Here is a 63,874-nt window from a genome sequence, read left to right as displayed (position 1 = left end):
TTTTTTTTGTCAAATTTTGGCTATTGTATATTTGAGCTAATTGTATATCAATGTTTATATCTGAGAGTTTTGTTTATTTTTGTAAACTTGTAAAAATGTTAAAATTCTAATAAAAATATCTATAAAAATAAAATCACACAACACCAGGTTATAGTCCAATAGGTTTATTTGAAAATACAAGCTTTTGGAGCGCTGCTACTTTGGCAGGATCATAGGATGCAGAATTTATAATAAAAGATCAAAATGTCATACAACTGATGCGATGTATTGAACAAACATAGATTGCTGTTAAGTCTTTAATCACTTCAAATGGGGATGCAGGTTTTAAGTTATTATTAATCAAAACTACTGGCATGAGTTGTATGTGTGGAATATAGGTAAATTACTTCTGCAATTCTGCAACTATAATTGATTATATAGAAGTAAATGAACTCACACCAGTGTGTAATTGTTTTAGCCAAGAGCTGAGTCAACAAGAATGGAAACGATGTGGAGGAAATATATAATTGTTTTTGTATTAGCTAAAATTGTATGCCAGAATGAAACGTGACAGCAAAACAATGGTATATATTACGGGCAAATAGATAAGATGTTGTGAAGGGATGAAGTTAAGCTAGATACGCCTGTACAAACAGTAGGTATAAACATCTGTTTCCCACTTTTACAGGAACAAACCCCAATTAAAAGGGCTTAGTGATAAGATGCTGTGAGGGGCAGCTCAGATGGAGGGAGTAGATAATGGTAAGCAAAGGATGGGATGAGGTCAAATGGCCTTGTGAGGTCAGAAATAAGCATTTTGTCACAGACAAGGCAGGATAAGGCAAGAGATAAACAGGAGTAATGGGGCCAGTCTTAGGGAAGTGGAAGATGTAAACAGGGGAGGAGCAATGTAAAACAAAAGAAACCAAATTATATAAATATTGTGTATGAATTAAATTTGGGTTGTGTATGTCCTCTGCCTTATAGGCACTGGACATCACACCCACTTGCAAGTGTGAAATAAATGACACTACTGATTCAGATCTTGTCTCGGACTGAAATTATTGAAGTGAGTGAGCTTTGTTTCTCACATATGACACTTTTATTTTTTACTATAAATTCTGTGTCCTATGATCCTGCCCTATTGGCTACCTTACAAAGGACCAGCACTCCAAGAGCTTGTACTTTCAAATAAACCTGTTGGACTATAATTTGGTATTGTGTGATTTTTAACTTTGTCCACCCCAGTCCAACACTGGCACCTCCACATAATAAATTCACAAAATAATAACAATGCTACCACTGCAGGAGCTTCCTAACAAGGCTCGTGGACCACAACCCTTATGATTGTACGCATGATGTCCGCTCAACAGCTGTCACACACCTCATCCTTCCTTCCTACTGTGTTTCCTATTATTTACCAAGGACATGTCACCACCTCTCCTGCTCCTATACCACCACTAACTACTCTTTCATCCACTTGCATCATACTCAATTCCCTTGTCTCATTGTAGGCACCCCCAGGTTGATCTTTCCACAGAAATCTGACTAATGTACCTGTACATTTTGAACTGTAAGCAGTTGACCTGTAGAGCTGGTCTGGGCCTACTCTTTGGATTACCCATGTACAGATTCCCAAACTTTGGTAAGACGTAGGTGCCTGAATGACTGTGGGCATCACCTGAACTTGAAATGGATGAGCTGATTGACCATTGCTCCCCTTCACCCCACAGGAGCGCACAACCTTAACTTTCACACATTGTCATTCCCTTGAAGCAAGTGCAGTGTATTTGCATGTAGACTACTGGCACATGCTGCAGGTGTGACACTGATGTAGCACAATATCACAGAATGATATATTCACCCTCTATTTAACAGGACAGAGCTGCCCAGCATGGCAGCTATCTGATTCTCCACCTGCTCTAAATAGAGACTGGCAATTTGTAATTGAGCAATAAAGACCCTATGTGTTGAAATGCAATGTCAACCACACAGAAGTCATTGCTGAGGTCAGTGACTGTGCAATAAGAAAGAAAGTCAGCCAGAAACAGGCTGGCTGTCTGCAAGTAAATGAGTGCTAAAAAAGCATGCTAGGCGTCATAAGATGCACATGTGCAGATGCAAGAGATGTATGTCTATTCTTGAATGCACAGCAACTTGGGAGAAGCATGTAAGTGATAGGTGTCCCTAAGCTCCAAAGTAGCATTGAAAGGCTGAAGCGCTGTGTGAGTTGGATCCAGAGCAGGCATGATAACGTATTGTGGCTCATAGTTTACTGATGCTGATTTGTGAGGATGAATAATCAAAGAGGATAGTGGTCAAGGAGCATACAGAAATGTTGTGGTAAATAAACTGTTGGATGATGACCAGAACAAGCATTCAGTAAGGTGCAGTAACCAAGTACTGGCTCAGAGTTATATTTCATGAAATTGTGCTGTATAGTTTCTAAGGGAAAGAGTGAAGAATCAGAAGTGACATATAAATAACGTGAGTTGGGAATTTAATGTGATGCAAAATCATGGAAATAAGGTAGTCACCACATAAGTGGTGAGATTCTGGTGTCACCAATATAGGTCTGAGGATAAAAATCACAAAAACATTTCTTGACACGAGGCTTTGATTTTTTTCATTTTCGCCATATTTTCCCACCTTTCTCAATTCCACTCCTGCGCCGACACATTTTTGTCCTTCCATATTAAAACTGTCTTCACTTATAGGATTCGTATCTCTCTATTCCCTTCCTATTCATGTATTCGTCCAGGGCAAACTAAAGGGCATAGGTTTAAAGTGAAAGGGAAAAGATTTAAAGAGGATTTGAGGGGCAACATTTTCCACCTTTCTCAATTCCACTCCATATTTGACAATCTGTTAGGTTTTTTTGAGGATGATACTTGTCGCACAGTTAAAGAAAAGACAGTAGATAGAGTCATAGAGATGTACAGCATGGAAAAAGAGCCTTCGATCCAACCCATCCATGCCGACCAGGTAACCCAACCCAATCTAGTCCCACCTACCAGCACCTGGCCCATATCCTTCTAAACCCTTCCTATTCATATACCCATCCAAATGCCTCTTAAATGTTTCAATTGTACCAGCCTCTACCACTTCCTCTGGCAGCTCATTCCATACACGTACCACCCTCTGTGTTAAGGCTTTTGATAAGGCCACATGCAGAAGGTTGGTAAACAAGCTAGAACACATGAGATTGGGGGCAATATATTAGTTTGGACTGAGAAATGGTTAACAGGCAGAAAACAGAGAGTAGGAATAAATGGGCCATTCTCAGGATGACAGGCTGTGTATATTTTTCTAATCAACCTTTTCAGTTATGCGTTCACCTCTGAGCAGATGGGACTTGTACTGCTCGTGGGGTACCAAAAAGATCAGTGTTACATTTATTCGCAATCTAAACAAATGATTTAGATGTGGGGACCAATATTTTCAAATTTGTCAGTAACACAAAACTAGGTAGGAATTTAAATCGTAAGGAAGATTCAAGTCATTTTCAAGCAGACATGGACAGGCTAATTGAATGGGCAAGAATGGCAAATGGAACATAATGTGAATGAACATGAAGTAATCCGCATTGGTAGTAAAAAAGATAGAACAGTTCTTAAATGGTGAGAGGTTGGAATATGTTGGTACCTATTAGGAGCTGTGCATCCTTGTTTATTAATCTCTATAAACTGGCATGCAAGTGTAGCAAGCAAAAATAAAGAGAAATGATATGTTGGCCTCCAGTGTCAGGAGATTTGAGTACAGAAGTAAAGATAATTTGATGTGATTGTATAGACTTTGGTGAAACTAAACTTGGATTACTGTGTATGGTTTTGGTCTCCTTATTGGAGGATGGTTTTCCCACAGAAGGAGTCCATCAGAGATTCACCAAACTATTTCCTGGAGCAGCAGGATCGTGAGGAGGGATTGAGAAAACTGGGTCTGTATTCTTTAGAATTTCAAAGAGCAAAAGGTGATCCTACTGAAATTGATAAATTCTAGCATGTGGATGTAGATAGGAGAGTGAATGTAGAATCGGGGGACATTATCTCAGAACAAGAGAAACCCCATTGAGATAAGGAGAAATTTCTTTACTCAGAAAGCAATGAATCTTCAGAATGCTCCGCCTCAGAGGGATGTGAAAACTAAGAAGAAGTCTTTTGAAAATATGCTTTTTTAAAATAGAAAGAATATGGAATTTATATCATTGGGAGAAATTTGACATTATGTAAATACAAAATTAGTTTTTCAGGGTCGTAGGATGTTTATGGTAATTGTGCAGTTGATAAACTGTTCCCCCTCTTTCAACAAGATGCAACTTTTTCATGGGTTTTTGCGGTGAGTCTAAGTGTTATAGGGCAACATCTCGTGAATTCACAATTGCAAAAGATGGGGTGTGTCCAAAAGAATAAAGAACAATACAGCATAGCAACATGCCCTTCGGCACTCCAAGTCTGTGCTGACACATTTTGCCCTTCCATATTAAAACTGTCTTCATTTACAGGATATAAATCCCTTCCTATTCCCTCCCTATCCATGTATTCGTCCAGGGCAAAATAGAGGGCATAGTCTTAAAGTGAGAGGGAAAAGATTTCAAAACGATTTGAGGGGTAACAATTTCCACATAGAGAGTGGTGCATGTATGGAACAAGCTACCAGAGGAAGTGGTAAAGGCTGTTACAATTATAACATTTAAAAAGGCATCTGGATGGATATATGAATAGGAAGAGTTTGGAGGGATATGGATCAAATGCTGGCAAATGGGTCTGGGTCAGATTGGGATGTTGGTGGGTGCGGAAAAGTTGGACTGAAGGGTCTGTTTCTGTGCTGTATAACCTGGCTAGCCTCTGCAGCACACCCTGTGGATAAGTATACCCTCACTGGCTGCAATGCCTGGGTTTCTACCTTATTCCATGCATGACAGAACTCCTGAAGTTGCTGTTACCATTGCTGATATTTTCATAATCATTACCAAAACAAAAGCTGAGGATATCAAAATGACAAGTTAAAATGGAGTGGGTCTCATGCTAATAACAGTGTGAGGTCTCCATAATCACACCAATTCCAGTTTACCCAATTGAAGCCCTGTCATTTTTAAAAATTAAATCATAGGATAGTCTGATTGAAAAAGAACTGACCAGAAACGTTGTTTTCTTTGTACTTTCGAAATTTCACTTGCAGTTGGAGGTCAATGAACACAAACGTCACACTTTCTGTAATATGTATGTGTGAAATGACACTTTACTAAGAGTGCACCTGACTGGTTGAGTCCATAATATTCTCACATCACTCAGGCCAGTTTAGACTGAATGTGTCCCTGGCTGACATTGACTGATATGAGTCTCATGATTTGTGTCAGCATTATTTGTGGGGAGTGTGCCCTGGCCGTTCACACCACCAGCTTTAGCTGTGTACATCGATACATTTATGCTGATTGTGATTTCCAGGCTTCTGCACTGTACGATAATCTGCAGTTGCAGAAGGCTCTCCCACCGCAATAACATAGAGTGGTTTTCACAACTAATCAAAAAATTTATTTGAGGCAATTTCTTTAAGGTGGTGTCACTCGTAATACAGATGAGACTGGGCTGGCACCAGCTACATAATGCTGCACTTTTGACCCTGACATGATGATTATGTCAGTGTTGTACTGTTGCCAAAATCAGTGTGGTGAAAGCCTAAGGCTAGGATGTTAGTGACGCTGACTTCTGCGAAAGCAAGCTATGACTGATATTCAAACATGAAGCTTTCATTCTGGCTGTCTTCCCGCTAGTACTGTGACACTCTGACTTGTCTGTGAATGTCACTTGGGTTCTGTGGCTTTGCCTCATTGGCATTCTCTCAACTTGATCCCTATGCGCGGAGAGACTCAGACTGACTGTCTCTTTGGCACTTCACTGATTCGGACTCCATGACTCTGACAGTGGTGCTCTGTGACTGAGAAATTCTTTGTCTGGGTGCGAGAAGTAAGGTTATCCAGGTCCCTGATACCAATCTGTCTTGTCTCTCATTCACTCACCGCTGCTTTTCGTAAGTCGCAATGAAGTTTTCTCTTCAATCTTTTCTGGTTGTCCATAGGATTGTCACATGAGACGTGCTGACGGAATCCTCGCACCTCAGAAGGGTCAGTAAGTTAAACCATAAATGTGGTTTGTTTTATTTGTAAGTAATGTTGATTTTTTTCCCCCCAGCTTAAGGATTCGTCGATGTTTGTTACTTTGTCGAACGAGTTACTCAATCTGCCAAAACATTTGAAAAAAGTCTACCATGAGTTGGAAATCTGAGGGTAACTGTCTGGAATCTGAGTGGGGTCTGAGCAATCAAGACTTCCCTGTTGTCAAAGATGTTTTTTTTTAATCTTTGGTAGTTTAAAGCTCCGCCATTCTGGGTTATACAGGAGAGAAAGCAGGGCCTTCAGGTCGACCTGGTTGGATGCAATATTTTTCAAGTCAGTTCCTGGCACTGTGGCTATTGCTACAGCTGAGGACCAACTCTCTAAATGTGACCTGCCGTGATGGTGTGATATCAGCTTCTTACTAGCGTTAAGATTGTTTGTTTGGCTTTGTAACGTGACTTTCATTTTCACCCATCTTTCCAATACTGCCAACAGCCATTTTCAAAGTCGATTGTGAACTGTGGCTTTTTTTTTTCAAATAATTTTGCAATCTCCAAATTCAAAATTTTCCCCTCAGTTCCTTTCCACCCTTTCTTTTCTCCACAGAAGTGAAGAGCTCATGGATTTCTTTGTCACTAATATTGAAGCCAACTGTAACCCTGGTACACTGCTTCCTTCCCATCTGTCTTGGAAACAGGACGAACCCCATCTCTAATTGTGTTCTCCTTTTCAAAAGAGCTCCTTTAATATGTTATTGCCTCCTAAATCTGTGTGAATTTCCCCCCCCCCCCCCCCCAAATCCAAGTTTTAAACTCTCTATTTAGGTCTCTGCTCCAGTTAAAGCACTGAGAACCCTGATCAAATGCACAAATGGCATTCTCTGTAATAATGAAGCCATCGCCACCATTCTACCCAAATTCCAATGGTCTCATTTTAGTATCTTTGTGCCAGCTTTCAAACAACTTCATGGCTGAACCCTATTCTGACTTTTTTCTCAATCCTTTTCCAGCAGCCTCCTCCCATTACATGACGGAAATGTTAACAATTTTGGTGGTCACTTGCTTGGTGGCACTCACCTCTGAGTCAGACAGTTATGGAGTTGAACCCTACTCCAAAGACAAGGCACAAAAATCAAAGCTGATATTTAAGGGCAGACCTGAGTGACTGCTCCACTTTCAGAGGGCATTGCGTTTTGGATGAGATGTTAAACTGGTCTGATCTCCCTCTGGTGGATGTAAATGATCCCATAGCATTCAACAAAACAATAGAATTATTTCCAATGTCCGGGCCAACATTTATCCCTCAAACATGAAAAGAGATTAGCTAATCATTATTGCATTGCTCCTTGTCAGATGCTTGCATATTTGGCTGTCATTTTTCCGACATTACTGTTGACTCTAATCTCCAGCATCCACAGTCCTCACTTTCACCTTTTATCCCTACTTTGTATTCAAATCCTCTTGGAATGAAAGTCAACCATTTGCCTTCCTAAATGCTTCCTGCACCTTCCAATTTACTTTCATTAGTTAGTGTACAAGGACACTGAACCATTTTGCAAATTAAATGCGGAGTGTGCAGATCAATGTGAGGTGGAGCAAATTTTCTCAAAGAAATTACTTCCAGTGCTTGGGAGTCCTTTGCCCAGCATTGATATAGGCCTCTGCAATTGAAACTTACTGAAAGACCTGGATAGACTGGATGTGGAGAAGATATTTCAACTGGCAGGAGAGATGAGAATCCAGGGGCACAGCCCTAGAGCGAAGGGATGGCTCTTTAGAACTGAGGTGAGGAAGAATTTCTTCAGCCATAAGGTAGTTAATGTGTGGAACTCCTTGCTGCAAAGGGCTGTGGAGGCCAAGTAATTGAGTGTACTTAAGATAGCAATAGGTTCTTGAATTGGGAATAAAAGGTTACAGATAGAAAGCAAGAGAACAGGGTGGAAAAGCAGATCAGCCATGATCGAATGATCGGGAGATTCGATGGTCTAGTTCTACTCCTATATCTTATGGTCTTATGGTCAACTGTTAACTGCCAAATTCTATTTAGATTTGAAACCGAGTAGGTTTACATTGGTCAGGGCATTACCCTGAGAAATGAATCAGAAAATATGGCTTATTTTGTTGAATGACAATTTTCATGCTTTGAAAATGATGAAAGAATGAAACATACCCTAGGATAGCTGATGAGGAACCTACAATGTTCAGGTTTCAGTGCAACTGATTTCAGAGTTTCAAGATGTTGTTATGCTCATATCATTTGCCTCTAATTACAGAATTTAAAAATTTCAGTAGTCAAATATTTGACATTTTGCCACAAATTGTATATTTTAACCATGTTAAATCTTGATTGACTGTGGAGGTGTATGTGTACATGCATATATACATTTTTTTACACTGCAACACAATTCCACAGGCTAAACAGATGGTGTTGTATTTCATAGCAATTAATGCAGCATTGAAATGTGAACTACACTTGAAAAGAATGACACCTTCAAAAGAGAGAGCTATCTGATCTTTAACATGGCTATGTATTATTCTAACAGGTGAAATTAATACTAGCTGGCATCTGACTACAGAAGAAAAGCATCCATTCCTGGAAGCTTCTCAGACTTTCCCAGTGGCCAGCTCTAAATTCAGAGCATTGAAGAGATTTGTTGTGGCTGACCTCTAGATATCACAGGAACTTTATCCTGGACAGTTATCAAACTGCACGGGCTTCGAAGGTTTTGATGACATTTTCTTCATGCTTCCTAACTGTTTAAAAAAAGCTCTTCCTCTGTATTTTCAATGATGACTATGGTTAGCTTGTTTTCCTTCACAAGTCCTGCAGTGAAAAGGCTCCTGGGATGGAAACAAGGAGACGAGGAGGAAAAATGGGCAGAAAAGGCTGTGGATTCGCTTGTGAAAAAGCTGAAAAAAAAGAAAGGGGCCATGGAGGACCTGGAGAAAGCCCTCAGCTCACCAGGGCAACTCAGCAAGTGTGTCACCATTCCAAGGTCTTTGGATGGGAGATTACAAGTATCTCATCGTAAAGGCTTACCACATGTAATATACTGCAGGGTGTGGCGATGGCCTGATTTACAGTCTCACCATGAGTTAAAACCTCTCGAGTATTGTGAATTCCCATTTGGTTCAAAGCAGAAAGAAGTATGCATTAATCCATATCATTACAGGAGGGTGGAAATGCCAGGTATGTCTATTATGGTAGTTCATTTAATCTGGTTCCCCTGTTGCCCTGGAGATTTAATAATGAGTACTTATTACATGATAATATCAAAAGCCCAAAACCTGTCCTTTATAAAATCTCTCTGCATCTTAATGTCTCAACATTTAGTCAATATGTTGTTTTTATTTTACCTACTAAAATCATCAATATGTGTCCCTTTCAAAATTTAATTCATTGAGTAGAAGTCTGGCTTTTTCTTACACCTGTTGTTTTGGAGTTGTAGTTGAGTCTTTCCTATTTAATCCAGGATTTACATAGAAACTGGTGAGATTAGTTGTATGTTTGTCCAATTTTCCTATAAAAACTGTTTATTTTAAATACCTGCAGATCAGAAGTGGCTGCAATAAACAGCTTGTAAGATATGCAATTCTTTAATTGAAATTAAATGGTTTCCCATTTAATATCATTATCAACTGAAAATTAATGTATTATTCTTGAAACTCCAATGACTTGTTTTCAAAAACTACCAGAGCAATCCGAAGATTGAGCATAATAAACATACTTTGTTGCAAAGGATGACAATTAAAGATTGAATCATGTTCTTACTTAATTCAATCTGCAATAAATATTATTTTTTGTGCCTTGCTTTTATTATTTGCACAAAAGGATTTATTGTAAATGAATATTTAATTAATAGTATCCAGTCTTAGTTAGTTTTTAGTAAAACAATCACATTTACCAGGAGCTTCACAACACACTTGGCTGCTAAAGAATTAGTTTACTTCTCATTTCTGGTTTTGATTTAGAGTTTTGATTAACCCATCACTTTTTACTTCCTACATCTGTAATCTTTCATGGCTACAGAAATGGGACAAAGCAGATATGACCAATAGATATGGAAATTTTCTTTAAACTGGCCAAAAATCTACAGAATGTGAGTGGGGATGGAAGCCCACAAACTCAATCACATGTTACAGTCATTCGTATTCTCTGGTGGGGTGGGTTCAGGTAAGGTAGGGAAATTGGATGTTATCATTTAGTTTCAATGAGCTTCCAGGATTGATTTCTAATCTTCAGTTATCAAAGATCCCTAAGACAAAATCACTTTCACCAATGTCAAATTATTACCATGCAAATGACCAATGTCAAATTATTACCATGCAAATGTTTCCTGAGGATAAATCCTGACATTACATTGCCTTCTGGAAACAAGATTTTTGACATATAATTTAAAATACAAAACTGGGTCTGTTACCTCTTCATTTTTTTTTCTCCAATTAGTCCCACTCTCACATGGACTGTTCTTAGCTGGGAGGGGGAAGGTGTTCCAGGCTGATCATTCCGTGCTTGTTGCTAGCAATTCTCTGTGTAATGAGCAATGCACATGTGAGGGGCACCATAGCTCACATAGTTATTAAGTAATAATGGGACTTGCTGCTTAGTCTATCTTTAAATATACTTACTTTCTTATTACCATTCATTCAGGGTCAAAAGCGCTGGCAAATGAACTTTTCTCACGTCTTTACCCCTGTCACTTTGTAACCAATGGAAGATGACCTAGAACAGTTGTCTCCCTTATGAACCATGACGGTAGAGCTGAGATTGAGAGCTCAACAACTGAAGCATTACATGAATTATAGCTGAATTTATACTAATGTTGTTATGAACTTTTGTTACTTTCTTCCATTCTGTTATATGTGACATTATTTGTGGGCAGATTTTGAATGTTTACTGAGAGTGCTAAGAAAATAAAACCTTACTCAGTTCTTCTTAAACTTTAATGCTAGTCAGCTTTAGAAATATCAGAGAAAGTTTAGATCCAATATAACTGCTGTGACTCGTGCTTGTAGCTTAGGAAAAAATCAAATGATATTTAGTTATCAAATGATAAATTATTTTATTGATAAATAGGTAGTAACTCTGTGCAGTTAGAATAATAAACAACTTATTCATTAAGAGCTAATTTCAATCTCTTCTTTTGTATCAGAATTATATGCAGTACTAATAGCCATTGTGTGTATGTAAGTAATGAAAGTGTACACCATGATTAAAACTGATAAATAACTGAGCATGTTACACATACATGTCAGTTTTGTAAATGTAAATTTAATAAGTAAGATTGTTGAGACAGAGGAACAGATCAGAAGATCTTGATTCATTTCCTAATTATCTTGTTCAAATAGTCAAGGTATCACCGTTGTTTGTTTTTCCTTATTAAAAAGGTTCTTTATCAGAACTCCTAGTCAAAGTTGAATTGCCCAAAAACTTTCTGCTGTTTCACAGCGCCAGCGACCCGGGTTCAATTCCCATCTCAGGCAATTGTCTATGTGGAGTTTGCACGTTCTCCCATGTCTGCGTGGGTTTCCTCCGGGTGCTCCGGTTTCCTCCCACAGTCCAAAAATGTGCAGGTTAGGTGAATTGGCCACGCTAAATTGCCCATAGTGTTAGGTGAAGGGGTCTGGGTGGGTTACTCTTTGGAGGGTCGGTGTGGACTTGTTGGACAAAGGGCCTGTTTCCACGCTGTCAGTAATCTAATCTAAATAGGAGAAAGATCTGCTGTACATTTCCATCTGTGATCATTACACAATGGTCCCCACTGCAGCTGTTTTAGGAGAACACACTGACCCACAGAGATCAGTGCTGGGGCTTCAAACTTCTACAATTTGACTTGTACAAAGTTGACTTGTACAATGGGACTGAATATGTAGTTATGGATGTCTTGCTAACACTCAAATTGAAAGGGAATAATTGCACAGGGTAGAAGAAGAGGAATGAACGTTGGAGATAAAGGAGTACGCATGGTTGTCAAATGAAAACTAAAAACAGTTGCGCAGAAATCAACATAAGCAGGCCTGTTATAACTGTTCACAAGTAATTGAGGTGGCTTGGAACAACTACAACTGAGCCAATGATAAAATGGTCATCTTTCAGCATCACTAGCTGAACTAAAACCTTAACAGTTAAATTGACCCGGGGAAGTCTTTTGGCTCCTCCTTTTCTGAACCAGAACTCTTTGGGTCCAAGACTTGATGGCCCGGAACAAGTGAACAAAGAGCAGGAGTATACTTTTTCAGCCCTTTCTGACTGCTCCATCATTCAATAAAATCATAGCTGATCAGATTGTAACCTCAAATCTGCATTCTCGCTTACCACTGACAATGTTTCAGCCTGTTGCTGAACAAGAATCTGTCTACCTCTGTCTTAAAAACTACTCCAGGAGTCTATTTCTATCACCTTTTCAGGAAGAGAGTTCTGAAAACTCATGACCGTCAGGAAAAATTTCTTTCATTTCTGTTTTCAGTTGGCAACTCCTGATTTTTAAACAATGACCCCAGCTCTAGATTTGCATATAAGAGGGAACATTGTCTCCACATTAATCTATCAACCCTATCAACATTTTGACTAACAGATGTGTTCATGATATTGCCAAATCGTAAGTCCTTCCAAAGCCCCAATGCAGGAGGTTAAGAGTGGAAGTTTCCTGCACTTTCCACACATTAAAATTCCATGCACAGATTCTAGCCATAGGTTTTACTCCATGGCAAGTATCCAATGATGATAATGACAAGTTTACTGAAACTGCCAGCAGGCAAACAGTTAAAAGAAGGAATTACTATCTAACTCTTCAGGCGATTGGGCATATTAATGCCAGTGTTTGAAAAGGACATTGGCGCTGCAAAGATTAAAGAAAAAGCATTTGTGATAGAATTTTAAAATCACCCACAAATCTTTAATGTTGTAAATTACTATATTTTGTTTGAGCATAGGTATGCAATTAAGACTGAGATTTATAGGTAACTTTCAATGATTTTGTTGTGATACAAGAGAAAACTATGATCAAAGTCTACCGGCCATCTGAACTTGTGTGTTCTCTTACAGTGCTACCGCCTGTACTTGTGCCACGTCATAGTGAATTTAACCCGCAACATAGCCTACTTGTCAAGTTTCGCAATGTGCCTCTGTCACCTCAGAATGAACCATTGATGCCGCACAATGTTACTTTCCCAAGCTCTTTTCATCAGCAAATAAATCCGCCTTATCTGCCTTCACCAAACAACGCTTTCCCTCAATCATCGAGCAACATTAACTATCCAAGTTCTCCTGCCAGTTCTGGTTCACGAGCCTCATATCAACTCTCAGGTAGCATTTCAATTAATATTAACGGGAATTAATCTGCCACAATTTGAGAACATTTGAAAACACTTTACAGTAAATGAAACACTTTTGAAGATAAAATACTGTAAGGATTCTTGACGAAATAACAGAACATGTTTTATGAACTCTGGTACAGATCTTATAGAATTCACTGAATACTGAACCTAGTCAAAGGTTGATGCTTTTTTTTTAATTAAAAAGGGAGCAAAGTGACCCAGTGAACTACAACCTTTATTGAGGGTAAAGTTATAGAAGTCTGAGTGAAAGATAACGTACTGTAATGTTTGATTAGAAACACATTCCCAAAAGAAAGCCAATAGGCTTAGCAATCTAAATTACTACTTTCATTTGAGAGTATGACAAAGAAACGCTGTAAGAGTACAACAGTAGACCTGGCTTTCAGTAGAACTGTTGTTATAATTCCTTTTAAGGCTGGTACTGAAAATAAATACAGTGACATTCATTGAAAATAATTCATAATAGATATCTGTTTAGTTGACCATTACAACCCAAAAAATGGCAGTACAGGGATTGTCATCACCTTTGTTTGCTTTATTTTCAATTATTCATTTTAGAATCATACAAGACACTAGTCAGACCACAGCTGGAATGTTGTATACAGTTCTATACACATTACAAGAAGGACATAATTGCTGTAGAGAATATACAGAGCTGATTTAAAAGTATGTTGTCGGGGTCTGAAAATTTCAGGTATGAGGAACAACCAGATAGGTTAGTGTTGTTTTCCTTAGAGAATAGGAGGCTGAGGGGTGAATTAATTGGGGTGTTAAAAATAATGAGCAGCTTGGGTACAGTGTAAAAGGAAGACCTGGTTTCCCTGGCAGAGAGGTCAATTACCAGGGGGCACAGGAAATTCGTAGAAGGATGGTCGGCATGGACGGGTTGGACCAAGGGGTCTGTTTCCATGCTGTATGTCTCTATGACTCTATTAGAGGAGGCACGAAGAAAATGTTTTTGACCAAAGGGTAGTGGGTTTCTGGAATTCATTGCTCAGTTTGGTTTTCAAGGCAAAACCTGCATCTGCACTTGAAACCCTGTAGCCAGGAATGTCTATGGACCAGATTCAGGAAAGTGGGATTAGAATGCATAGCTAGTGCAAACACAATGGCCTTTTACTGTGCTGTAATGGTTTATTGTAAGTTAGTAATTCATGTGGATGCCTACGTACTTTATAAATATAGTAAGAGCTTCTGCCTCTACCACTGTTTCAGACAGCAAGTTCCAGATCTCTAGTTTCCTCAGTGAAAAAAATTATCATGTCTTCCCTCATGCTTCTATTACTTGAAATCTATTTCCAAATGGGTAGGGATCTCTCACTAAGGGAATTAAATCCTCCTTATACAGTCAGCCCTTCATGATTTTATACACCTCAATTAAAGCTCTCCAATAGCCTTCTCTGTTCCAAAATCAACCCCAGTTGTTTAGAAACTAAAACAAAAATGCTGGAAATACACAGCAGGTCTGGCAGCATCTGTGGAGAGAAAGCAGAGTTAACATTTCAGGTTCCTTGATCCTTCTTCAGAACTCCCAGTTATTCAATCATTTTTATTCTTAGCAATATCCTCACAAATCCTCTCTGTACCTTCATTAATGTGATCACATTCTTCCTCTCATGTGGAGAGCAGAATGATATGCTGCACTCTTACTGTGGCATCACTAGTGTTTTATACAGTTCTGTCAGAACTGCTTCATATTCTGTGCCTGACCTATTAGAGAAAAGTATCCTGTATTCTTTCTTAGTATTTTCTTTATGTTGTTACATTGAGGGTCACAGAGTGCATAATTTGAAACATGCACATGTTAAGGTTAGACTAGATTAGATTACTTACAATGTGGAAACAGGCCCTTCAGCCCAACTAGTCCACACTGACCCTCCAAAGAGCAACCCATCCAGACGCATTCCCCTACATTTACCCCTTCATCTGACACTACGGGCAATTTAGCCTGGCCAATTCACCTAACCTGCACATTTTTGGACTGTGGGAGGAAACCGGAGCACCGGGAGGAAACCCACGCAGACACTGGGAGAATGTGCAAATTCCACACAGAAAAGCATGCTTCTGAGGAACATATGTCTTTGGGCCTATGGTTCTTAAAGCTCAAGCCGCTCTTTCCTTTTATTTGTTGTTGACCAATTTATTGCTCTGATGACTCCAAAATTCCATTATGGTCGTATCATGTGACTACCACGACAGAGAAATGGATGCATGTTTATTTGTTTTTTTGTCTAGCGCTTCCTGTGTTAGATCTAACATGATTTGGCTGTTACTTTAATAAAAGGAAATTACTGTAGATACTGGAGACCTGAAATATCAACAAAACGTGCTGGAGAAACTCTGTAGGTCATGCAGCATCTTTGGAGAAGGAACATTTGAGGAATCATATTGGACGTGAAACATTAACTCTGCTTCTCTATCCACATCTGGGGAAGTGATGGCTTAGTAGTATTATCACTGCACCATTAATTTAGACGCCTTGGTCATGTCCTGGGTACATAGGTCCGAATTCTGCTATAGAAGGTGGTGGAATTTGAATTCAATAAAAATGCTGAATAAAGAGTCTAATGAAAACTATTGTTTATTGTCAGGTAAAAAAAATCTGGTTCACTAATATCCTTTAAGGAAAGAAATTGCTGTGTGATCTGGCCTACATGTGACTCCAGACTCACAGCAATCTGATTGATGCTTAACTGCCCTCTGGGCAATTAGGGATGGGTAATAGATGCTGGCTTGAACAGTGACACACACATCCTGTGAATGAATTTTTAAAAATTGCTGTCATAGTTGCTGATTTTCTCCAGCATTTTCTATTTTTATTGGGCATTACTTTACTTGTTTGGGGAATCCAAATTATTTTTAAAAGGGTCAACAGGTACATCTTATCAGATCAAAAAAGTAAAAGTTAACTTTTCCAATTGTTAATGTTGACCATGGTCTGTTTGCAGCCAAGACACTACCACCTCTGTATGGGCCCACAGACAAACAAGTGATGCGTGACATTCAGCCAATGGACATCTCAAGTGATTCCTCATTTGTTCCAGAGTTGGTTGATTGTAAAGGTAAGCCGACACACCAGTTTGTCATGCTTTGGAGATGCCAGTGTTGGACTGGGGTGTACAAAGTTAAAAATCACACAACACCAGATCATAATCCGACAGGTTTAATTGGAAGCACACTAGCTTTCGGAACGACGCTCCTTCATCAGGTGACCTGGTGTTGTGTGATTTTTAACTTTGTACACCAGTTTGTGGCACACATTATTAAGATTACGTCAGAAGTTATACACGACACCAGATTATAGTTCCACAGGTTTATTTGAAATCGCAAGCTTTTGGAGCATTGCCCCTTCATCAGGTGAAGGGGCTATAATGTGGTGTCATGTGATTTCTGACTTTGTCCACCCCAGTCCAGCACCAGCACCTCCACATCATATTAAGATTACAGCAGCAATAAACAGATCTACAGATACAGGTCACATAATAACACAGTGGAGCACAACGTCTAATCATCATACCAAACTGATCTGGGATATGCATTTACTTCATAAAATGTAGTTGGTGGAATTAGGGAAATGTAGAATATGGTCTTAAAGTTCAGGATAATCACGACATAGAGCAAATAATTTTACAATGAGATTCGATTGTCTCTTACTATTTGAAATGTAGTGTTATCGTGTCTGTTACTTTCTTGACTATGCTTTAGTTTGTTTTGAATTATAAATATTGGGAGGTATCTTGAATTTTTCCAGTTTTTATTGATTACATTTAATGTTTCTGTACTTAGGCAATTTCGATGGCTTGGGTTTGCCTTTCTATCTATAAGAGAAATGTTAGTAAATATTGTATTGATTACTTGGTCATTAACTTTGGCAGTGCTAATAGCCATGAAAGCAATTCAGTTGCTTTGATATGAAAGGGAAATGAGGGGAACTTTCCTGAACAGATTTGCACAGTGGTTAAAGTTTTCTCCTTATGGTGTGATTCAAAGTTTCACCATAAACCAACTTTGTAGCTTAAATACAGAACTATGCAGCCAAGAAGGGCATGAGATTGAATTTTCATATTTTTTGGCAGAGTATTTTTTGGTGAGATTCATGGCGAGTGGTCTGTTATGTCAAACTTTCTCATATAATCCTCTGTTCATTAACTATACAACAGGCTTCTCCCCCGCCATCTTATGCATTCATGCAGCAAGCTTGGTGGAAGCTGCCAGGACTTTGTGATGTCCACAGTGTTGGTGCCTTATTTAATTCCCAACTCTATAGCAATTCAGATGCTGCAAGTCAAAAAGTACCCTCCACTCTGCTACTCCACCACTGTAACCAAGCAACTCTACGAAAAGGACTTAAGAAGGGTCACTGGACCCGAAACATTAATTCTGCTGAGTTTTTCCAGCATTTTCTGTTTCTGCCCAAAAAAGGGAAGCTGGCCCCTGTTTCACTAACAGGAACCTGGAGGAGTTAGTGGATGGGGTGGTGGAAAGGAAGTCTGTTGTATGGCCACACCACAACCAGCCTGGAAGGAGAGAACAGCCTGTGTTAATGTGGTGTCCAGGATTAAACACAACAACCAATAGTGCTGAAAGCAGTTTAATGGCTATCTGGGCTGTGCAAAGGTAAGTACCAAGTTTTTCTCTCTGCTGTCTCTCATACTAATAGAGCAACCACTCACTAGGAATCTAACACTGCACACCAGCTTCTTACCAGCACTCATGTTGTGCTCACACATTGTTCACTAATGCATTACACATGTCCACTCAATGGCTCTTGCCTACCTCAGCCTCACAAACTACTAACCCTTCCTGTCTTCTAATTTCCTACTCACTCATTAGGGAATCCTCAACACCTCTCCTGCTCCTTCATCACTATTAACTGTTTTTCAATACACTTTCATTCAATCCCTTCTTTGTCTCATTGCAGGAAAAAATGTCTCCTAACCAATCAGAGTGGGTGAAGAACAATGGCACACATTAAGCTTCTTACCCCATATGAAGAAGAAAATGCTGCAGTTGGCCAAAGAAGAACACAACTGCTCAGTGGGTCACGAAACCTCAATGGAAACTAAACCAATAAGCTTCATTGTGCCATTCAGCTCTCCCATTACTAACATCCTTAACTTGTACAAGCTTTCAGCCCTCTTAGACAACTAGTTCCCCCTCTTCTCTTATGTAAACTCTCATGGAACCTAGCAAAGAACTACAAAGAAGAGGCCAACACTGCTAATCCTCAGCTCCACCTCCATCTCTGAGGAGGCCATCAAACAACCCTCAGATGATGCACCAATCACCTGCACCCTGCACCAGCTCAGAGACTTTCACTTCCACCCCACTGAATTCTCTATCTCGACTGGACTCGGAAGCATAATCTGGTGAGCCCACCACTGACACGTCTCTGCAGCTGGTTGAGGATGGCACAGATCAGGTCACTGGCACACAAGGAACTTCCAAAGACATGGCACCTGCTCAGGCCCAGGAAGAAGATGATTCCATTGTCTTGGCCATTAAGGACTTTGTAAAAATGCACAGACAGGCACATGAACCGCAGGCAGATTTGCCAAAGGCAGTCAGTAAACAAGATCAAATGATGGAGGAGTGCACGGTTGATGCATGCCATCTGTCTGTTTCATGTTAGAGACAAAAAAAACTGCAGATGCTGGAATCCAAGGCAGACATGCAGAGAGCTGGAAGAACACAGCAAGCCAGGCAGCATCAGGAGGTGGAGAAGGGTCCTGAAGAAGGGTTACACCCAAAATGTTGACTTCTCCATCTCCTGATGCTGCCTGGCTTGCTGTGTTCTTCCAGCCTCCTGCTTGTCTACCTCTGTCTGTCTCATGGGCAGGTTGGTGACTGTCATGTAGACATGAGTTCACTGGACACAGACATACACATAGACCAAAACTCCATCAATGTAACCATTGACAGTCAGCATCAGAGTCAAGGTGAGTGGGGGAACAAAAGGGCTTGGCCTCAGTCCATGTGTCCCTTCTTCTCAGAGAGGGTGGTGCCAACAGGCATCTACAGGGAGGAGGAGGGACAACACAAAAGACCCCCAGGAAGTTCCTCTCAGTCACACTTGGTCAACTGCAGCTGTAATGTCAAGGGGAGTCACTCTCCTATCTCATGACAAAATAAATGAATTGATAACACACAACAAAGTAACTATGAAAACCATTACAGAGATGTGGCTGCAGGATGGCAAGGACTGGGTCCTGATTATTGAGGGGTACATGATATTCAAGGGGAGTAGGAAGCTAGGAAAAGTGGAATGGTAGCATTGTTTATCAAGGAAGACTTTAATGTAATATTTAGAGATGACCGAGGTCCAGGAGATCAGAGTGTAGAATCACGGAGCTGATGAGTAGTAGAAGTCGTCACTAGTGAGAGTGATCTTCTGGTGCCATAGCAGTAACCACAATGTAGTACAAAGAATACAAGAAGAACTATTGTGCGTTTGCAATAAAGGGGAAGCCATAAACATGGCTGTTTTAAATCAACATTTAAACTGTTTAAATCAAATTGGCAAAAGAAACATAGGGTCAGGAGTAGACCATTCAGCCCCTCGATACTGCTGTGCTGGTCAACACGATCATAGCTGACCTGTGGCTTAACACCATATACCTGTCTTGGGCCTGTATTCCTTGATAACCTTGCTTAATAAAAAATGTCTCTCTAATGTTTAAATTTAATAATTGAATTAGCATCAACCACCATTTGAGGAAGAGAGTTTCAAATCTTCACTACTCTTGCATGTAGAAGTGTTTTCTAACATCTCTCCTGAATGCCCTGGCCCTAATTCTTAGACTATGTCCCTGGTTCTAGAATTTTCAACCAGTGAAAATAGTTTAACTTTGTCTACCATGTCTTTCCCGATTCATATTCTGAAATCTTCAATTAGATCACCCTTCAACGTCTTAATTCTAGAGAATAAATGTCAAATTTTCTAATCCCTGTTCAGTACTTAACCCCTGAAGCCCAGAGATGATCCTTGTAAACCTGTGTTAATCTACCTCCAGAGCCTGCTTCTTAAGGTTTGGTGTCCAGATCTACCCTCACTTCTTCAAATGGGGTCTAACTAGGGTTTTGTATAACTGCTGCATAACGTCTGCTTCCCTATACTCTAGCTCTTTAGATTATTAGAGTGTGGAAACAGGCCCTCCAGCCGAACAAGTCCACACCGACCCTCCAAAGAGTAATCCACCCAGATCCATTTCCCTTTGACGAAGTACCTAACACTATAGGCAATTTAGCATGGCCAATTCACCTGGCCTGTTCATCTTTGGATTGTGGGAGGAAACTGGACCATCCGGAAGAAATCCAGGCACACATGGGGAGAATGTGCAAACTCCACATAGACAGTCGCCCGAGGCTAGAATCAAACCTGCGTCCCTGGCGCTGTGAGGCAGCAGTGCTAACCACTGAGCCACCGTGCCACCCTTTAGATATGAAGTCCAGCATTCCATTAGCATTCTTCATTATTTTCTGCACCAGTTCATGACATTTTAAAGAGCTATGCACCTGAACCCCCAAATCTCATTGGATATCCAATGTATTTAATTTTGCTCTTTCTAACATAAAAACTATGATCTATTCCTTTTTGGTCAAAAATGGATAACCTCACATTTGCTTATATTAAAATCCATCTGCCACAACTGTGCCATTCACCTAATTTATCAATATCCTGTTAGAATTTTATGCTGTTGCCAAAGCTGTCCATAATGCTGTCCAATTTTATCAGCAGTTAATTTGGATATTTGACCTTTTATTCCATTACCTAATTCATTTATTCTGAATAATTGAGCTTCCAACACAGATCCCTCTAGGACACCAATAGTCAAGTCCAAACAATTTGAATGCTTAACCATCGTTCTGTTTCTTCAATCAATTTCCTATCCATATCAGTAATCTCACCTTAGTGAACACTTTCTTGTATAGGACTTTATCAAATGCCTTCTGAAAGTCAATATAAACAATATACATTGACTTACTTCTGTCCATCACCTTTGTAATCTCTTCAAAAAAGACTCTGAGGTTAGTAGCCTTGATAAGGAATTCATAGAGTGGTTTCAAGATTCATTCCAGAACGTGCTCCTCTAAGAAACTATCAGAGTGCAGGTTATATTAGACCTGATACTATGTAATATGTTGGGATTAGTTAATGATTTCAGAGTTAAGATGCAACTGACAATCACAATATGATTGAATGCTACACCTGTTTGAAAGAGAGAGAAGCCTAGTATTATAGAAATTTAAACCTAAACAAGGGCAACTATGTGGACGTGAAAATGAACTGGCACACTAGATTAGAGATCAAACCAATGCAGATGCAGCGCTGAAATTTGAAACTTGATCAGATGGGCCAATGGGCTGAGAAGTGGCAGATGGAGGTTAATTCAGATAAATACGAGGTGCTGCATTTTGGGAAAGCAAATCTTAGCAGGACTTATACACTTAATGGTAAGGTCCTGGGGAGTGTTGCTGAACAAAGAGACCTTGGAGTTCAGGTTCATAATTCCTTGAAAGTAGAGTTGCAGGTAGATAGGATAGTGAAGAAGGTGTTTGGTATGCTTTCCTTTATTGGTCAGAGTATTGATTACGGGGATTGGAAGGTCATGTTGCAGCTGTACAGGACATTGGTTAGGCCAGTTTTGGAATATTGTGTGCATTTCGATCTCCTTCCTATTGGAAGGATGTTGTGAAACTTGAAAGGGCTCAGAAAAGATTTACAAGGATGTTGCAGGGTTGGAAGATTTGAGCTATGGGGGAGGTTGAACAGGCTGGGACTGTTTTCCCTGGATCATTGGAGGCAGAGGAGTAACCTTATAGAGGTTGATAAAATCATGAGGGGCATGGATAGGATAAATAGACAAAGCCTCATCCCTAGGGTGGGGGAATCCAAAACTAGAGGGCATAGGTTTAGGGTGAGAGGGAAAGATATAAAAGAGAGCTAAGGGGCAACTTTTTCACACAGAGGATGGTACGTGTATGGATAACACTTGTCTCACAGCGCCAGGAACCTGAGTTCAATTCCTGCCTCGGGCGACTGTCTGTGTGGAGTTTGCACATTCTCCCCATGTCTGCATGGGTTTCCTCCAGGTGCTCCAGTTTCCTCCCAAAATCCAAAGATGTGCAGGTTGGATGAATTGGCCATGCTAAATTACCCATAGTGTTCAAGAATGTATAGGTAAGGTGTATTAGTCTGGGGTAAATGTAGGGGAATGGTTTGGGTGGGTTACTCTTCGGAGAGTCGGTGTGGACTTGTTGGGCCGAACGGCCTGTTTCCACACTGTCGGGATTCTATATCTATATCTATCAGCCAAATAGACCTCATGGAATAGGAGTTCCCTGATTGGGGCTGTTAATCTGGCATGATTAGGGAGCCCTGGCTGACAGATATAAACAAAAGTTTCGGACATCCTGTCATGCTGAGAGCTGGCTCTGAGGAAACTGGATCAACATCAAGGACTTATCGACATGTAAATAAAGAGTGACTTGGTGACAGGATGCCAGCCTCTGTGGAGTTATTTCACTGACGCTGAGAGTAAAGCACACTCCTGAAGGAATTCACTTACAACAGTCGGCTTTGAATTGGGGTAAGCATTTCTGACATCATGCCATTATATGGGAAGTTTGACTCATTTGATCCCCATAAAAGACTGGGCCTAATGTATGGAAAGAATGTGTTATTTTTTCCAGGCAAATGACATTGCAGCAGATGAAAAGCAATGAGTAATTCCCTTGACAGCTTGTGGACCCACAGCTTTATCGGTTATTTGGAGGTTTCCCTGAGGCACCAGATATTAAAATCTTTCAAGAGTTGACGGATTTAGTTATGGAATTTTATGATCCCAAGCATCCTCTAACTCTGAGACACTATCAGTTTTACTCAGCAATCTGAGAACCAGCGAATCCATTTGGGAATTTTTGACTAAGTTAAGACAACTGGCAGAGGTGTGTGACTTTAGTTTAACCCTTAATTAGATTCAGAGAGACCACATGGTATGTGAGATTAATGATGTAACTATGCAAAAGCACCTACTAGCTAAAGCCCATCTGGACTTCAAACTGGCGCTACAACTGGCTTTATCATTGGAAATACAGCAAGTGGAGCAGATGAGATGCAGGGTATTCTGATGGAAATGGACACACTTGCCAGTCCAGCTGAGCTTGGGGAAGACCACTTGAGTGAAGGCAATTGCATAGCTTTACTGAGGAAACATCCTGAACAGAGGGACTCTAGGTCAGCCCACAACAAAACCCTAAAACAAAGCCAAGCCTTGGCCAAATGGATAACATTTTCATCATGATTAGGGTGGGCAAGCCATTGTAGTTGTTACCAGTATGCTGACTCAAAATGGCAAAAGAGTCCCACTGGACCAACCAAAGCTTAAGAAAACTCATTGGTCAGTATCCAGTAGAATGCACATCCTGCATCCAATTGGGAACAGTTAAATTGTTTAGCAACCTCCAAGTCAGAACCAGTCAAAATAAATATCTCTTCAAATGATCACTTGGTTCTAATGGAGGTCGATACCGTTGAGGCTGTTTCAGTGATCGCCAAACCAGTCTTTAATAAAATTTGCTCTCGACGCCAACCTTTAAGTTTGTGCAAGACCTCAGTTAGACTGAGAACCTATACCAGGGAACCTTTACAGATTAAGGATACAACTTCGGTTCTGGTCTTTTATGAGAAGCAGCTGGATCAGTTCCCACTGATTGTAGTAAAAGGTTTGGGCCCAAGCTTGATGGGGTGAAGTTAGTTCAGAAAGATTCACTTAGATTAGTTCAACATTTTTGATTAGAAAATGACTGCCTAAGTGAAGTTCTGATTAAATACTTGGAAGTTTCTCAGGAAGGTCAAGGGATTGTCAAAGGAGCCAAGGCCATCTTGCATGTTGGCCAGGTAGCAATTCCATGATTCGGTAAGGCCTGCCCAGTGCCATTTACCTCACATACAAAAGTAGAAGCAGAAATCCAGAGGCTGGAAAGCAGAATGGGCAGCGTTGATCGTACTGATTGTGAAACTCGATGTGTCGGTTTGTGGAGATTTTAAACAAACACTAACCCACTTTTTGTAGCTTGATAAATACCCAGAATCTCCCATAGAGGATTTATATACAAAGCTGGTAGGAGGGGCTGTCCTTGACGAAGCTGGACATAAGCCATTTGTACTTGCAAAGAGTCATGTTAGTTGAGGATTTCCAGATCTATGTTACAATTAATAGGGGTTTGTACCAATATACAAGACTATCATTTGGGGTATCATCAGCCTATGCAATTTTTCAGTGGACAATGGAAAACATTTTGCAAGATTTGCCACAGGTCACCATTTCTCTTGATGATGCGATAATAACAGGGAAGGCCAATAAGGAGCATTTAGAGGACTTGGATAGTCCTTAGACGTGTCTCCCTGGTGGATGTATGCTTTAGAAGGGAAAAGTGTGTGTTCCAGGCACCCCAAGTGACTTACTTGGGCTACAGAGTAAACAAGACAAGGTTATACCCATTGGAAGATGAAGTGAGGGTGATCAAAGCTGCCTTGGCTCCCACATCTGTACAGGAGCTTAGATCTTTCCTTGGGCTGGTGAAACTAAGGAAAGTTCTTACATAACCTGGTTTCCATCCTGGCACCTTTGCATCAAGTCTTAAAAAAGCCTTGGACATGGTCATAAATTGAAGCTACAACTTTCAGGGAGATGAAGAAACAGCTATCATCCTCTGAGGTCTTGGCATAGTATGAACCCTAGCGAATTCTGGTATTGATATGCGATTCCTCCCCATTCGGCATCAGGTGGTATTAGCTCATAGGTGGCCCAATGGAATGCCCAATAGTGTATACATCCAGGACATTGGTTAATGCAGAGCATATATATGGCAGAATAGAGAATGAATGTTTGGCAGTCATATTTAGAATCAGGAAATGCTGTAAATAGTTTCACTAGTGTAAATTTGTCATAAAAATGGAGCACAAATCCCAGCTAGGTCTACTTAGAGAACAAGACAGTGCCACCTATAACTTCAGGCCAAATTCAGTGGTGGGCTGTCATACTAACTGCATATAATTACAAGTTGGAACACTGTCCAGGAGGCCAAGTAGCGAATGTGGATGTATTGAGCCATCTCTCACTGGCAGACATGATGCCACTGGTACCACCATTGGAAGAGTCAGTAATAGTTTTAAAACTTCCTGCACACACAACCAGTCACAGCTGACAATATCACACTTTGGATGGAGAAAGATCTGGTCTTGGCAAAACTGAAACAGCTGGTGATGATGGGTGAAACCAAAGGGCCATCTGAACCAGAATTGAAACCTTCTTGGCCCACAATGACGAAGAACTTTGAGCCCATGAAATGACCTGCGTAGTCGAGGTGTAACTAAATCCAGGGTTTACCCACCCATTCCCATGAATGTAGGGGAGCTGCTGGCAGTAATTTTTATTCTTGTTCAAACCTTTTTGGACCCAGAGAGACCAGATCACAGTAGAGGATGGCATATTATTATAGGGAGCAAAAGTGATTGTCCCAAGCAAAGGTCACTGTCAGATACTGGCTGAACTCCACCAGGGTCATTAAGGGGTTTCCAACATGAAGATGTTTGCGACAAGTTATGTCTGGTGCTCAGAAGTGAACGCTGACATAGCCACATTGGTGGGGCAGTGCCCAGAGTGTGAACAAGGACAGAAATTACTGCCAGCAGCTCCCCCACACTCATGGGAGTGGTCGGGTAAATCCTGGACTCAGTTACACATCGACTATGCAGGTTCTTTCACAGGCTCAATGTTCTTAGTCATCACTCAGAGTGGAAGTGCATAGAGTTCATTCGTCAAACACAGGGCCAACGATCAAAAAACTCCACAAATGTTTTGCAAGACAAGAACTCCTGGAAGTGTTGTTGACGGATAGCAGGCCATCGTTTGCCAACAGGGAATTTGGGTATTTCCTAAAATTGAATGCCATTCAACGTTTAAGCTACACACCATCCATCCTCTAATGGTCTGGCAGAAAGAGCTGTCCAAACTGTGAAGGCAAGCTTATAAAAACAGCTTACAGCTTCACTGGATACCAAACTGTCCCAGTTCCTATTTGGTCATAGAACCACCCCTCATGCAACTACAGGGATAGCACCTGCAGAGTTGCTAATGTCATTTTCCCTAAGGGAAAAATCGTAAAATCTTTGAGGTTCTGATTCTTCTATTCTCTCTGTATTTGTCCAGCTTTCTCACTAACACTCCCTGCTCAAGGGAGTAGAAAATTTCACTTAGTTTTGATCAAGTATCTTTATTCATTTCAGCCAAGGAGGCATTGAAATTACAGCAATGTCCAAATTCCCAGGCTTGTTAGGAAAGGGAGACATCAAACAGAGTGTCTGCTCATTATCACATTAAAGACAATTTTACAGAATTGTGTACCTCTCCATGCTTCTCGGCCATTATTTTGGGCAATACATGAAAGGTGGCTGCTAGAGTACTGTATTGAAAGGCTGTTGTCATGATATAAACCATAAAAATTAGTGCATTCGCACAACGAAGGAGAAATTTGGAGAATTTATCTGACAGGAACTGTGACTGATGCAAATTGAAAGTGCAACAACTGATGATTGTGCTGTAAAAACATATGATTTAGGAATATGTGCAGGTCCTTTGACCACTCCTAGCCTGTTCCACGATTCAATATAATCTTGGCTGATCTGATTGCGGCATCAACTCCATATTCCAAGCTCCCCACCCCGTTAATCATTGATTCTCTTGTTGTATGAAATTCTAACTACCTGTGCCCTCTCACTGATCCCTGAGGAAGAGCTATCCAAAGTCTCGTAAACACTGTGAGAGAAAACATTGTCAACTCTGCTTTAATTGGGTGATCCTTATTTTCGAAAGATATCACCTAGTTCCAACCTCTGCCACAAGATGGTGATACAGGGGTCATCATCAGTTATGTTCATGAGTTTCTGCTGCAAATCATTAATAGAGTGGCTAAATGTACATATATTACATGACTGACAGGATGGTAGACTCCAAAGCTGAGCAGAATAGGTTACAGGGGAATTTAAATACCTTTACGGATTGGGCAAATAGATGTTAGATCAAATTGAATGTATAGTGCTTCGCATGGGTATCAAAATCCAGGAAAGAACTGTACTTGTATCAAAAGAAAATAATGTACATGTAAAGTAAAAGAGTGTTGGGATCCTGACTGACAAAAAAAACTGAAGCTATTATTAATATCCTTTCAGCAACCACCCTATTAAGTACACTCAGGATCTCAAATGTTTAAATTATATGACCTCTCATTCTTCTAAACTCCAATGGATGCAGCCCCAGCCTGTGCAACTTTATTCTTATAAATTAATATTTCACAATATAAATCAAATGGACTTCCCCTAAACTAGCACGTGTAAATCCTTTCTTAAATAAGACTAAAACTGTACACAGTAGACTGGATGTGATCTCACCAACATTGTTTACAACAATAGCAAAGCACCCCTAATTTCATATGTCATTCCCCTTGCAATAAACAACAACATTTCATATGTCGTTCTAATCACTGCTGTATTTGCACATTAACATGTTGTGATTTGTGAACTGGACCACCAGATCCCTCTGTATCTCTGAATTCTATAATTTACCTTTATACTGCCTTTCGATTCTTCCTGCCAAAGAGAACAAATACACTTTTTCCCAAGTTACACTTTATCTACCTTTATTTGCACCCTGACTTATCCAAATTCTTTTGCAGAATCTTCGTGTCCTCTTTACAAGATACTTTCCTATCTGTCCTTTTATCATCTGCAAATTTAGCAACCATGCATTTGGTCCCTTCATCCAAATCATTGATGTAAACAATAACAGGTTGAGGCCAGTATACTGATTCTTGTGGCACACCACCCATTTACACCCTGTTGACCCAAGAATGATCTGTTTATGCCTATTCTCTGCTAATATTATATTCATACAAATATGTTGCCCTGTTGTTCTGCTGTTCCCTTTTGCCTGATAACTTCTTCCAGACCTCTATTGGATTTCTGTTGGGGACAACAGCTTCTAGGGTTAGAAACAATGGCAAAATCCTGTTAAACTATTTGAATAAAATATAAATCCGACAATGAAAATTGCAATCACAAATGTCTCTAGCTACAATACTAATTTACACTCACAAAGAATGTTTATTTTTACTACAATTTTGTATTACTGTAATGTTGATAAGTACAGATGAGACGATCCTGGAGATACGTCAAACCCTGTCAATTGATTTCCTTTCAGATTTGCAACCTGTCTGCTATGAAGAGCCAGATCACTGGTGCTCCATCGTCTATTATGAACTAAACAATAGAGTTGGAGAGGCTTTCCATGCATCAGCAACAAGTTTACTGGTTGATGGATTCACAGACCCCTCCAATAATAAGAACAGGTTCTGCCTTGGGCTTCTGTCAAATGTAAATCGAAATTCTACAATTGAAAACACCAGGCGGCACATTGGAAAAGGTCAGGTCCATAAATAAATGCTTTTTGTCTTTAAAAGGCTATTTGTTGTTAAACACTAGAATTTTCTTAGTCTTTTTGGATTTTTCTCTTCAAATCTCCTGAGAAATGTACTTACTCTTTCCAAAACCAACTTGATCACAGCAGGCATTCGTCAGGGAGAGTGTAAAAAAGGATTGAGAAATATGGGCAAGTTATGAAAAATAGTGCTAACGAATTCTCATCCTAACTTCATAACAACTTGGTCTGACAATGTGTGCCTTGGATGACACACAAGAATGCAGCACACTTAACTATGCAGTTAGAAGCAGTGTTTCAAGCTGTACCAGTGCACATCACATAAAATGAATTGCTTTCAACTGTAATGACTGTTACTATGGAAGTGGATGTAGCTTCCATTATACAAAAAGGTACTCCTCACAAACAACAATGACATGAATGTACTTGGTAATGGTGATTGAGGAACATACTGGGAGAATTCATTGTTCCTCCTCAAATAAATCTATTGGATTCCTAATGTCCACCAGGTAGTTCAGTTTAAACTATAAATTCCACCATATAACTTGACTAGAAATATAAGCAGAATATAACACATAAAATAGAACCACATAAATTCACTGGAAAAATAAACTTTTAATTAAGGGATTTGATTCTCAAGTATATATTGCTCTAAGGGTTAGCTGTAGAATTGCAAATACAGTGGGACAGCTTCGTGGTATAGTGCGTTCATATGTTGGCAACTGGTGGATATCATAGATAGTTAGAAAGCAGGGCTGCTTTATTCAGCCTTTAAAATTAAGGGTACATTTTTCCATTTTCAATTCTTGTTTGCATTATAAATTGCAAATTGTTACTCATCCTTTAACCAGAATGCAGACACAGCTGATCGGTGTGCATTCAATGAAAATTCCTAGATGTCCTGAAAAGATAGTGTTAGGTGTTCCTGAATTATTGCATGCTTTGTTGTGACAATACTCTACCATATGTAATTCAGCCTCTAGAATAGAGTGGAAATTGTTACCACTGCTTTCTAAACAGTGTGTATATAAGAGCAGATGGTATTAGGGAAAAGTTATCAATAGGCTTATTATTATGGTTTTTGATCTATTATCCTGATTGTCTGAAAGTTCAGAGAGTTAGATAAACTGTAGCTCTATACTCTTAAAACAAATCACGTAGTAAAAACCATGTTTTTGGAGTTCTCTTAGAATTCATTTTTGAAAGAAAGATTCTTATGCAAACAGATGTAATAAACAATTTATGAAAAAAATCTTCCAGGTGTTCACCTGTATTATGTTGGTGGTGAGGTTTACGCCGAATGCTTGAGTGAAAGCAGTATCTTTGTCCAGAGTCGCAACTGCAACTATCAACATGGCTTTCATCCAACTACTGTTTGCAAGATTCCTAGTGGTTGTAGCCTCAAGATATTCAATAATCAGCTCTTTGCCCAGCTTCTAGCGCAATCTGTAAATCATGGATTTGAGGTGGTCTATGAATTGACAAAAATGTGTACAATCCGCATGAGCTTTGTGAAAGTAAGTACCTAATCGTTATTATAGAGCGATGGTTTTTAAAAATTATGCATGGTTGATGATATCCAAAATGTTGGTTGCGTTGTTAACTGCTGTTAATACACTATGGAATTCATGCCATTAAAAAAATTTTTCCATTGATGCCATTTAGCTTGGTTTTCAGAAAGAATAGCTGTAAGTAACAATTAGTGGTTTTTAATCTGTTTTGTGGATTTTAATTTTTGCTCACTAGCAGCTCTATTATTTAAGAAAAGATAAGTATATAGTCATTGTTTAACATGCTTGGGAAATTCAAAGTTTGTGAGAAGATCTGTAGCTCGGGTGCTCATTGTTGTGGTTCTGTTTGCCGAGCTGGGAATTTGTGTTGCAGATGTTTTGTCCCCTGTCTAGGTGACATCCTCAGTGCTTGGGAGCCTCCTGTGAAGCACTTCCGTGATATTTCCTCCGGCATTAGACAAACCACTATAAATGCCTTCTCAGGAGCGCTTCTCAGGAGGCTCCCAAGCACTGAGGATGTCACCTCGACAGGGGACGAAACATCTGCAACACAAATTCCCAGCTCGGCGAACAGAACCACAACATGCTTGGGGAATAGAAGCTGAATGGTGGATTGCAACTATTAATTATATAAAATGGGAATTTGTATATAACTTGTTAATCCTCATTCAGAGGTTGCTATGTATCTTAGGACATTAGATCTTCTAGACTTAACAGTAGCTTATTTTAATAAACCAAACTAACAGAAGAGTAGATTTTTGGATTTCACTCACATGCAACTCCCATTCACCCCCATCCCAAACAAACTAATGGATGACTGCCTGAAGCAATGTCCATTTTCAGTCCATCATTTTGAGGCTGCTGCAGTGGTAGGAGAGGAGTAAATTGGCAAGCAGTCACACTTCATTCTGAATTTGAACATATCGAGCCAGCAGCAGAGTGGAGTACATTTGTGGAAGGTGCTGAATCCTTTAAATAGGGATCCAGGTAGCAAAGTTTTTATTCAGCACTTTAGGCTTAGGAAGATCAATAAGATGAAAAAGGAGATGGATCTCATGGAGAAAATGAGCTTGAGGCAAGACAGAAGACAAACTACAGAAAGATTGAGGATGGGGTAGAAGAGGAACCTCAGCTTTCTGGTACTGACAGTTGAACAAATTGTGAGTAAGATCGAGATGAAGGCAGCTTACAATTTGTTTCATTTAATGGAGGTGAGGCTCGAGAAGGTAAGGAAGAGGCAAGACTTGCTTTTTCATGGGTGGCCTGGTGACACTGCTGCCTCACAGTGCCAAGGACTAAGTTTGATTCCAGCCTTGGAAAACTGTGTGGAGTTTACATGTTCTCCCCGTGTCTGTATGGGTTTCAGTCATGTGCTCTGGATTCCTCCCACAGTCCAAAGATGTGCAGGCTAGGTGGATTGATCATGTTAAATTACCCCATAGTGTTCAGGCATATTGGATTTTGCTGCTCGTCGGATGCTGCCTGAACTGCTGTGCTCTTCCAGCACCACTGATCCAGAATTCAAGCATATTCATCCAGGTAGGGTAACGATGGTAAATGTGGAGTTATGGGGATAGGGTGGGATGTTCTTTGGATAGTCTGTGCAGAATGGGCCATATGGCCTCTATCAGCACTTTAGGAATTCTATGATTCCAGAAGTATTAAGCAGTTGCATTCAAGATGAGCTGGTCTTAATGCTGCTTAATGTGATCAAGCCAGACCTGGAAATAATGAGTGTAACAAACTGTATGCTGTAGAAATTCTTACCTGCATTGCTTGGTTAAGAGAATGTGATAGGTATTTTGTCAGGGACAAGTAGAATTGGAGAATATAATGGTTTTACTAGGAGTGAGGCATCAACAGTAAAGAGAAGAATGTAATGGAGCAGATAGGTAGCTGCAGCCGTGAGAAATAGAGGAGAAAGGCTAGACAGCTAGAAGTTTGAAAGTCTCATTGTAAGTGAGTGAGGTAGGTTGAATACAGAAAGAAATGCATTTAAAAGAGGGATGGAATGGGATCCTACCATCCAAAGGGAGTTTGTGGATTACAAGGAAGGGATCAGACTTTTTGATGTTGTTGTTTTGTATGAACGGAATAAACATGAAATTGCAAGATTGAAGGAGTGGCCCTGAATGTGGATCGGCAAGTTTGTAGAGTTGGAGGTAAATGGAGAGCAGTGAACACAGATTAGGGTGAGTTGAGTTGAGATGGAGGCTGAAATCATTAAGGGCTATGCCATTCAATGCAGAGACCAAGGAAAAACATCAGAGCTTATCTCTGAAAGTAAATTGACATGAGTAAGTAGAACAGAACTAAGTGATTATGCCAAGACAAGCTGCAAAGAAAGTGGTCAATGAGTAGTATGGCTTCTAATGTTATAAGCAGATGGCTATACTACCAAAAGCAGCAGCAAAGATAAGAAAATGCAGATCACAATTGACCATAACAGCATAAAGCAAAACCAATAGTCAAGGTGTTAGATAAATCTGAGGTGTCGCATTTTGCTAAGGCAAAGCAGGGTAGCACTTGTACACTTAATGGTGGGGCCTGAGGAGTGTTGCAGAACAAAGACACCTAAGTACACTGTTCCTTAAAAGTGGAGGCATATGTAGGGCAAGGTGGTGAAGAAGGCATTTGGTATGCTTACCTTTGGTGGTCAGTGCATTGAGTACAAGAGATCGCATGTCATGTTGCGGCTGTACAGGACAATGGTGAGACCACTTTTAGAATATTGTGTTTAATTCTGGTCTCCCTACTATCGGAAATAAGTTGTTAAGCTTGAAAGGATTCAGAAAAGATTTATAAGGATGTTGCCAGGATTGTAGGGTTTGAGCTAAAGGGAGAGGCTGAATAAACTGGGACTTTTTCCCTGGAGCATCGGAGGTTCAGGGGTGACCTTATAGGGGTATATAAAATTGTAATGGGCATGGATAGGGTGAATAGCCAAGGTCTTTTACCTAGGGTAGGGATTTACAAAACTAGACGACTTAGATTTAAGGTGAAGCAGAAAGATTTAAAAGGGACCCGAGTGACAACTTTTTCATATAGAGGGTGGTGTTGGAGGCTGGCACAATTATAACATTTAAAGGCATCTGGATGGATACATGAAAAGGAAAGTTTTAGAGGGATATGGGCCAAAGACTGGCAAATGGGACTGATTTAGTTTAGGAACTGGTTGGAGTAGACGAGTTGGATCAAAGGGTCTGTTTTCATGCAATTTGACTGTCATGCAATTTATTTGTGAACTCTGAATAGAGCATTTGGCATAAGCTAGTACTTAAGTTCCACATGTGGTCAGTCTTGTGGAATTGAAGATCAATAATTTCCCAGTGATTCCCCATGTAAATAATTTTCATGCTTCCATTTGATTGCTTTTGGAGAACCATTTTCAGGAACCTCATAAAAGCCTGCCTGCCTGTCGTCATTATGAAGAAATGTTGCATGGCTTTGAAAACCTAAAAAGTATCAAAATAACTAAACATTATAAAAATGAAATTTAAATAGATAAAACACAAAAGGAAATCTACTCATATAAAACTGACTTCTTTTTAATCATTTCAGGGATGGGGAGCAGAGTACCATCGTCAAGACGTTACAAGCACTCCCTGCTGGATAGAGATTCATCTGCATGGACCCTTACAATGGCTGGATAAAGTTTTAACACAGATGGGTTCACCTCACAATCCCATATCTTCAGTCTCTTAGTATGGCTCTTTATTAACTCTCTTGATCGTAAAATATAAAACTGGCAAGTTAAAACTAATGCGTAAGATGTATATGGGTTTTTCCTAGTTTTATATGGGCCATTTCTTTTAAATTATTGCATGGTTACATTTGGCTTGTTAACCTTCATATCTAATATGGTGTTCTGTCAATTATGGTCTAGCAATTTTCCATATGAAATACAAGCAACTTTTGTTAAATTAGTTGACCATGGAAAATCGAGAGATGTTTTGTCTTATTGTTGGTGATTACAATTATTCCTCAGGGTACATTTAAATGCACATATCTTAACCTTGTTAGAAACAGCTGAGAAAGAAAAAAAATACAGATGATAGGTACTCACCTGTTCATATATTTATTACAAGTTGCAATTTAAAAAAAGAGAATTCTGAATGAATTAGATTTAAGTATTAAATTATGTAACAACTTGAAATACCAATTTGATGTTTTTAAAATATAATCCTGTACATTACAGCAACTCAATCTAACAGCTCATGAAACCGCATCTGGAATATTGTAAACAGTACTGTTCACTGTACTTATGGAAGGATATTAATATGTTGTAAGCCGTACAGAGACAATTTAATACCTGGAATGAGTGGAGTGCCTTATGTGAAAAGGCGATACAGGCTAGGCTTGCATCTTCTGGAACTCTGGAAGAGTCAGAGGTGACTATATGCAAGATCCTGAGAGGACCTGACTAAGTGAATGTTGAAAGGATGTTTTTTCCACTTGTGAGAGAATCTAGAACTAGGGGTCACCATTTAAAAAAGGAATAGCCCATTTAAGACAGAGATGAGGAAATGTTTTTCTCTGAGGGTTGAGAATCTTTGGAATTTCCTTTCTGAAAAGGCAGTGAATGCAAAAGTTTTAAATATTTTGAAGGCAGAAGTATAGATTTGTGATTACCAAGAGAATAAAAGATTATCAGGGATATGCAGAAACTTAAGAGTTGAAGTTAAGGTCAGATCAGCTAAGTTCTTATTGAATGGCAGAGCAGACTTGAGGAGCCAAGTGACCTACTCTTGGTCCTTGTTCCATGTATGCTTTTGCAGCTTGTTTGCCCAAGACACAATCTTTTGCACTGATGAGCTGGGCATCCCCAATGGGGATGGAGACAGTCCTCAGGCTCCATCTCCTTCCATTAATTGTTTGCATTCATATTATTCACAACTGATTACGGTAGGAATGTGAAGCTTTGATATGATCTATTACTTGCAAGATTCATAGCTCTGTCCAAAGCTTAGTGCTTCTGCTCTTTTGCATGCATGTGATCCTGTATCATTACTTCACCAGGTTAGCAGCTTTCATTTAGGTATGCATAGTGCTACCCCTACCTTGCTTCCTGACACTCATCATTGAACCAAGGTGGTCCTCTGGCTTCTTCATAATGTAAAAAGAAATCACACAATACTGGGTTATAGACCAATAGGTTTATTTGAAAACACAAGATTTTAGAGCCTCGCTCCTAGAACATCTCCAGGACACAGGCACCAATCAACCCCACTACCCTCAGGCCGAACACTTCAACTTCCCCTCCCACTCCGCCAAGGCCATGCAAGCCCTGGGCCTCGTCCACTGTCAAATTCTAGCCACCCAATGCCTGGAGAAAGAACACCTCATCTTCTGCATCGGGACCCTCCAACCACATGGGATCAATGTTGATTTTACCAGTTTCCTGATTTCCCCTCTACCCACCTTATCCGGGACCTAACACTCCACCCCAGCACACCGCCCTCTTGAACTGTCCTACCTGTCCATCTTATTTCCCACCTATTCGCTCTACCGTCCACTCCAACCTATCACCATCACCCCCCATCGTCATCCACGTATCGCATTCCTAGTTACCTTCCTCCCAGCCCCACCCCACTTCCATTTATCTCTCAGACCCCTTCCCACTCCCCATTCCTGATGAAGAGCTTATGTTCGAAACTTCAACTCTCCTGCTCCTCGGATACTGCCTGACCGGCTGTGCTTTTCCAGCACCACACGTTTTGACTCATGAACAATGAGGATCACCTTGTGTCAGTATTACTGTTGGATGCAATCCGCAAATGGCTACAGTCCCTCAGATATAGACCAAGTCTGCTCCTGAATTCTTTCATGCCCTTTTCTTGAAGAATGTTTAATAGGAGCCGATGTTTGGATGAGAATATGTATATATCAGAAGTTCTGATGAAAAGTCACCAGACTCAAAATGTTGGCTCTGCTTTTTTTCTGCTCCAGAGATGCTGCCAGACCTGCTGAGTTTATGCAGCAATTTCTGTTTTTGTTTCAGATCTCCAGCATCTGCATTTCTTTATTTTATTTTAGTTATTAAAAACAATTGTTTCCAATACTCTCTGAAAAATTGATCCCATTGTTAGGCAGTTAGGTTATGTTACCAATTTGTGCAGACCTGAAAATTCCTAGATTTGGCAAACTAATTCATCACATTCAGATACCAGGACTCTACAAATGATAGTAATGAGAGAGGGAATAAAATAATATCACAACTCTCCACTACTGAATCCTCTCCAGAATCCATAAGACAGTATTGAGCTTGGTGATTGCATTCATATACCGTCTTAAGTAATATCTTATTAATCAGTAGTGATATACTGTTGTACAAGATGTGGGTGTGTTTGTATTGGGGCTGGGCAGATAATTAGACTCCAGCGAAGAAACATTGTGGCTTATGTCTTACTGTGAACAAACGGCACAATGATGTCTAAATTTTTATGCTAATCACATAGACTGCCTTAAGGTCTGCAGAATAATGATTCTTCCCAGGCTTCCCTGGCTGGAGTACAATTTAAGAATCACAGATTAACAGTGGAGTTTCTCATCAACACAACCAGAGGGTAGTATTAAAATGTCAGAACCTATTTCTTTGAAGTTAACAAAGAAACTAGAAATGAAAAGCTACATATCCATACTTTATTTGAAAATCAATATTCCAAAATTTGTTAAAGACCAGGCTTAATACATTGTAATTAAAATTCACCTTTTAGATCTTCAAACAAAATCACTTTTGAAGATATTTAACACATTTAATAATCTAGTAAACATACATTTCTAGAAATTCAAATGTCCTCTAACCTAATCATTTCCAATTTCAAACTGAATGAATGTAACAGTTGACTGCAGTGTTTAATATCTGCAAGGCGTCTGGGAATTAAAAATCATGCTTGCATCTGTAAAACAGCATTTGTATTCTATTTGGATGCCATAATTATTTATTTATAACAATGGAAGGCTGGCTATGTGAAGGCAAAAGAGGAAGAACCTGCTGAAAAATTGAGAGGATGATGAAGAAAAATTTTAATCCTGCAGAGCATTGTTCCTACAATGTCTGCATTGTGATTATACATGTAGTGCCTGCAGCCAACTTTACCTTTGTTAATTGAAAATAAGAGTGTGGAGGGAATGTACATCCGTAGGATTTGTAAGATGACAGCACAACCTCCATCACTTAGAAGGAGAAGAACAAATATTGAGGAACACCACCACATGGTCATTCCCCTCTTAGCCACTCACCACCTTGATTTGGAACCATATTGTTATTCCTTCACTGGGTCAAAATTTTGGAACTCCCTTCCTAACAGTACTTCCTACACATCAAGGACTAAGTAGTTCAAAATGACAATTCATCACTATCTTCAGGGCAATTTGTACAAAACTGAAAATGTGTTGCTGGAAAAGCACAGCAGGTCAGGCAGCATCCAGGGAACAGGAGAATCGACGTTTCGGGCATAAGCCCTTCTTCAGGAATGAGGAAAGTTTGTCCAGCAGGCTAAGATAAAAGGTAGGGAGGAGGGACTTGGGGGAGGGGCGTCTTCTGTGCAGAGGAGATGACCTGGGGGGTGCAGTGAGAGAGGGACTCACTGAAATCTTTGTAGAGGGAGGAAGAGAGCTTCTTCAAGGAAGGTATCCTTGTAAGAGGATTCGCAGTAGGTTGAAATCTTTGAGGAGAAAGTGAGGACGGCAGATGCTGGAGATCAGAGCTGAAAATGTGTTGCTGGCTCTGATCTCCAGCATCTGCAGTCCTCACTTTCTCCTCAAAGATTTCAACCTACTGCGAATCCTCTTACAAGGATGCCTTCCTTGAAGAAGCTCTCTTCCTCCCTCTACAAAGATTTCAGTGAGTCCCTCTCTCACTGCACCCCCCAGGTCATCTCCTCTGCACAGAAGACACCCCTCCCCCAAGTCCCTCCTCCCTACAATTTGTACAAAAACCTGGTCTAGCCAGCAATGCCCACGTTCCCTTGAACACATAGAAAAAAAATGAATAGTTCAAACCTTAAATTCTGAACAGCAGAAATCAGCTCAGATTGCAATTTGCTTTAAGACACAAACTATAGCAGTGCTTTTCTGTAACATTACAACCTTTACATATCCTTACAAACTCCACAGACTTTCCATTATACAGTATCAAACAATAAAGGTACTCTTGAAATCCTTCCACACCCTTCTGCTTTCAGAAGCCATATAGACTCTTCTTTTAAAATCTACTTGCTATTCCAACTTTTCTCATTTTTGCTTAGTCAGGATTCACTACATTTTCTACCTCCACCACAATACTTCCTCAGATGACTTCACATACAACATTACGTAAATGATAGTTTTTGTTTAGGCTGATGTACATTGATGGCGCAGGGGCAACAGCGCTTTATTTTGCACTCAGCTGCTGTATCTAATTTGAAAATGTTCAGTGACAAGACTAGGTCCTGTAATAGTAAACTGCTCCATTTTATACCATCATTCCCTCAACCTCATTTGCACAATCATCATCGAGGGTCAAATTACCAATCAGGAATATTCAAAATATCCAAGTATACCTTTAATACAGAAAAAGTCTTTCATATGGTAATATCACAATCATCACACTTAATTTTTTTTTCAAAATGGTGTTAGAAAACTCTGTTCTCACAGTAATGAAGTAAAGCAGCTGAAAACCTTCAGTGACTTACAGAGGTTTCATTAGCATCATCCTCCTGTACATTACCATCCTATTTGCAAAGAAAGCATCACATTGGTGATTCTGGAAACTGCTGCCTTTGAGCAAGGGCCTGGTTGCTCAGCAATCGTTGCTGCTGTTGTAGAAACTGGACAACTTCTGGACTTCTCAATAATGACTAAAAATAAATATAATTGCATTACTCATCAAATATTATCAAATACTATTGCAATAGAAGTTTTTTTTGTACTCTATTACAAATTTTTAAATTCAACTAGAATTTTTGTTCTGCAAACTTCCCATTCTATATTTCACAGCAAAAAACAAATTCTCCTCCCATGCTCACAACAGAAAGCTAAGCTTGAAGACCACAAATAGAAACTAAATGTTAGTGTTTCAGCCACATTTCTGATTGAACTCTTCAAACTGGGTACTCCGTAGCATTTCTGAAAGCAAAATTATTTTTGTTTAAAAGAAACAAATCAAAGCAGTGCTGGGACACAGCCTACAAACATACATACATTGTGACATATCTGTTTCTTTACTAACTGACTGATTATCATGGCAAATGGACTCTTAAAACAAGTTTCATGGATAAACTATCCAAAACATCTAGAACAGTATTTTTGATCCAGTAATGTGCACAATATATTTAAAGAATTAGCAGCACAGGCCATTCAATGGAACAGTGTAGCTTTCCATACATTATACAAACCTGCCACATTATTTCATTGCACTGTAACATTTCTTTCTATTTCTTTCTCTCTTATGTACTTAGCCAGTTTAGCCTTACATTGCATCAACAAAAGGCAAGCATAAAAAAACGAGGTGTCCAACTCCTTTCAAGGTGAGCTTGAGAACAGAGCAGCCTGATTTGATACAATAACCATCCCATTAGAACGTGTGCATTAGAATGGACAGTCTTTTGTTCGCAGTTAGACTTCCACATCAGAAATAAATAGTTATTTTTAAATTTTATTCATTCTTGTTATGTGGGCACTGCTGACTAGGCCAACATTTATTGTCATTCCCTGGAGAGGCTGATGAACTGCACTCTTGAATCATTGCAATCAATATGGTGGAGATACATTGGCAGTGCTGTTAAGGAGTGCCAAGATTTTCACTCATTCCTAATTAAAGAATATTGAAACAGTTTCAAGTCAGGATGCTTGGAGGGAATTTGCAGATGCTGGTGGTGTTCCCATATATCTGCTGTCCTTATCCTTCCAACTGGTAGAGATCACAGGATTGGATGATGCTATCAAAACAGCCTTGGTAAGTTGTTGCAGAGCAGTACGTAAATGAGACACACTGCTGCAACATTTCTCATTGGAGATGGTTATTGCCTTGTACTTGTGTTGTGCGAATGTTGGAAATGTGTTGCTGGAAAAGCGCAGCAGGTCAGGCAGCATCCAGGGAACAGGAGAATCAACGTTTCGGGCATAAGCCCTTCTTCAGGAATCATTCCTGAAGAAGGGCTTATGCCCGAAACGTCGATTCTCCTGTTCCCTGGATGCTGCCTGACCTGCTGCGCTTTTCCAGCAACACATTTCCAGCTCTGATCTCCAGCATCTGCAGACCTCACTTTCTCCTTGTGCGAATGTTACTTGCCAATTATCAGCTCTAGAAGATGTCCGTACATTTATAAATATAGACCTGCCTGTTAGTTAAGTGATGATTTTGTTCCAGATGATAGTTTCTGAAAGCATTTGCATTACCAAGGTAAAACGGTCTGTCTGTATTTGCTATGCTTATTAAGCATATAAACTGGGTACAACTCCAACCAGTGAAAAGCTTGCCCTCTGATTTCCATTGAGTTCAATCTTGGTAGGGCTCCTTAATGCCATGCCCAGTCAAATGCTGACTTGATGTTAAGCAGTCACTCTCACCTCACCTTCAGTGTTTCAGGAGCTATGTAGCTTTAGTAGAAACTAAACTGAGCATCAAAAACCAGATTATTTCTTTACAAGTGCAGCTTGATTGCATTGTCAATGGCACTTTGCACAATGTTGCTGATAAGTGAGAACAGACTAATGTTAGGTAATTGGATGATTTGTCCTTTTTTTTTGAGTACAAGACTTTCCTGAGCAATTTTCCACATTGCCAGATAGACGCTAGTGTTGTTGCTGTACTGAAACAGATTAGCTTGAGGCACAGGAAGTTCTGGACCACAGAACTTCAAGCACTTTTGCCAGGGCCCATAACTTTTACAGAATACATTGCCTAGACCCAAGTCTTCAAATCACATGATTGAAACATAGCTGAAGAACATAGCTGGGACTTCAGAAGGAGGCTGAGACTGATCACTGACTCAGCATTTCTGGCTGAAATTAGATACAAATGTTCCAGCTTTGTCTTTTGCCGGAGGGTGTGGTATGTGATTCTGGTTCTGAGGCTGTACTGCTAAAGTTTCAGCAGACAAATAGGAGAGTCCTTGTAAAAATTCAACTATCCTGCTCAACGGGAGCATATTCAATTTTCCACGGAGTTCACATCAGTTCGTCTTTAAATTTGTGGTGGTAAAACTCACAATTTCAAGCATTTATTACTGATTGGACTTTACAGACTGGGTTCACCCAACCGCAATAGATCAGCAACTGTGGCATATACAGAATGTACTGAACAGTATCTTCCATAAATGGAAAAAAAACTGAATCATATTTGAACAGAGTGGTATGACAAGGATTTATCACTTAAAAAATACAACATATATTTTCCTCAAAATAAAAGAATCAAATAATTCCTGTCTCACCAATCTCTTTTGACTTAAAACTTGCTCAAGGAGGCTTGCTTTACGACTCGTTTGATGCACTATCATACATCTCAAACGTTGTTTGGTGGCAGATGTAGGTCTTTCATCTGTATCATCCTGTTCAGAAACGAGAATACGTAAGTGCTTTACACATTAAAAAATATCACCTGCCATTAAACATCCCATTTAGTCATTGTTCCAGGTCATAATGACCTTTCACTGATCTCTTTCAAGGGAATCAATCTGTTTATCTCTTCAAAACCCGACATGACCTCTTTTTCCACAATCCTTAAAAACGCAAGTCTTCAACATATCAAAAATGAATTGGCTTCAAAGCAGTGATATTTTGCACTACAAGTTGCTGGAAGTGCAGGATTTCAATAATGTGACACTGTCCAGGAGAGGGCATGTGGGATGTGAATGAATAAAACAAGCACTGTAAACCCCTTTAATCAATTTGAAGAATTATGAAATTAACAGCATAAAGACCAAGAAGGTACTGTAAGTTAGAATCAGTGAAATCAATGTCAAATCTGGTGCAGAAAGAAAAATAAAGAGAGGAAGGATGTTTAAAACATCAACAATTAAACTTGAAGGAATGAGGCTCCACGTTTGAATTTTTAGTGCCAGAGACAATGAAATGGCAATTAATAACACCTAATGCTTTTAAAGGTTTGCTTACACTAATAATCACTGGACTGAGGTATCTGTGGTGAATATCTGACATATAAATAATGTACAAATGTGGATTTATGTAGAACCTTTCACCTTTTCGGCATATCCCAAAATACTTTACAGATAATTATGTAGTATATGGACATCTAGTTTCCATAAAAGCCTCAAACAGCATTATAATAATGACCAGATTCTTCTTTAAAATGATGTTGGTGAGGGTCAGGACACAGGGAAATGCTTTGGCTCTTATCTGAAATGGGTGCATGGCCTTTTTTTTTAACATTTACCTCAGATGGCAGACAATACCTTGGTTTATTGTCTCAGCTAAAAAGGCAAATGCATGATGTTCAATGTATACTAGTAGTATGGAAAACCACAAAAAACATTTAAACAAAGCAAACAGCTGAGTGATGCACCTCAAACAATAACATTTAGCTATTTGTATTTAACAATGCCCTTTTTCCTTATCTGAAGGTGTATATTATTTCAACATAAATAACAACAAACATCTGTGGCCTCATTTTGACTACTGAATCTGGTGCAGAACTGACTTAAAAGAAAAACTGTTCAATGTTTATTTCACAGTTATTAATGGCATGAAGAGCTGGAAATTCAATAAATCTAGTTATTTGTGGGCTGGTACAAGATGTGATGATTGTGAAAGTTGTTGGATTAGAATACAGCATTCAGAAAAGCAGCAAACACCTTTTTTTTTGTACAGTAAAAGGCAAAGTGGACCTTTTTGGTGGACTAGACAGGTGGACTGCAGCAGTTCAAGAAGGCAGATCACCACCACCACCTTCTCAAGGGGAAGCAGGAATGGGCAATAAATACTGGTCAGCCAGTGATGCTCACATTCCATCAATGAATAAAAAAAATCTTTCAAATAAAAATTATAAACTATAAATTAAGACAGGAAATAAAGAAATTAAAGCTTATTATTCAAGACTATTTGAAGTTACAGCATGCTTATGCATTTTTGTTTCAAAGTTATTGAGATTGAGAACTCATCACAATTAACAAAACCACTGGCCAAGTGTAACTCCTGGTCTGTCTGGAATATTGGGCAATACACAACAGCTGACTCAACAACCCTGAGCTGGAAGGGGTAAAGGATGGGGATATTTAACTTAATTTCTTACTCCAGTACATGCAGATAACAAGCAAAGAGTATAAAGAAAAACATGTACATTTATACAGTTTCATATATATTACATTTCATTAGCAGTCTGAAGGCACTTTACAGCCCAGCCAATAAATTACTTTAAATGTACCACAGTTTAGTGATCACAAGTTCAACTCTCACTATCGCAAGAACATGAATTCAACAAATTTGCTAATTTTAGGGCAGGAGCCACTAAAGTTTCTGTTATCATAATTAGAAGAAACAATAGAGGTACTATATATTACTGAGTGTATTCTAATGGCCAAATAGTAGGAAAGATAGAAACAAAGTTGCGGGAAGATGAAAGAAATGGAAATATTATTTAGTCGAGTTATAGAGCCATAGAGATGTACAGCACAGAAACAGACCCTCCAGTCCAACTTGTCCATGCCAGCCAGATATCCTAAATTAATCTAGTCCAATTTACCAGCATTTGGCGTATATCCCTCTAAACCCTTCCTATTCGCATACCCATCCAGACGCCTTTTAACTGTTGTAATTGTACCAGCTTCACAACTTTCTTTGGCAGCTCAGTCCATACATGCATCATCCTCTGCATGAAAAAGTTGCCCCTTAGGTCCCTTTTAAATCTTTAACCTTGAACTATGCCCTCTAGTTTTAGACTCCCCTATCCTGGGGAAAAGACCGTGGCTATTCATCCTATCTATGGTCTTCTAAACTTCTCGGAGGTCACCATTCAGCCTCCAATGCTCTCGGAAAGTAGCCCAAGACTATTCAGCCTTTCTGTATAGCTCAATCCCTCCAATCGTGGCAACATTCTTATAAATCTTTTCTGAACTCATTCAGGTTTTACAATATCTTTCCTATAGCAGAGAGACCAGAATTGAATGCAGTAATCCAAAGGTTGCTCCTGTACAGCCGCAACATGACTTCCTATCTCCTCTCCTCAATGCACTGACCAATAAAGACAAGCATACCAAATGCCTTCTTCACCACTCTGTCTACCTGTGACTCCACTTTCAAGGAACTATGAACCTGCTCCCCAAGGTATCTTTGTTCCGTTATGTGTATGAGTGATGCCCTGATTTGCCTTACCTAAACACGGCACCTCACATTTCATGATCTGTATGGGTTTCCAGAAGACTTTTGACAAGGTGTCACACAGAAGGCTGCTAAATAAGTTCAGGGCCCATGGTGTTGGGGCACTGTAATGGCATTGACAGAGGACCAGGTAACTGGTAGAAGGCAAAGAGTCAAGATAAGGGAGTTTGTTTCAGGATGGCAACTGCTGACTTGTGGAGTTCCACAGGGGTCCATGTACGGACCACAACTATTCATGTTACACATTAATAATCTGGGCTAAGGAACTAAGGGGATTGTTGCTAAGTTTGCAGATGATTGGAGGGACAAGTAGTATTCAGAAACTGCTCACAATAGTCCAAATGCAGTCTGACCAGAGACAGTATATCTCTGCTCTTGTACTTTAAACCTCTTGAAATGAATGCTACAACTGCCTTTGCCTTCTGAACTGCCAACTGAACCTGCACAGTAACCTTAAGCCCCTTTGTCCTCAGATTTCCAAAGCCTTTTGCCGTTTAGAAAACAGTCTATGCCTCTGTTCTTCCTACCAAAATTCATAACCTCATACTTTCCCACACGGTATTCCATTTGCCACTTCTTTGCCCATTCTCTTAGCTTGTCCAAGTCCATCTGCAGATTCCCACCTTCCTCATGCTACTTGTGCCTCCACCTATCTTGGTGTTCATTTGCAAATTTAGCAACAATGCCCAGAGATCTTTCATCCAAATCATTAATGAATAGCATGAATAGTTGTGGCCTCACCACTGACCCCTGTGGAACTCCACTAGTCCACTTCTGCCTCTACTAATGGTCAAAGGTCTGCACTTCAGCAAGAAACCCAGTAACCTTTCAAGAAAGAATCAGAGTGGAAATAAAACCCAAAAATAACTGTTTGCACAGCATATGTAGTTTATGCTCATATAAGTTTTGTTCCTGCTGACCATAGCCTGAACGCTCTTCTTCTTCTTGTATTTGTCCTTGTAAGTTTTGTTGCGGTGCTTTTTGCACATCCAAGGCTTCCTAGGTTTAGCCACCAGGTTGGTGGTTTCAGTACAATCCTGGTACACACATTTCCTGATCACCGTCTCGCTGTGGCCGCTTTCTTCCTCCTCTTCATCCTCCTCCTCATCATCATCATCTTCCTCATCTTCCTCTTCATCTTCTAACTCCTCCAATTCCTCTTCTTCTTCCTCCTCCTCATCATCATCATCGTCCTCTTCTTCTCCTTCTTCCTCATCCTCCTCCTCCTCCCCGTTAGCCTGCCTGGAGTTCTCTGTAGTATCAGGAGCCCGCACGGCTTCCTCTGCTCCTCTTGCCTGACTACTTTCGAAGAGAGCCGCGGCGATAACCACCGTGGTCACCTCCTGGGGGCTGGCGCTGTGAGGGGACACGCCCGTCGTCGGCGTGGTGGTGCTGGTAGCAACAGCACCCTGGCTGCTCCGATCGCGCTCGCTTTGCCCCTCACTCATCCCGAATCACACGCCGCGACCTCCGACTGTAAACAACCCCCACGGAGGCCCAGCCTCTGCACATTACTGCGCATGCCCAGACGTCTCGTCGCGCACACCACCGTGCAATGTCAGAGTTACTCCCCGCCCCCCTCCTGTACCCACCAATCAGCTACGGTGTTATTGGGATCACGTGGTATTCGCCCGACCGTGGGTGGCGGCCATCTTGGTAATGGAGAAATGCTATTTGGTTTCATTATCGTGGGATGGTCAGTTGTTGGAAGGATTTCTGCGAGGCTTTACTGTTCATCACTTATAGAAGTTTATGAAATAATGAGGGGTATAGTTAGGGTCAATGACAGTTGTCTTTTTCCTTGGATGCGGGATGCCAAAACAAGGGGGTACATTTTTAAGGTGAGGTGAAAGATTTAAAAATGACATGGGGACAATTTTTTTTTACACAGAGGGTGGTTTGCGTGTGCAATGAACTTCCCAGGGAAGTGGTGGATGTGGGTACAGTTATAACGTTTAAAAGATTTTTGGATAAGTACATGAATAGGAAAGGTTTTGAAGGATATGAGCCAGGAGCAGGCGAATGGGACTAGTTTAGTTTGGGATTACAGGGAATTCTCCTAATTTGTGATTTGTGGACTTCCATTTATAAAGCAAGTTCCTGTTCGCTGTTATACAATTCTACCCCCGACACTAGCTGAACAGCGAAACCCAACCTAAGGATCCTTTGTTTGTGAAATACAAATTCAGTGTGATCAGCTAAAACAGGAATGCAATCGGTGTTGCAAGCCTTGAAACTTAGCGTGAAACTGGGAATTGTAGTCTACGTTTAGAAGAAACTTTACTTCAATCTGGGGGGCGAATCTTGAGGACTGGACTTCCAGATAAGCATCTGATGTGGTCAGTCAGCTTGCATGCTTTCTGGTGAAGAGCTTTGTGAAAGGTACAGTGCTGTAGTCAGTGATTTTAGTGTTAAATCTACTGTATTATTTCATTAAAATATATGATTTAAAGATTTACTTAGACTGTGCTATCATTTGCATTAAATTACTTATTTTGTTTCAATATTTACTAATTTTTTTGGTGGCCTGCCCCAACCTTGTTTTTCCCATAGGCCCCATTATTTATATTCTGTTACATGGCTTTGTATGGTAACGCAACTATTACATTATAGGAGAACTATCTGTATATTTGGCATGGACTGGTTGGACCGAAGTGTCTGTTCCTGGGCTGCGTGACTCTGTGACAATGATCTTTAATTGTAGGTTCTCAGGATCTGCACTGTGTGAACCAGTGCCTGACGTAGCTCAGCACCTTCAGCATGGCAATCTGCACTTGCTGCAGGGAAATATTGAGTTCAGAAAGTGGATGGCTTCTGGTTTTTATTTCTGAACTTCTCCTATGTGCCCCTCTCTTCCAACGCCAGACCAAACAGTCAGCCTCCAGATCACAGCCATCAGCGACTGATAACTGAAAGTTAATGACAATAATGTCAGCCATCTTCATGTCTTGCTTGCAGGTGAACTTGTAATGGAGGAATGGATACCCAAGAAGCCATGATCCAGTAGCCAGTTCACCATGCAGAATATCTTTGTGTATATGGCTTTCATCCATCCAGTCATCGTGATTAAACCAGAACACACATTATTGACTTGGCAATGTTTGTACGATGTTGGAGTTAGAATAAGGGTCACTAACCACTTTGTCCATTATAGGCTTCTCTTGTAACTTTATATTTTGTCCTGTGTCTTGTTGGTTAGTTCTCCAGAACACTGCTTCTCAGGACAGTGACTGGGACATTCCTGGCTAGTTTCTTCTTGTTGCTGCCCTTGTATTTTTGGAATTTGAACCTGGTACTGGAAGGAGTACCTCAAGTATTAGGATGGCAGTAGGGGTCTGGCAAGCCTTGGATGGGGAGAAGCCTGAGCCCCCAGTTGGGTCCAACATTACTAAGATGTGAGTCAGTGAGGGGGGCTTATTGGTGTGTCAGTGACTGGAGTGGAGCAGGAGAGGAGTTGGGCAGACCCAACAGTGATGGAGGAGTGATTCACGAAGAGGGGCTGCTCAGTTAGTTAGTAGGGATGACAAAGTGACAGAAGAAAATGTGAATGAATGTGGGGGAAGAGGGTGAGAAGCTGATGAGTGTGTGGGGATTGGGGAGAGGATTTTGGTGGGGACAAAGTGCAGAGCATCAAGGGAGCAGTGCATATGCAATGAGAAGACAGATTGTAAGTAAACTATATTATATTTGGAATGCTGCAAGGGGCATTTTTTTGTTGTTGAATAATTTCCAAATCTGAACTCTGCAGTCCTGCCACATCCAGTCATGAACATTTGTGAACTATTAAACAAGTCACTAGAGGAGGCTACACAAATATCCCTGTGCCTAATGATGGAAGAACCCAACAAATCAGTGCAAAAGATGAAGCTGAAGCATTCCCAGCAATTTTCAGTTGGACAATTTGAGTGGATGATCTGTCTTGCCTCCTCGAATGGTTGCTAGCATTACAGATACCAATCTTCAGCCAACTCTATTAATTCTGCATCATACTTTTTTTAAAAAGTCAGAGGCATTGGATACTGCAAAGGCCATCGGCATTAACAACATTCCAGCAACTTGCGTTCTCCTAACTAAGCTATTCCAGTACAGCTAGAGCACTAGCATCTACCAAACAACGTGGAAAATTGTCCAGGTGTATCCATCATACAAAATGCAGGACAAATCCAACCTGGCAAATTACGGCACCATCAGTCTATTCTCAAGCATTAGTAAAGTGGTGGAAGGTGTTATCAATAGTGCTATCAAGCAACACCTGCTTAGCAATGACCTGCTCAATGATGCCTGGTTTGGGTTCTGTCAGGGTCACTCAGCTCCTGACCTCATTATAGCCTTAATTCAAACATGGACAAAACAGCTGAATTCCAGAGGTGGGGTGAGAGTAATATGCCTTTGACGTCCCAGCTGCATTCGACCAAGTGTGCCACTAAGAGCCCGAGCAAAACTGGAATCAATAGTAATGGGGGCAAGCTGGTTGGAGTCATATCTGCCATATAGGAAGACAGTTGTAGTTGGAGGTCAGTCATCTCAGCTCCAGGAAATTTCTGTTGGAATTCTTCAAGTCGTGTCTTAGGCTCAACCGTCTTCTGCTTCACCAATAACCTTTCCTCTATCAAAAAGTAGTGATGTGCAATCAATGGCAAACAATGTTCAGCACCACTTATGACTCCTCAGATACTGAAGTATTTCATGTTCAAATGCAATAAGATGTAGAAAATATCCAGGCTTGGGCTGACAAGTGGCAAACATCATAAATGCCAGGCTATGACCATCTTCAGTAAGAGACAATGTAATACTACCCCATGACATTCAATGGCACTTACCATCACTGAATTCCCACTATCAACATTCTTGGTGTTACCATTGATCAGAAACCCAACTAGACGCACTACGTAAACACAGTAGCCACAAGAGCAAGTCAGGGGCTAGTAATACTGCAGTGAGGCACTCACCTCCTAACTCCTCGAAGATTAGAGTGGTGCTGGGAATGCACAGCAGGTCAGGCAGCATCTGAGGAGCAGGAAAATTCCTGATTCTCATTCTTGATGAAGGACTCCTGCCTGAAACATCTATTTTCCTCCTGCTTGGATGCTGCCTGATCTGCTGTGCATTTCCAGCACCACTCTAATCTTGACTCTAATCTCCAGCATTTGCAGTCCTCACGTTTTCCTAACTCTCCAAAGCATGTCCACCATCTAAAAGTCAGGAACATAATTGAATACTACCCACTTGAGTCAATGGGTGCAGTTCCAACAACACTCAAGAAACTTGTCACCATCCAGGGCTGACTAACCTGATTGAGTTTTTTTTTGAAGAAGTGATTAAAGTTGATGAAGGCAGAGCAGTGGACATCGTCTATATGGACTTGGTTCTTGACAAGGTTTTACATGGTAGATTGGTTAGCAAAGTTAGATCGTGTGGAATACAGGGAGATCTAGCCATTTGGATACAAAATTTGATCTAAAGTAGGAGATAGAGGGTGATGGTGGAGAGTTGCATTTCAGACTGGAGACCTGTGACCAGCGGTGTGCTGCAAGGATTGGTGCTGAGTCCATTGCTTTTTATCATTTATATAAATGATTTGGATGTGAACATAGGAGGAATGGTTAATAAGTTTGCTGATGACACCAATATTGGTGGTATAGTGGACAGCAAGGAAGGTTACCACAGAGTCAATGGGACCTTAATCAGATGGGCAAATGGGCCAAGGAGTGGCAGATAGAGTTTAATTTAGATAAATATGAGATACTTCATTTTGGTAAATCAAATCAAGGCATAACTTTTAATGGTGAGGCCCTAGGGTGTGTTGCCTAATGAAAAGACCTCTGGGTGCAGGATCATAGCTCCTTGAAAGTGGAGTTGTAGGTAGACAGGGTGGTGTAGGAGGAATTTGGTATTCTTGCCTTTATTGGTCAGCGTATTGAGCGTAAGAAGGTCATGTTGTGGCTGAACAGGAAATTGGTTAGGCCACTTTTGGAATACAGCATTCATTTCTGATGTCCCTGCTATAGGAAATATGTTGTTAAACATGAAAGGGTTCAGAAAAGATTTACAAGGATGTTACAAGGATGTTGCCAGGGTTGGAGGTTTTGAGCTATAGGGAGAGGCTGAATAGGGGCTATTTTCCCTGGAGTATTGAAGGCTGAGGGATGACCTTATAGAATTTTATAAAATCATGAGGGGCATGGATAGGGTGAGTATTCAAGGTTTGTCCCCTGGGTAGGGGAGCCTAAAACTACAGGATATAGGTTGAGAGGGGAAAAAATTAAAAGGGACCTGAGGTGCAACTGTTTCATATAGAGAGTGGTGCATGTATGGAATAAGCTGCCAGAGGAGGTTGTAGAGGCTGATACAATTACAACATTGAAAATGCATTTGGTTGGTATATGAATAGGATGGATTTAGAGGGGGATGGGCCAAATGCTACCAAATGGGACTAGATTAATATGGAATATCGGGTCGGCATGGACAAGTTGGCCCAAAGAGTCTATTTCCATGCTGTACATCTCTATGACTTTATGACAAAGCAGCCCACTTGATTGGCACCACCGTAAGTGTCTTCACCCTTCACCACTGATGTTCAACAGCAGCAATATGTATTGTCTACAAGATGCACTGCAAAAATCCACTGAAGATCCTTAGACAACACCTTCTAAACCACGATGACTTCCACCTCAAAGGACACGTGCAACAGGTAGATGCACGTGTCCGCCTGTAAGTTCCCTTCAAAGCCACTCACCATCGACTTGTATTGCCATTCTTTCACTGTCTCTGGGTCAAAATCCTAGAATTACCTTCCTTAGAAAAGTGCTTGTTAACCTACCACATATGAACTTGTTCAAGAAGGAAGCTCACCACCATCTCAAGAACAACTAGGGACGGACTATGAATGCTGCCGAACCAGCAATGCCCAAGTCCCATGAGTGAATTAAAAAAAAGATCCTGAGAAAAATCATTCTAATATTGAATGAATAGTGAATTTTACACCACTCCCTCCTGTTCCTCCTTTGTCTTTCCCTCTGGGTCAAAGCTGACTTGCTTCAATTCTGCTGGGGTAGCTTCTATGGTAGTTGAATCAACCTATCCTGGAGCCTCAGACTCTGCCACAGGTTGGGGAGGTGGTGTTTGATGAGGTCAGTGGGTGGAAACCAGCTGAGTGTGTGCATTCTTTCTGCTGTTTGTACTTGGCCTCCATGTCTTCCACTCGGTGAAGTTTAAAGTGGTTAGTGTCTTCACAGATGCATCTTCTCCAGTTTGTGCTTCCTAGGGCAAGTGATTCCCACATGTTGGTGGGGATCTTATTTAGGGAGGCATTCAGAATGTCCTTGTAGCATTTCCTCTGCCATCCTAGTGATTACTTAATATTGTTTAGTTTGGAATAGAGCATTTGTTTAGGGAGACTTATTTTAGCATGCCAACAATGTGTCCAACCATCACAACTGGTGGTGTGTGACCAGTGATTCAATACTAGGGATATTGTCCCAGGAAATGATGCTCATATTGGTACACCTATCCTGCCAATGGCTTTGCAGGATTTTGTGAAGGCAGCACTTATGATAACTCTCCAGCGATTGAGGTTTCTGGTGCATAAGGTCCATGCTTCTGATGCATACAGTGGGTTGGGGACTATGATTGCTCTGTAGGCCATGAGCTTGGTGCTGTGTTTCAACTCTTGAATTTTGAACACAATGTTCCTCAGGTTTCCAAAGTCTACAGTGCTGCACTGGAATCAGTGTTGGATTTCATCATCAATTCTCTCATAAATACCTTCTTAGCCATCCTAAGGGTGGCACAGTGGTTAGCACTGCTGCCTCACAGTGCCAGAAACCCAGGTTCAATTCCCTCCTCAGGGGACTAACTGTGTGGAATTTGCACATTCTCCCCATGTCTGTGTGGGTTTCCTCCAGGTGCTCCGGTTTCCTCCCACAGTCCAGAAATGTGCAGATTAGGTGAATTGGCCATGCTAAATTGCCCGTAGTGTTAGGTGAAGGGGTAAATGTTGGGGAATGGGTCTGGGTGGGTTGTTCTTCAGAGGGTCGGTGAGTGTCTCCTCAAATTCAGCCGCCTATAAAAATCCATCACCATTCTCCACCTGCTTCATGATAGCATGCAAGCCATGATCCTCACCTCTGGATCTACCACAGAACCAGTACAGTATGAATGCAAATTGATGTCAAACAGCATGCATCATTGCACTAACCATCTTCTTTGCTCCAAAATTCCACCCTATGTCCAGGTAACTCCCAGGCAGAGTGGAGCTAACCTACAGTACAAGAGGAAACTGTCCAACCTCCATTGCCTCCAGGCCAGTACCATGACCACCCCAACTTCTATCATTGAACTTCAGTATACCAATAATGCTTGCATGTGTACACACGCGACCTAGAAACCATAGTCAATGCATTCAATAAGGTTTATAGATTAGATTAGATTACTTACAGTGTGGAAACAGGCCCTTCGGCCCAACAAGTCCACACCGACCCTCCTTGAAGTGCTCTCCAGCTTCTAGATTACTTCTAAGTCTTTGAGCAACTCTCATTTTTGGCTTTCAGTGGAGTAGGTCCTTCAGTACTCTGACCATAGATGGCTTTGATTGTGCTGAAGAAGCAAAGTGCATCATAGTTGTTGGTGAGTTGCTGAGTATCCTGTGTCTTTCAACACACCATCTATTCTTCTGGTCACAGGTTCCTTGTTGCATCTTGGCTTTCAGTTCTCTGTAGGCTTGCTTTTTCTTGTTCAGGCTTTGGTGGAGCTGCCAGTTTAGAAACACCTTACATTTTATGGCCTGTGGGATCCTGGATCTCCTGATCATTCTCGATGATCCAGTCTTGGTATTTCCTGGTTGAGAGGCTGAGCGTCTTCGCACAGGTGCTGATTCTGGTGATTATTAGTGATTATTATTATGGACCAGGTCCTGTGGATACTCTTCGGCTCTGGCACGTTGGTTGTTGCCTGGTTGGCTGTGAGGCACACCCTGAGTAGGTCTTTCCTCTCTGGGTCTTTCAACCAGCAACATTGAGTCTCCTGCAGCAAAGTTCTTTCTACTTTTGCTGCTTTGGGACCATGTTGGTGGAGGTAGTAGAATGGATTAATCAGTGGTTGGTCCAGCAGTTGTTAACTCCAGTCATTGAACGGTTGATGTGGACATCTGTGCAGTGTCTCAATTGAACCATGATGTAGTCTATTAGGTGCCAGTGCAGGGGTGTTGTAATGAGGTGTTGTGCTTGTTCCTCTGATGGAAGAGGTATCCATTATGATGAAGTCTTAGGCACTTCATCAGGAAGAGGACTCCATCATTAGAGTTTGTCTTCCCTACACCACCTTGCCTCACATGCTTTTCCAAAGGTTTGCATCCCTCCTGACTCTTGTATTAAAGTCAGTGAGGAGAATGCACTTGTCGCCTTTGCGGATGTGGGACAGTAATTGTTCAAGGTTAGTGTCAAATGCCTCTTTTGACTCACCTGTTGCATCGAAGGTCCAGTTGTAGACACTGATAATTATGATGTGTTGCTTTTGGATCAATGTGAGCCATAGGATCCTGAGTCTGTCACTTATCCCACAGGGAGATTTGTTGAGATGTCCAACCAGTTTGTTTGTTGAGGCAAACCCAAACCCACATTCTTATTCTTTCTCAGGTTTGCTTTTCCAAAAGAAGGTGTAACCATCACCTTGCTCTTTAAGTTGGCCTTCTCTTGCCACTTGTATCTAGCTCAGAGCAGTGATGTCAATGTTAAAGGTGAAATGTCAATTCTTTGAGAGCATGACAGAACACTTTATCTAGCAGGGCGATTTTCATGCCAGAGTGGGAACAGACCATGATGCATAACTCTCCTGCTTCAGATTTTGTTGCCATTTTCTCCAATGAAAAAAGCAGGCTTATGGTTTGTTAGGACAGTGGCGACCTTTGACTTTATGACATACTGGCTTTTGTTGCTGTATTGTGGCCAACTGGCTTGTGATTGCCTGTAACAGAGGGAAAGTTGTTATAATTACAGGTGGTCATAACACTGCACAAGTTAGATCCCAAAATGAAACTTAGCTTTTTAAAAACATGTTTATAACACCTGGGTATGGTTGACATGCCAGACCTGATGTACCCTTCCATTAATGCCCAGAGGGAAGTAAAGAGTGAATCACATTGCTGTGTATCTGGATTCACACTTAGGCCAGACTACGGAAGGATATTCAATTTCCTTCTGTAAAGGACATGAGATTTAACATACCGTAAGTTTTATTTCTGCTATTTTCTCACCATGGTTGTCTGTCAGTTTATTCCAATGATCTTCACTATGCATTCATGCAAGCTCCTCCATCGTAACAAGGCTAAGGAGCTAGTTCCAGCAAAGAACAAGTCAAGAAGTCCTCAACAGCAGAGCAAGGCTGTGACCAAACAGAATGTGAAGATAGAAGAAGGCTGTAGTGTGGATGTGGCCCAGTTCTCAAGGTTTGCCTTGCTGCTGAATTCAGCCATTGTGATGATGATGCTCCTTTAACAAGGTTAGGTTGTTCTTGGTTTCTCTTTCATTATATCATAAAGACCTAGACTTTGAAATGCCTGGGGTTGATCGATTTGAGAATGCTTTCAAGTTTAAAAAAAACACGTGCACTGATTCAGTATGTGGATGTACCTCCTAGAGAAGGTGCAAAACTTGACCTACTCTTGGGAAATAAGGGAGGACAGATGACTGAGGTGTCAGTGGGGGTGCACTTTGGGGCCAGCAACCATAAATCTATTAGTTTTAAAATAGTGATGGAAAAGGATAGACCAGATCTAAAAGTTGAAGTTCTAAATTGGAGAAAGGCCAATTTTGACGGCATTCAGCACGAACTTTCAAAAGCTGATTGGGCACAGATGTTTGCAGGTAAAGGGACGGCTGGGAAATGGGAAGCCTTCAGAAATGAGTTAACGAGAGTCCAGAGAAAGTATATTCCTGTTAGGGTGAAAGGAAAGGCTGGTAGGTATAGGGAATGCTGGATGACTAAAGAAACTGAGGGTTTGATTAAAAAAAAGAAGGAAGCATATGTCAGGTATAGACAGGATAGATCGAGTGAATCCTTAGAAGAGTATTCTAATCCTTAGAATAAAGGCAGAAGGAGTATACATAAGAGAGAACACAGGAGGGCAAAAAGGGGCCATGAGATAGCTTTGGCAAATAGGGTTAAGGAGAATCCAAAGGTTCTTTACAAGTACATTAAGGACAAAAGGGTAATTAGCGAGAGAATAATGCCCCTCAAAGATCAGCAAGGCGGTCTTTGTGTGGAGCCACAGAAGATGGGAGAGATACTAAACGAGTACTTTGCATCAGTGTTTACTGTGGAAAAGGACATGAAAGATACAGAAAGTACGGAAATACACAGTGACATCTTGAATAATATCCGTATCACAGAGGAGGAAGTGCTGGTTGTCTTAAAACGCATAAAAGTGGATAAATCCCCAGGACCTGATTAGTTGTACCCTAGAACTCTGCGGGAAGCTAGGGAAGTGATTGCTGGGCCTCTTACTGAGATATGTGTATCATCGATAGTCACAGGTGAGGTGCCGGAAGACTGGAGGTTGGCTAACGTGGTGTCACTGTTTAAGAAAGGTGGTAAGGACAAGCCAGGGAACTATAGACCAGTGAGCCTGACGTCGGTGGTGGGCACGTTGTTGGAAGGAATCCTGAGGGATGTGATGTACATGTATTTGGAAAGGCAAGGACTGATTAAGGATAGTCAACATGGCTTTGTGCATGGGAAACCATGTCTCACAAACTTGATTGAGGTTTTTGAAGAAGTAACAAAGAGGATTAAATGAGGGCAGAACGATGGACGTGATCTATATGGACTTCAATAAGTCATTCAACAAGGTTCCACATGGGAGACTGGTTAGCAAGTTAGATCTCATGGAATACAGGGAGAACTAGCCATTTGGATACAGAACTGGCTCAAAGGTAGATGACAGAGGGTGGTGGTGGAGGGTTGTTTTTCAGACTGGAGGCCTGTGACCAGTGGAGTGCCACAAGGATCGGTGCTGGGCCCTCCACTTTTCATCATTTATAGAAATGATTTGATGTGAGCATAAGAGGTAAATTTAGTAAGTTTACTGATGACACCAAAATTGGAAGTGTAGTGGACATGGAAGAAGGTTATCTCAGATTACAACAGGATCTTGATCAGATGGGCCAATGGGCTAAGAAGTGGCAGATGGAGTTTAATTTCAATAAATGTGAGGTGCTGCATTTTGGGAAAGCAAATCTTAGCAGGACTTATACACTTGATGGTAAGGTCCTGGGGAGTGTTGCTGAACAAAGAGACTTTGAAATGCAGGTTCATCGCTCCTTGAAAGTGGAGTCACAGGTAGATAGGATAGTGAAGAAGGTGTTTGGTATGCTTTCCTTTGTTGGTCAGAATATTGAGTATAAGAGTTGCAAGGTCATGTTGCGGCTGTACAGGACATTGGGTAGGCCACTGTTGGAATATTGCGTGCATTTCTGGTCTCCTTCCTAACGGAAAGATGTTGTGAAACTTGAAAGTGTTCAGAAAATATTTAAAAGGGTTACCAGAGTTGGAGGATTTGAGTTATAGGGAGAGGTTGAATAGGCTAGGGCTGTTTGCCCTGGAGCGTCCGAGGCTGAGGGGTGACCTTAGAGGTTTATAAAATCATGAGGGGCATGGATAGGATAAATAGACAAAGTCTTTTCCCTGGGGTGGGTGAGTCCAGAACTAGAGGGCATAGGTTTAGGGTGAGAGGGGAATGATATAAAAGAGACCCAAGGGGCAACCTTTTCACGCAGTGAGTGGTATGTGTATGGAATGAGCTGCTAGAGGATGTGGTGGAGGCTGGTACAATTGCAACATTCAAGAGGCATTTGGATGGGTATATGAATAGGAAGGGTTGGAGGGATATGGGCAGGGTGCTGGCAGGTGGGGCTAGATTGGGTTGGGATATTTGGTCGGCATGGACGGGTTGAACCAAAGCGTCTCTTTCCTTGCTGTACATCTCTATGACTCTATGACAATAAAAAGGGAGTGGCCAGTTCTCCCAGCTCAGCTTTTCTCTGGTTTTAGCAGTCTGGCTGTTCACTGAAAGCAGGCAGTCAGATTAAGGTTGCTGGTTGAAGAAACAGCTATATGCAAGAAGGAGTTCATGAAGCCATCTTTCTGTGTCTCCTGTAAGACCCTGTGTTTGATTTTACCTTTTTTGCCAAGCAGTGTTTATGGGGATTGTTGCAGGAATTTGGAACAGCATGATTAACCTGGGATAATCTGTTGGGCTTTCAGATAGGTAAAGTTATTCTATATTCTGATCTCTTTTGTTTGTGTTTCATTCAGTAATCTTGTGAATAAATTGTTTTGTTTAAAACTAAGTGGTTTGACCAGCTGCATGACATCCCTCCTGGATAATCCACCTCACACCTGCTTAAAATAACTAGCAAAGTTAGGGTCTGGGTTACTTTCTTGAAATGTTTTTAGGGGGTCTGGCCTGATCTATGATAGCCATCAACTGCTAAGATTATGCAGAACTCAACTGCGCACTTGAATCTTCACTGTAAACAATGTCCAATACAAGCCATCACATGAAGTCCCGTAGTGAAGGTGGATTATTGACAGGGGCAAGGCTGTGATATCTGGGGGGCACACAGACAACTGTGGATGCATGGTGGTCATTGGGCACCTGTGTTGAGACAGGGGAACCTTCCAGGACCTGTTTCAGTGAATGAGCAAGACCTCTTTAGGATATCCTATGCTCAACCTGAAAGGAGAAGTGGCTAGAAAAGGTGCCTGTCCACTTACAGGGCATGGAAATTGTACCCAATGAGATTACAGTCCTTGTGTCCAATCACTAGCAAGACATAAAATGGATATCACTGCTCTTAGCAAAATCTAGTTCATTGGGGAGGGGCAGATGAGGAAGGCAGATGGAGAGTATACCTTCTTCTAGAAAGGGAAGTTAGACTGTGACCCCTGCATTCTTAGAGTCAGCTTTGCTATGAAGACCAGGATCTTTGCTTTGTTCTCTAAACTCCCTCTGGGTGTCAACGAGAGGCTGATGACCTTACATCTACATCTCAGCCATATCCAACATGCTACTGTCATTAAGATTTCCTCTCTAACTTTAGCTTCTGACCATGAATTTAACGGGAGTTGACTCTGATCTTGATAGTGTCCTTGATTCCATCCCGGCCTCCTCCAAAGGGCTTCTTCTTCAGCCAATTTGATTCATTCCATGTGATATCTGGATCAAGTGGAGGCACTGAATATACAAAGGCTATGAGCCCTGATAAGTTTTCAGTGCTGTTGCTGAAACGTTGTGCTCCAGAACTTGTTGCTCTCCTTACCAAGCTATAACCTTAACATCTATCCGACACTGGAAAATCACCCAGGAATGTCCTGTACACACATACACAGAAATCCATTCCAGCCAATGCCATATCAGTTTCTTCTCAGTCATAAGTAAAGTGATGGAAAGCGAAAATGTTTTTCCTCACATCACCTGTAAACCTTTTGTCTCTTACCTTAAGTCTATGCTCCCTGGTCATTGATCCCTTTGTCAAGGCGAAAAGTTTCTTCCTGTCTAACCTATCTCCGCATCTCATAATTTTATCCATCTCAAATCATATCTCCTCTCAATCTTCACTGCTGTAAGAAGAGCAACTCCAGTCAGTTTGATCTGTCTTCATAACTGAAACTCTCCAACCCAGGCAACATGCTGGTAAATTTCCACTGCACTCTCTCTAGTGCTAGCTTAAACTCAGTGCTTTGACTAATAAAGGCAAGTATTCCATATACATTCTTAACCATTTTATTCATCTGTCCTAATACCTTAAAAGACCAGTGTAGATGCATATCAAGATCCTTCTTGAAGCAATTTCTGATTTTGTTTTGGATTTTTAGCATCCAGAACTTTTTTTCCTCTCTCTCTTTCTTTCTGGTTCCCAGGGTCCTCCCATTCATCATGTATTCCCTTGTCCTAATCGTCCTGCCCAAGTGCATCACCTGACATTTATCTGGATTGAATTCCACTCACTACCCTTTATCTGTTTAAAGCCCACTTTTAACAGCCCAGTTACGTAGTCTATTCCATATGAACAGCTTTTCAGTTCTTATTGGCTTGTGCCTATCTGCCACAGGAATGCATTAGGTGAAGTATAAAATACAAACTGTGTCAGTGAGAATGGTGGTACGGTTATCATTGTCAGGCAAATTCTCAGGAGCATTCTTATATTCTTAAGGTATTTTCTATTCCATAGATGTTCTGCTTATAGACTCCATTTGAGTGAATACAGTGTGATGATTATTTGATATAATGCTGTAGGTCAAGAAATGATCACCCAACATGTTAAAAATACTCCTGCTTTCCACAAAAGCCAGTGTGATCATCCAACAAAGACTTTATATTCTTTATAAGTATTACCAAGCATTTAATTCATAATAGTTTGACTCCAAATTATTTCCTCAAATTATTTTCCTTGTGAATCATCCATGTAGCTGCTTCAAACTTCTGTGTACAAGCAGTATGAACAGATTTTGCATAAATTGCATATCACAGCAGATGCGGCATTAATTATTTTCAGTTGCTTACATTAATCCTAGAACACATTTTTCATCAATATTTCACACTTAATTGATCATAATTAATGAATCCCTTTGGCACCATATTGTTAGCAGACTTAGCCAGGTGTTAATCCATTATTTCTTAAAGCGAAGCTTTGTTATGGCCAAATATTCTCCATCCTAATGCTTGCTCAGAGTTCCTTGCTGAGCATTCTATTGAACTTAACCCTGGACAAGCCATTGTAGTAATAAACATATGCGTCAAAGGATTATATAAGAGGTAAAAATAGATGGGCTATATGCTGCAAACCAGTTGGAATCTAATAAAAAAAAAGATAAGCATTTAGATAGAATCAGAAAACAACAGGCGGTATAACGACAGCAAAGAAACACATCTACAACCAAAGAGTGGTACTTAAATGACCTGATAATTGCTTAAAAACAAACATAAAATTATAAGAGAAGGGAAAGAAATGTGAAAAAAACAAATTGCTGATAGAGGTATAAAAACAGATTATTCTCTTTCATTTTAATATTTCCTTTTCCTTCTGATTGCTTTACTCATTTGTCTAACTCATTTATAACTGATGCACTGACCACATTTTTATCTCTCACTGGCTAGTCGAGTTTTAAATTGAAAGCAGCAGAATCAACTAGAAAAAAAGAGCACAGTTCATTTTGCAAGATAATGGTCTGTGCTATTTCTTGGCATGTCTAGTCTGCATGAGAGCCTCCACCTGCTTATGGCAAAACTAATTTTGTTAGGGTTCAGTTAGTGTTCCTATGATTTACATAGATTTCCAACAGACCTTTCGCATGCTAGTTAAGTATATGGTCGGTTGTGGCTATTTGTGTTGATTTAATGAGTGATATAATTAGAATTATTTTTGTTAAGCAGAAACAGGAATGTTTTTCTGCTACCACAAAATAATCTTGCTAAGGTGATGCTGCAGGCACAGAAGCATCATTGCATAGACTATTTAAGGAGGCAGCCAATTGAATACTACATTTTCTACATCTCACTACATTTCAAAATAACTTCATTAGTTGTAAAATGCTTTTTGACATCTTGAGTTAATTAAGGATGTTACATAGCTTTTCTCTCTCCTTTTCCTGTTTCCCTTCCCTTTCTTTTGTCTCCATCTTTCTTTCCTTCTTTCTTTTCACTTTCCCCTTAACATCCTCTCCATCTCCGTTCACCCCTTCTTTCATTCATTCTTCATACTTCCTTACTACCCTCCTTTCCTTAATGCTTTTCTCCTTCTTGCCAACTCCTTTCCTTCCCCTTTCCTCTCCCCCTTTCTACGTCACCTTTTTGAACTCAGAGGCTTTAAGGATTAATAAAAAACAAGAAATTACTAGAGGAACTCAACAGGTATGGCAGCCTCTGTGAAGAGAGAAACAGTTAAAGTCTGGAGGCCAAATTGGTTTTTATTTCAGATTTCCAGCATCCACAATATTTTGCTTTCACTGCTAAAAGAATTAAGTTGGTTATGAAATATTCTGATTGTGGAGCAGATGGTGATCTAGTGTTCACCGTCAGGGTATATCAATGTAAATTTGTAAATGCTTTGAAACTCTCATCAAAGATATTTCAATCATAATACTGATATTCCTCACATACATGAAGAAAGATACCCACAAGGAATTTTTGAAAATAGAATATAACCAGTCTTTTGTTGTGCATTGTTCTGGCTGATTTTCATTATCAAGTCCTTTGAGCCAATCCTCTAATTTCTCCTTGAAACTGCTACGGACATGCTCACTCATATTTTCAACAAGCATTTCAGAGCTAATCAAAGCCTAGCAACACTCAGACTGCAAGACATTAATATCCCTACTTTGGTTCCTGACATGTTATGATCCAATTAACCATTGAAGTCATCTACAAAATAAAAACAGATGATCAGACATTAGTTAAATGTACTTTTTCTTCACTTTCCCTGAAGAATTAATCTGATTATATTTACCTCTGGCAGAAATAACAGGACATTAATTCATTGGGTTCATGTTGTTTTGTAATGCATCTTGTGTTTTTCTCGGTATCAAGTGGAATGAACATCATTACAAATTAACATATATTGAAATACAAAATACATACTGTATTTTCAAAAAGAATTTATGATGTATAAGTGTTATTTTTATATTTTCTGCCACTATTCAAGGAAGTATCTTTTTTTTCTGCTTGAAGTTTGCTGGAAATCCCTATTCCATCTGCAGAAATAATGCATAGGTTGCAATCGTCCTGTCCACGAAATGATATGTTGTACCAGTTTGGTTTTAATGTACTTTCAATTATACAATCACTGTGCTACAGTCTGAGTTCATCTATGAAAAGAACTAAGAGAATGATGGTAATATAACACCATGAGAATTAGGAACAGGAGTAAATTGTTGAATCCTCCTCCACTGTTCATTAACATGGATGAAAAATTTCTGATATGCAGCAGTCGCGATTTTTTGTTAATGGACTTTCATTTTCCCTGGACTGCAATAGCCTTCAATACAGCCAAAGCAGTGCAATCTACTCCTGAATGCTTAATAGAATCATAGTGATCAGAGGTGTATAAGGGGTGGAAACTGCTTGGGCCTCAGAAGATCTAACAGGGAGAAGAACCTGAGTTCCTGAACCTGACGTTCTGCAGGTCCATCATGAGGAGTAGCACCAAGTGTTCCCAGGAAGAGGGAGGAAGGTTTTGGAATAGGGTTCACAAGAGGATTCTATATGTGGGTTGGGGCAGTGATTACAATATGTGTGGGGAGGGACTTCACTGAATTTTCTGTCACCAGGGAACATCGAGAACTTTTCTGAAGCCTAGCTGTGTAAGTAAAACAATATTTTTACAATTTACTTCAAATACAGATTTCCACACGTATATCATATGTGGTATGCAAACTTTAATAATTATACACTGAATGTTACATTGTTGCTTTATTGCTGTTTTGTTTTGTTGGTAGCTGGGGTAACCTTAATTTTCAAGAGTTCTTATAATCAGTGTGAGAACAACACTGGCAAGGTCGTCATTTGTTGCTCTTCTTTAATTGCCCTGAGAAGGTCGTGATGAGTTAAAATTGGGTCAAGTTGGAAAATAATTTGTGAATCCCTGCCATAGTCCGTTACTTCGCGTGTATAATCCAGTAAGATTATATTTTGTTAATAGTACCAGCTTCAATCTTTATTGTATGCAATAATGGCATTGAATGCTGAGGCTACTTTGCTGATTTGATATATGTGCATTGCTCCAAAGCTTTGACAATAATAGAATGCAAATAAAGAGAAAACTACTAATTCTATCTATTTTAAGTAGGCTAGAAGCATTTACATTTCACTGCAGATCATAAAAATGTGTTTATATAATAATTGTTTGCCACAAAACATGTTCAGACTTTCTTTTTTTTTTCATTTTAAATCAGTTTTCCCTCAAATGTGATCATGACTAAGCTGGTCAAGGCCTGAGTTCCACTTAGCTGCTGTATCCTACCCTCCCATAACTCTTGACTCCCTTGTTGATCAGAAATCTGCTTGACTCAATCTTGAACATCCTCAATAAGCCAATCTTCATCACTGCATAGGGCAGAGAATTACACAGA

General features: G+C 40.4%; 2 protein-coding genes across 5 annotated transcripts; one reads left to right on the top strand and one right to left on the bottom strand.

Annotated features, from left to right (window-relative positions):
• The first annotated feature begins 5,115 nt into the window (after positions 1–5,115).
• On the top strand, positions 5,116–34,248 carry smad9 (SMAD family member 9). Of its 4 annotated transcripts, none has more exons than XM_043692095.1 (8): positions 5,116–6,100; positions 8,634–8,813; positions 8,913–9,280; positions 13,136–13,396; positions 16,377–16,490; positions 28,689–28,910; positions 30,186–30,442; positions 33,998–34,248. In XM_043692095.1, the coding sequence occupies exons 3-8, from the start codon at positions 9,022–9,024 to the stop codon at positions 34,139–34,141; spliced, it is 1,257 nt and encodes a 418-aa protein (XP_043548030.1). In that variant the 5' UTR covers positions 5,116–6,100; positions 8,634–8,813; positions 8,913–9,021; the 3' UTR covers positions 34,142–34,248. The 4 variants fall into 4 exon arrangements, with proteins under 4 accessions (XP_043548030.1, XP_043548029.1, XP_043548031.1 ...); XM_043692094.1 differs by adding an exon at positions 6,698–7,875 and having other exon boundaries at positions 8,634–9,280; XM_043692096.1 differs by lacking the exon at positions 8,634–8,813.
• Positions 34,249–38,359: 4,111 nt separating this feature from the next.
• LOC122551070 (regulatory factor X-associated protein) lies at positions 38,360–46,200 on the bottom strand. The gene is made up of 4 exons (XM_043692712.1): positions 46,048–46,200; positions 45,673–45,924; positions 41,851–41,967; positions 38,360–39,276 (listed from the first exon to the last, which is right to left on the bottom strand). Exons 1-4 carry the CDS (start codon positions 46,198–46,200, stop codon positions 39,169–39,171), a joined length of 630 nt encoding a protein of 209 aa, XP_043548647.1. The 3' UTR covers positions 38,360–39,168.
• Between the last annotated feature and the right edge of the window lie 17,674 nt (positions 46,201–63,874).

The sequence above is a fragment of the Chiloscyllium plagiosum genome, chromosome 6, assembly GCF_004010195.1.
Source record: "Chiloscyllium plagiosum isolate BGI_BamShark_2017 chromosome 6, ASM401019v2, whole genome shotgun sequence".
Lineage (NCBI taxonomy): Eukaryota > Metazoa > Chordata > Chondrichthyes > Orectolobiformes > Hemiscylliidae > Chiloscyllium > Chiloscyllium plagiosum.
The sequence above is the reverse complement of the archived record's forward strand: the minus strand, read 5'-3'. Positions and strand labels throughout refer to the sequence as shown.

Excerpts from the sequence above, each read along its gene's own strand:
- smad9 (XM_043692093.1), top strand. The coding sequence starts at position 8,878 with ATGATGACTATGGTTAGCTTGTTTTCCTTCACAAGTCCTGCAGTGAAA. Across the intron at positions 9,281-13,135 it reads CAGGAGGGTGGAAATGCCAG|TGCTACCGCCTGTACTTGTG; the intron begins GTATGTCTATTA and ends GTTCTCTTACAG. Across the intron at positions 28,911-30,185 it reads CAGGCGGCACATTGGAAAAG|GTGTTCACCTGTATTATGTT; the intron begins GTCAGGTCCATA and ends AAAATCTTCCAG.
- LOC122551070 (XM_043692712.1), bottom strand. The coding sequence starts at position 46,200 with ATGAGTGAGGGGCAAAGCGAGCGCGATCGGAGCAGCCAGGGTGCTGTT. Across the intron at positions 41,968-45,672 it reads AGAAGAGCGTTCAGGCTATG|GATGATACAGATGAAAGACC; the intron begins GTCAGCAGGAAC and ends GTTTCTGAACAG. Across the intron at positions 39,277-41,850 it reads TTTTAAGTCAAAAGAGATTG|TCATTATTGAGAAGTCCAGA; the intron begins GTGAGACAGGAA and ends ATTTATTTTTAG.